Raw genomic sequence first — 72,089 nt, forward strand, 5'->3', positions numbered from 1 at the left:
ACTGCAGAGATACATACATTATTATCAACTAATTCCCCCGTACATTTCGCGGAAATCCTGAGCGAAATCTTAAATATTTCTGATACCACTGGGGTCTCAAAGGTATTTAAGACAGTATTTTCGATGGCATTAACACCATTCAAAGCCATACTGGGTATTTTTCCAGATTTCGTCCATTCGATTTTTGGCGGACTTCCCCTGATCCTGGGACTAATTGCAGGAATCCTATTCCTAGTCCTTATTTTTTGTTATGGCAACCCATGTCACAGATCAAACTCTCGCGACAATGGAAGATACGATCCTAGCCATTGGATACCGGGACCGGATATCAAAAATCCTGGGACTCTCCCGGCTTAGAGACCTGAACATGACTTGGTTTCTATCATTTCGACCAATGTGGCAAAGGTGTGTTTTACCTGTACTAAGGTGTCTGCTATGCGGAGAAGAATGCGTGTTAGACACCTGTCTGACGCTACAATCGGATGCGCCAGTGGATGCAGATACACTGTTGGTTCCTACCAAGGTTCACGCTTTGTGCTGCCCTCAAAGGCTGCCAATCCTGATGACGGCATTCCTGGAATCTTCACCACTGCGATTGAAGAGTAGTGAAGTTCAAGATGAAAGCAGCATCGAACAGGTACGACCTTCTGTCAGCAATGCGATTCAGAATGTCAATGGAGACAATCATGCGCACGAATGCATGGTTACCCCTATTTCCGACTTAGTGGAACTTTCCCATGAAGCTGTTGACAGTTTTTTCGAAAGCCTGAATGATATGATGTTCTCTCCAGAACAGAAATAGAGACTTTTGAGTAAACTCGCACACGGCGTTCCCTGAATTCGGCCTTCAACTTTAAAAATAAAGTCACATGAACAATTTCACTCCAGTTCACGGACAGCAATATTTTTCAGCAAGCCCCTTAAAATATTTTTCTACATATTTTTTCCCCGGGACACTGATCTTCTGCTTAAAGTAATAAACTATTCCTAGAGAACTAAGATTTCTATTTTTAGATACTTTATAAAACTTTAGTTGCCCGCTGGGATGTTCACAAATATTTTATTGTGTGATGAGATGGTCTCGAACTTCCTTTCTGTATAGCTATATTAAGAGCCATTTCATGTGTATTTCTCATATACCAATAAGCAATAATGCATACAAATGCGTGTTTACTTTTGCATTTAATTCATAGCTTAAGTGCATACAATATATATGACTGCAATTTTTCAGTATATTTGAAAATTTCGAAATGCATTTATGTATTTTGGGGTGGTAAGGTATACACTATACTCTATAGTATGTTGTACTATGTTATACTATGCATAGATTAGTAGATATGACCATAGTTAGCGTGGAGTGGGTGTCGTTTATTTCTATAGGTTCTGAATCAGTCCCCCTATTCCTGACCCTATTCTGGTTAAACTAACTATCAAGTTAACTAACAGTCAGCCCATGAGGCAAGAAAAGCCCCCATGATGCAGATACCGTTATCTGACGCAGTCACACTACGGCACAGGAACGTGTTATCTGATTAGGTCATAACGCTTGAGATCTAATTAGACAAGCGACATTCCTCCAGCCCCTGATAAGGCATACGACGTTCTCATAACAAATCAAACCTATGACAACCTGGATAATCCGTGCGGCCATTGTTTTGATTTCACAGAGAACTTTTGCAAAAGAATGTGCTAACGAGCAAGTCGTATGACATCTTTATTGACGTACCTATGTCCATCCTTACGTCAATCTCGGCACCTTTAAGGTATAAATATTGCCGACCTTGCCCTATGCAAACACACGCGTGGTGACAAGACGGAGCAGCCATACTTGCCGAAGCCGAGAGCAGAAGCAGACCCCGCTGGCAGCAGCCCCGCCTTCCTGACGCGCTGAGAGACGCGCTGCTATCTCAAGCCGAGAGACCCAGCACCGGCGCTTTCAGGCAGCCCTCGCAGGCAGCCTGGAATATCGAGAGCAGAGAAAGAGATACCATTCCTCATTCATCCTAAATTCCAGGTACAGAACTGAATAACCCCTCACAGAGAATTCTTTAGTTATTCACTTGGCAAAAACAAACTTAACTTAAACTGTAACTTTCTATTCCCGCCCACGCATTAGACTTAGGTCAGGTACACGGGGTAGGCGTATTTAGAAACACCAGTTGAGTACGTTTAGTCAAATGTATATGTGTATGTAAATATATTTTAATCATTTTAAACATCATATGGCTCAGAAACCATATCAATGTTTTTACAGTATTATTTTATACTATTGCTTTTAATGTATGCACTTTACTTAACTATAAGTATTGCAATAATATCGATCCATTTCTCATGTATGAGAAAAGAGACTGATCAATAAATAACACCTTTTTATTGAACACGCCCGTCTCTTCCTTTTCTCTACATTCTGATGAGACTAAGAATGCACGTACTGACTGAGTAAAATAATTGCCTTATGCTCACACGACTCTCGAGATTGACTCTTGATTAGGGGAGAGCAACGTTGTCATGTTCTATGGTTGTCAGAAACTAAATCCCTTCTTGTCTAATCAGGGGAGGTAATTCTTTCCTGAACATTCGAGAAAGTTTCTAGCGAACTCTGAGCTTAGCTGGCAAACCCAAAAATTAAGTCTAGTATCGACAGTAGTAGACCTAGTTAACGTCTGGCCTAGGCCTTTACTGCTGTAGGTACTATTCCAATGCGCAGAGCCTATTGGGAAGATAGGAACTACACTACAGTGTTCCCCAGGGGTCCTCGCTAAGTCCCACATTATTCAACATCTATGTGTCAGACTTAGCGAGGACCATAAAAATCCATCACCTGGCGGTTACATCCTATGCCGACGACACCCAGATTGTCTTAGCCATAAACAAAAACGGAGATGAAGTGGCCGCCAACTTTAAACTGGGAATGTTGGCAATAAGTAATTGGATGGCAAGAAACTGCTTGAAGTTAAACTCCGACAAAACGGAGGTGATGCTGTTTGGCAATCTCTCCCCTGCCTGGTCTCCCACATGGTGGCCTGATGCCCTGGGACCACCCCCTTCCCCGGTGACCAAGGCTAGAAATCTTGGAGTTATACTGGACACCAAACTTACTTTCATGCACCACGTTAACGCAGTAGTTTCCTCCTCATTCTACACTTTGAGAAGGATAAAAAAACTTCTACCATATCTTCCCATGAACATGACAAAAACGCTGATCAGCGCACTCATCATGGCCCGCATTGACTACTGTAATGGTCTGCTAGTCAACGCTCAAGAAGGTGTTTTAAAGAAATTACAACTGGTGCAAAATGCGGCGGCCAGATTGATTTCTGGATGTCCTAAGTATGCCTCCATCTCTGGGACACTCCGAGAGCTTCACTGGCTACCCGTAAAAAAGAGAACTAAATTCAAGGCACTCTGCATTGCCTATAAAGCAATTCATGGGCAAGGTCCAGCTTATTTGAAAGACTCCTTCTGTCCTTACAAACCTGCCAGATCCCTAAGATCCTCATCCGCTGGACTCATGCAGGTTCCCAGGACGAAAAAAGTCTCCTGGGGAGACAGATCCTTCATAGTTACCACCACAAAACTATGGAACAGTCTTCCTCAGCACATTAAAGCCTCCACTTCTCTTCTCTCTTTCCGCAAGCAGATAAAATCTTGGCTGTTCACGCAATAACTCCTCTTGGACCAGTTCTTTCACTCAGCGCCGAGACACTCACGGGTAATTGAGCGCTTAACAAATCGCCTAAATAACAAATCGCCTAAATAAAATGTTTCAAAATGCATATGGATGTATTTTGGGGTGGTACGGTATACACATGCTCTACTAGTGTATTTGCTATGCCTAGATCTTGTAAATATGGACATAGTCAGCGTGGAGTGGGTGTGATGTATTCCTATAGGTTCTGTATCGATTCCCCTATTCCCGGCCCTGTTCTGGTTAATACTTAACTAGCAGCCGACCCACGGTGCAAAAAACCGTTATCTGATTAAGCCACACCACGGCACAGAAACGTGTTATCTGATTAGGTAATAACGCATGCCATCTAATTAGACAAGCACTATTCCTCCAGCCCCTGATAAGGCATACGGAGTTCTCAAAACAAATCAAACCTATGACAACCTGGGAAAATCCCTGCGGCCATTGTTTTGATTTCACCGAGAACTTCAGCAAAAGAATGTGCGAACAAGCCCGTTCGTATGACATCCTTATTGACGCATCCATGTCCATCCTTACGTCAATCTCGACACCTTACTGGTATAAATATTACCGACATTGCCTTAAGCAAACACACGCGGTGGTGACGAGATCGGAGCAGCGAGACGCGCTGAGGAGCCCAGCAGAGAGCGAAGCCCACACGCGCTGCCCCGCCTTCCTGACGCGCTGAGAACGAGACGCTGCTTTTCTCCTGCCGAGAAATCCAGCTCCGGCGCTTCCAAGCAGCCCTCGTAGGCAGCTGGAATATCAAGACCAGAGACGAGAGATACCAGCCCTCAACCATTCTAGATCTCAGGTACAGAACTGAACAACCCCTTGCAGAGAATTCTTGAGTCAGTCACTTGGCAAAACAAACTTAACTTAAACTGCTACTTATCTACTCCCGCCCACGTATTAGGCTTAGGTCAGGTACACTGGGGTAGGCGTGGTTAGAAGCACCAGTTGAGTACGGTTAGTCAAATGTATATATGTATGTATCTATTTTATCAATTTTAACTATCATATGGCTTAGAAACCATATCAATGCTTCTGCAGTATTATTTTATACTTCTGCTTTTATTGTATGCACTTTACTTAACCATAAGTATCGCAATAATATCGATTCATTTCTCTTGTACGAGAAAAGAGACTGATCAATAAATAACATCTTTTATTGAACACGCCCGTCTCTTCCTTTTCTCTACAAACTGGTGAAACTAGGAATGCACGTACTGACTGAGTAAAATAAGTTGTCTTTTGTTTTCACACGACTCTAGAGATACACTCTTGATTGGGGGAGAGCAAAGTTGTCATGTTCTATGGTTGTCAGAAACTAAATCCCTTCTTGTCTATCCAGGGAAGTTAAACTCCTCCTTGTCTATTCGAGAAAGTTTCTAGTGAACTCTGAGCTAGCTGGCAAAACCAAAAACTTTAAGTCTAATATCGTCAGTAGAAGACCTAGTTAACCTCTGCCCTAGGTCTATACTATTGAAGATATTATTCCAATGCGCAGAGCCTATTGGGATAATAGGAACTACACTACACCTCTGAAGTTTGCTCTACTCTGATTATTACAATGTACATAGTCACAGTATATATACTCAAAGGAACCAGAAACGGAATAGCGTTTCCTCTATTCTGGGTGTTTCTCAATACCACCTGCTGACGTTACATATAAATGGCAAAAACAACCAATAACACTTTTTTCATAATACAAATCTTTAAATATTCACAAATGGCTACGTATTATAAATATCTACTATGCCATAATCAAACAACGTACAACTTCATAATATGTTTTGTTGTCGCAAAAGAAGAAACCGGCGCTAGAAAAGGGAACCTGCATCTTAGAATGGACACGCAAAAATAACTCGCAAAAAACTAAACTATTCGAACAACAGGGGTGGTTTGTATGCTTTTTGGCTATTGAGTAGTCTATGGAAGGACGATGCGGCTCCGCCTATTTAGATGTCACGCTTTACAGTTGACATGTGCTCCCGTATTCACTGTTTTACTTGTGCACATGTTGGGAAAAATTACAAAATGTGAAGCGGTAAAAGTTTCACTTTCGATCCTCATAAGTATAAGTTCCTTAATATGTACATACGTTGGAGAGCTTAAAAACTGTTACCCGGCAAACCGTGTCATTTCCTTTCTCGTGACTAAAAACATCTATTAATTGCTGTAATTCTAAATAGAAGATAAAAAAAATATTGTTTAGAATGGAAGAATGAAAAATAACGTGCTAATATTTCTCCTCACTGTGGCTTTAAATAAAAAAAATTCCAGCATTTGTAAAGGGTACAGGTAACCCTAGAAAGGTGTGCCAGCGCTCGGGGCGTTGGGAAGATTAAGCAAGGTGTTGCCCACAGTGACATAGTGGTGGACTAAAGTGCCACTGGAGCCAGGAATCGAACTGTGAACTATGTTATTTGAAGTCAGGTATCATAGCTGTTGCATCACACTTTTTCCACAATCTGTTAATTACTGCTAATTAAGTTTAAAACATTGTTAAAGTATTACTTATAACAGTCTAATGTTACAGTTAGTTTTTCACAACAAAAAGTATGCACATCTTTTTAAAATGTACTTAAAACAATATAGGTTTCAGGGACATTGTAGTTAGAAATTAGCATTTATAAAACCTTTGAAATTCATTAAAATAACCATAGGTTTTACAGACGGTATAGTTAGAAATTAGCATTTAAAAAATCTTGGAAATTCACTGAACAAACCACAGGTTTCAGTGATGTTATGGATAGCTTGACATTTCACGCGCGAGTTATAGTTAGCTGAACTAACTATAACGGGGGAATTTCAATGGTTTTGTATGAGTGAAACGTCCAGCTAACTATAACACCCCTGAAACCTATGTTTTTTTCAGTGAATTTTTTAAGGTTTTTTTAAATGCTAATTCCTAACTATAATGTGCCTGAAACCGATGGTTTTTTCAGTGAATTTCAAAGGTATTTTAAATGCTAATTTCTAACTAGGCCTACAAAGATAGGACATGTGAAGAAAGAGAAAAAACTCACAGAAAGAAGAAAAATGCAGACAGAAGCAACAGAAGTCCTTAAACATGAATAAAAGTGCAGGAAGAAGCAAGACATGTGCAGAACCAACAGAGGAGCAGAAAGAAGCCTTTTGCAAAATCATCTTGTACCCTCAACTTTTTCAGACGGATACTGGTGGTTACTGAGTCTGACTAACCAGTCCTAGAGCCAGTTCTATGTTAAAAGACACTTAGCATACAGTGAAAACACCTACATATAATAGGAAACACTATGCGTTGGGGTCCCCCTGTGATTAGCATGACATCCTCTGTAAGCCCCTAGTGTATATTAGGGCAGGGGGATTAAAACTACCTCTTAAAACGCGTCACAGGGCGTGTTTTCACACATCACCTCAGGTCCCGTCCCCTCACTTCACCACTGTGCAAACACGCTCTGTGGCCATTTTAAGTTGGGAGATTAAGTCCCTTTGAATCCTGAGGGTCCCTAGGGTCCAAGTAGCCCATCAGGTGCCTCCTGTAAGCGCCACAGAGCTGTGTTGCATAGAGGTGTAAAAAGTGGCACGGCCTGGACCACCTCTCTGCAACGCAGAGCAGTGGTGCTTGCTGGAAGCACCTGGTGGGCTAGTTAGCCCCCAGGGGCCCTCAGGATTGAAGGGGAATTGTTTCCACAACTTAAAACGTGACAAAGGGCGCATTTGCACACGTCACCTCAGGCCCCGTCCCCTCCCTTCCCCACTTTGTAAACATACCCTGTGGCCACTAGGTACATCCAGTAAGCACCATTGCAGAGAGGTGTAACAAGGGGCACGGCCTGCACCACCTCTCTGTAATGCAGTGCAGTGTCGCTCACTGGAAGCTCCTGGTGGGCTAGTTGGCCCCCAGGGTCCCTCAGGATTGAAGGGGAATCATTTCCCCAACTTAAAATGCGCCACAGTGCGTGTTTGCACACGTCACCTCAGGCCCTGTCCCCTCCTTTCACCACTGTGTAAACGTGCCCTGTGGCCATTCTAAGTTGAGATATTAAGTCCCCTGGAACCCTAAGGGTCCCTAGGGTCAAACTAACCCACTAGGTACTTCCAGTAAGCGCCACAGAGCTGCGTTGCAGAGAGGTGTAAAAAGGGGCGTAGCCTCTGAACACCTGTCTGCAATGCAGCTCTCTGGGGCATTCTGGAGATACATGTTGAGCTAGTTGGCCCTCAGGGACCCTCAGCATTGAAAGAGAATTTATTCCCCAACTTACAACTCGCCACGAGGCACGTTTGCACAATGGTGAAGGAAGGGGGTGTGGCCTGAAGTGACATGTCTGCAAACACGCCCTTTGGCGCGTTTTAAGTTGGAGAATTAATTCCTCCTCAATCCTGAGGGTCCCTGGGGGCCAACTAGCTCACTAGGTACCTTCAGTATGCGCCAGAGAGCTGCGTTGCAGAGAGGTGTTCAAAGGCCACGCCCCTTTTTACAACACTCTGCAATGCGGCTCCGTGGCGCTTACTGGAGGTAGCTGGTGGGCTAGTTGCACCCCCGAGACCCTCAGGATTCAAGGGAAGCTAATCCCCCAACTTAAAATGTGCCAGGGACGCGTTTGCACAGTGATTAAGGGAGGGGGCGAGCCTGAGGTGACGTGTGCAAAAGCGCGTTTTAAGTTGAGGAATTAATTCCTCTTCAATCCTGAGGGTCCCTGGGGGCCAATTAGCCCACCAGGTACCTCCAGTAAGCGCAACAGAGCTGCGTTCTGAGGCCACGCCCCTTTTTACACCTCTCTGCAATGCAGCTCTCTGGGGCATACTGGAGGTACCTGTTGGGCTAGTTGTCCCCCAGGGACCCTCAGGATTGAGGAGGAATTAATTCTCCAACTTAAAACGCGCCACAGGGCTTGTTTTCAGACATGTCATCTCAGGCCACACCACCTTCCTTTACCATTGTGCAAACGCGCGCCGTGGCGAGTTGTAAGTTGGGGAATTAATTCTCTTTCAATACTGAGGGACCCTGCGGGCCAACTAGACCAACCGGTATCTCCAGTATGCACCAGGAAGCTGAGTTGCAGACAGGTGATCAGAGGCCACGCCCCTTTTTATACCTTTCTGCAACGCAGCTCTGTGGCGCTTACTGGAGGAACCTAGTGGGCTAGTTTGACCCTAGGGACCCTCAGGATTCAAGGGGAGTTAATCTCTCAACTTAGAACTGCCACAGGGCGAATTAACACAGTGGTGACGGGAGAAGACGGGGCCTGAGGTGATGTGTGCAAACACGCCCGGTGGCGCGTTAAGTTGGGGAAATAATTCCCCTTCAATCCTGAGGGACCATCAAGCCCACCAGGTGCTTCCAGTAAGTACCACTGCGCTACGTTGCAGAGGTGGTGCAGGCCGTACCCTTTTTACACCTCTATGCAATGGCGCTTACTGGAGGTACCTAGTGGGCTAATTTGACCCGAGGGACCCTCAGGATTCTAGGGGACTTAATCTCCCAACTTAAAACGGCCACAGGGTGTGTTTACACAGTGGGGAAGGGAGGAGACGGGGCCTGAGGTGACATGTGCTAACACACCCTGTGGCGCATTTTAAGTTGGGGAAATAATTCCCCTTCAATTCTGAGGGCCCCTGGGGGCCAACTAGCCCACCAGGTGCTTCCAGTAAACGCCACTGCGCTGCTTTGCAGAGAGGTGGTCCAGGCCGTGCCCTTTTTTACACCTCTGTGCAACGCAGCTCTGTGGCACTTACTGGAGGTACCTAGTGGGCTAATTGGACCACAGGGACCCTCAGGATTCAAGGGGACTTAATCCCCCAACTTAAAATGTGCCACAGGGCGTGTTTGCACACATGTCACCTCAGCCCCCCTCCCTCCACCAGTGTGCAAACGTGCCCCTTGGCACGTTTCAAGAGGTAGGTTTAATCCCCCTGTCCTAATATATATTAGGGGCTTATAGAGGAGGTCATTCTAATCACAGGGGTACCCCAACGCATAGTGTTCCCTAGTGTATGTAGGTGTTTTAACTGTATTCTATATGTCTTTTAGCTTAGCACTGGCTCTAGGACTGGTTAGTCAGAAGAAGTTGAGGGAACAGGATGATTTTGCAACAAGGCCTCTTTCTGCTCCTCTGTTTATTCTTTCTGCACTTCTTCCTTCTTCCTTCTTCCTGCACTTTTCTTCGTCTTTGAGGACTTCTGTTGCTACTTTCTGCATTTCTTTTGCTTCTTTCTGTGTGTTTTTTCTTCTTTCTTCACATGTCGTAACTCTGTAGGCATTGGTAGAAATTAGCATTTAAAATAATTTAGATATTCACTGAAAAAACCATAGGTTTCAGGCATGTTATAGTTACAAATTAGCATTTAAAAAAGTTTTGAAATCCACTGAAAAAACCATAGCTTTCAGGCACCTCATAGTTAGGAATTAGCATTTAAAGCCATAAGTTTCAGGGGCATTATAGTGAGTTGGATATTTCACTCGTACAAAACCATTGATATTCCCACGTTATAGTTAGTTCAGCTAACTATGACTTGCACGCACGCAAGCCACTGCTGATGATGTCACATATTACATCACTCCTGACATGGTCAGTGACATCACTCATGACATCACTCATGACATCTCAAATGACATCACTGAAAAAAAAAATATATATATGTCCTTATGGCCGAAATGCATACGGACAGTGGAGCGCCCAAGTGAAAATAAAAGTTTGGAAACTCACCGCGATGTGTGCGGCTCACTCTTTCCCCTGGGAGGGGCTTTTGTAATATATTACGGCTTGGTCTCGCTGTGGAGCAACGCACCACCAGGCAAAGTGCGCCATAACTGCCCGAAATGGACCCCATAAGCAACTTCGCCGCAAGGCATTAGGGCAGGGGTAGCCGCTAGGGACTGGCCCCTGGTTCTGGACTCTAACAAGCACGCAAATGGCTTGTGAGGGAATCGTGGAATAAAGAGACGGCAGAATTAACAAGCATCGCCCACCGAAGGGAAATCACTGTGAGGCTGTTTTTGACTACAGGAACCAGAAAGCTCTATACTGCAGTTCATCGCAACACCCACCGGAGGGTAATCATGGATATAAAAATGAGCAATGAGTTGGCCCTGATAGTTTATTTACAGCCCCGTGATGCTTGCCATGCTCCTCCTCTGAAGAAGGCCAAAGGTTGGCCGAAATGCATAAGGACAGTGGAGCGCCCGAGTGAAAATAAAAGTATGGAAACTCACCACGATGTGTGCGGCTCACTCTTTCCCCTGGGAGAGGCTTTTGTAATATATTACGTCTTGGGCTCACAGTGGAGCAACGCACCACCAGGCAAAGTGCACCATAACTGCCCGAAATGGACCCCGTAAGCAACTTCGCCGCTAGGCATTAAGGCAGGGGTAGCCGCCAGGGACTGGCCCCTGGTTCTGGACTCTAACAAGCATGAAAATGGCTTGTGAGGGAATCGCGGAATAAAGAGACGGCAGAATTAACAAGCATCGCCCACTGAAGGGAAATCACTGTGAGGCTGTTTTTGACTACAGGAACCAGAAGGCTCTATACTGCAGTTCATCTCAACACCCACTAGAGGGTAATCATGGATATAAAAATGAGCAATGAGTTGGCCCTGATAGTTTGATTTCAGCCCTGTGATGCTTGCCATGCTCCTCCTCTGAAGAAGGCCAAAGGTTGGCCGAAATGCATAAGGACAGTGGAGCGCCCGAGTGAAAATAAAAGTTTGGAAACTCACCGCGATGTGTGCGGCTCACTCTCTCCCCTGGCAGAGGCTTTTGTAATATATATATATATATATATATATATATATATCTATACTACTATAATAAAGTAAGAACTTTCAGGCTTTGAGGCGGGTAAACTCGGGAACCACGGCGCCAATCTACACACCCGACACACCGTTGAAATCGTCAGGGTGTGTAGACGGTTATAGGCTATATAAATATAAAAAATAAACGTTATTTAGAAAATTTATACTAAAAAAAAAGTAGTCCCTCCAAAACGCCGGCCACGACGTGCGTGCTCACGTCAGGAGCACGGGGAGGAGCGGCGTCCTAGGAGCGGCGGACATGGCACGGGGAGGAGCGGTGACGTGAGGAGCAGTGGACAGGCCAGCGGCCGTGCGAGAAGCGGAGAGGCGGACATGGCGCGGGGGTGGAGCGGCGGCGGACAGCCGGTGAGGAGCAGAGTGGCGAGGAGCGGTGAACTGAGGAGCGGCGGCTGAGGTAAGGCTCCGGGGACAATGTCGGGGCAGGCGGGTGTCGGGCCAGGCGGGGGACGGGGAGTTACAACAGAACAGACTACAACAGAACAGATCGGCTGAGGAAAGGCAATGTCGGGGCAGGCGGGGGTTGGGGCAGGCGGGGGCGGGGACTAACAAGGTGACGGGTGGAACATTTTGCACGTACTACTGTCTGACCTCCATTGACTCAGGACAGGCGGGGGTCGGGCCAGGTGGGAAAACAGATCGGCTGAGGAAAGGCAATGTCGGGGCAGGAGGGGGTCGGCGCAGGCGGGGGACGGGGACTAACAAGGTGATGGGTGGAACATTTTGTCCGACCTCCATTGACTCAGGACAGGCGGGGGTCGGGCCAGGCAGGAAAACAGATCGGCTGAGGAAAGGCAATGTCGGGGCAGGCGGGGGACGGGGCGGGTGGGTGCACGGGCTGCTGAGCAATGTCGGGGGAGGCAGGGGTAGGGGAAGCCTGAATGCTCCCGGACAAGGTCAGGACGGGCTGCTAATATATATATATATATATATATATATATATATATATATATTACCTACTGGCGGTCGCCAGTAGGTATATATAGTTAGGATTTTTTCTCTATGGGTTTTTTGAAAATTCTATGTCTAATAACTTTGGCGTTTGTGGACGGAATTGGCTGAAATTTTCAGGAAAATGGCACATTTTGTTTCTGAGCAGCCCCTGAAAATTGGGGGGGTTTCGTCCAGGGGGGGTCGAGAAAAAAGGGGGGTCCCAAAACGTGTTTTTAACATTGAGTTTTCCATAGGGCGGTTGGCCTCACTTTTAGCCCGAACGGCTGAATGGATTTGCACGAAACTTGGCAAAATTGTAGGGACTGGTAGCCCGATGTGCCTTTTGTAGGTCTCAATATATGTGCTCCAGTGGATTTTGAGAAATTAACGTTTAAAAAAAGATATATATCTGTAACAGCGGACCGGGCAGCGTCCCAGGACGCGTACTTTTCGCGCAACGGAGCTTTGTGAAGCGAAGCTGATTGGTTCTCCGGCGTCTGTCAACATTCCAAACAGTCCGTAGCGGCCGCCATCTTGTCTCTCGGTAGGATCGAGAGACAAGAGGAGGCCAAAGCGAAGGGGCAAATGACCATAAGGGGGAATAGTAGATCCTCGCTGACCCCCTAGGTTTGATGTGGAGGTTTTAAAAGGGCCCCGCGGGGCAAAAAAAAAAATAATAATAATAATCGAACGGCTGAATGGATTTGCACGAAACTTGGCAAAATTGTAGGGACTGGTAGCCCGATGTGCCTTTGCTAGGTCTCAATATATGTGCTTCAGTGGATTTTGAGAAATTAACGTTCAAAAAAAGATATATATCTGTAACAGCGCACCGCTTCGCGTACTTTTCGATTTACGGAGCTTTGCGAAGCGAAGCTGATTGGCTCTCCGGTGTCTGTAAACATTCCAAACAGTACGTAGCGGCCGCCATCTTGTCTCTCGGTAGGATCAAGAGACAAGAGGAGGCCAAAGCGAAGGGGCAAATGACCATAAGGGGGCATAGTAGATCCTCGCTGACCCCCTAGGTTTGATGTGGAGGTTTTAAAAGGGCCCCGCGGGGCAAAAAAAAAAAATAATAATAATAATCGAACGGCTGAATGGATTTGCACGAAACTTGGTAAAATATTAGGGACTGGTAGCCCGATGTGCCTTTGCTAGGTCTCAATATATGTGCTTCAGTGCATTTTGAGAAATTAACGTTCAAAAACAAGATATATATCTGTAACAGCGCTCCGCTTCGCGGAGATAAAATTATATCTGTATTACCTAGCTGTTGCTAACACCAGTTAGCGACGGCTAGTAGGAGATAGCAACCATCTTGGGCCCCACTTTGCATGTGAGTGATATTTATCACTAATGACATGCAAAGTGGGCATGCCAAGATGTTAGCGACTGGAAACAGTCGCTAACATCGCTATCTCCTATTATCAACTTTTGGAAATATTCGAGATAAGCGCGAATATCTCCAAAAGCTAGCACCTGCCCTGAGCAGGTCTTAGCCATGTTATCCAATGGGATGTGGATAACATGGCTAAGAGCATTAGCTCGGTAATGCATGAATATCGCTGAGTTTTCAGCGATATTAATGCATTGCGGTCGTTTTTTATCGTATTTGCGATAAACCTTGATAATAGCAAGGTTTATGTGCGATAATTTCTGACGGTAAAAAAATCTTTGCAATGCATCGTTAGGGATAAATATCGCTTAAGTTTGGTAATATGCCCCAACGTCTGTTAACGTTCGATTCGAAGGAAATCAGGAAGTGTTGAAAAACATTGTCTGCGCCATCTTGTCTTTTTTCAAATGCCACACTTTTGTCGTGCACGGCAGCCATTTTAGATGCCTTGACCAGACCCACTCTGTGCACGCTGTCGATCCTTAGCATGGCTCCCCACCCTCGCAAGCATCTCACCCAGGCAGTGGTCACCCCCGCTCTCTGTCTTATGCATGGGTAATAAACCTCCCCCCATCTGCGCTGCTCTTCCCTGAGAATCACACCCTGTGCCCGCCCGACACCTCCCTTTCGCCCTATTCACTACCGCACCCTCTGACACTCCTTTTCCTCTGTGTCCGATTGTCCAGGCCGGTCCTAGGCTATCAGCTAGCCCTGCAGATGTAGTTTATGGCCACAGCTGTAAAGAATCACCCCTCTTCAAAGGAGTTATAGTAGATCAAGGCCCACACCCGATGAGATCCGTCACACCACACGCGTTCCTACTATCTGAAAACCATCCTGTATTGTGATTGGGGAGGGGACCGAGCCTGAAGCGGAAGATTCCAGGGATGACTCTTTGTGCATCAAAGTTTTTACAATTATGTGTCACATTAAAAATATATAGCACTCCGACAAAGTAGTAAGATTATAAAACTTTAATAATTTATAAATATATACAAGAAAACAAAAATAGTAATAACATATAAACATTTTTAGGGAAAAACAACGAAGTAGCGGTCGGCTGTGCGAATAGTCCCAACGCAGCACAACGTCCAGATTTCCGGCGTGGGGCGTCGCGGGGGGTGGGTCATCAGTAGCAAACTGTTGTGCGAATAGTTCCAAGGCAGCAGAACGCGCCGAAATTTAGATGACACGAAAGTGATGTCTAGTAAGTTGCCACCCAGCAAATAACGGCGTGGGGCGTCGCGGGGGGTGGGTCATCAGTAGCAAACTGTTGTGCGAATAGTTCCAAGGCAGCAGAACGATGGCACCAAGGTGATGTCCAGTAAGTAGCCGCACTGGTTTTGGTATCCTACAATGCTGCTCCGAATAACGGCGTGGGGCGCCCCGGGGGAGGCGGTGTGAACGGGCCTCTCCAGGTGGAGTGTCATCTGTTGTAGTGGGGCGCCCCTTTACCGTTTCAGTTGCCATTCCGTCCATTTTTGGTCCACTGTGTCAAAAGCCGCAATTCAGCTGAGTTGCGCCCACTCTTGCGGTGCAGCGATAGGCGGCTGTCACAGGACTCTCAAAATGGCGGCAGGCTCTTTCCTTTTTGGGCCTGGTCCACTGAAATGGCCCTGGGACACCTTGGAAATCGGACGCTTGTCTGCTAGGTCTTGGACCCCATTCTCGAAAGCGTCCCCTCCGCATTGAGAATTCATCAAAAGTTTTGGGGGCCCCGACTCCTGCAGGCTTCTGGTGGGGAGCGGCTGCCATGATTGCTCGCGGAATGACCACGACGGAGCTACGAGATGGTGGTGCTCTCATGCTGACGCCAGCTTCAGTCTGAAACATCCAGAAACAAGGTGGGGCTTTCATCGTTTGGGAAAAAAAAAAGTTTTCATCCAATGAAAAGTGTTGTTTTTAGGTCATATGATCAAGCCTTCCATCATTAGGAAACCAAAAGTAAAATGAACCAATGAAAAGTTTTATAAACAAGTCACATGACCTGTTATGCGGCATAGGGTATAAAATGCGGAGAAAATACGTTGGCACGTGAGGCGGCGTCAGTAGCGGACCGATGTGCGAATAGGCCGAAGGCAGCACAACGCGCCAAGATCCGGATGGCACCGAGGTGGTGTCTAGTAAGTTGCCGCACTGGTGTGGCCATCCTACAATGCTGAAAGTCGGCGTGGGGCGCCCCGTTGGCCTGTGAGATGGCGTCAGTAGCGGACCGATGTGCGAATGGGGCCAAAGGCAGCGCAACAATATATTCTGAATTGAAGACACCACAAGGCGCTGAGATGCCAAGTTCCAGATGGCACCGAGGTGGTGTCTAGCAAGTTGTGGCACTGGTGTGGCCATCCTACAATGCTGAAAGTCGGCGTGGGGCGCCCCGTTGGCCTGTGAGATGGCGTCAGTAGCGGACCGATGTGTGAATGGGGCAGAAGGCAGCGCAACAATATTTTCGGAATAGAAGACACCACTAGGCGCTGAGATGTCAAGATCCGGATGGCACCGAGGTGGTGTGTAGCAAGTTGCCGCACTGGTGTGGCCATCCTACAATGCTGAAAGTCGGCGTGGGGCGCCCCGTTGGCCTGTGAGTTTGCGTCAGTAGCGGACCGATGTGCGAATAGGCCGAAGGCAGCACAACGCGCCAAGATCCGGATGGCACCGAGGTGGTGTCTAGTAAGTTGTCGCACTTCTGTGGCCATCCTATAATGTTGAAAGTCGGCGTGGGGCGCCCCGTTGGCCTGTGAGATGGCGTCAGTAGCGGACCGATGTGCGAATGGGGCCAAAGGCAGCGCAAAAATATTTTCTGATTTGAAGACACCACAAGGCGCTGAGATGCCAAGATCCGGATGGCACCGAGGTGGTGTCTAGCAAGTTGTGGCACTGGTGTGGCCATCGTACAATGGTAAAAGTCGGCGTGGGGCGCCCTGTTGGCCTGTGAGATGGTGTCAGTAGCGGACTGATGTGCGAATGGGGCCAAAGGCAGCGCAACAATATTTTCTACAATATTTTCGGAGTAGAAGACACCACAAGGCGCTGAGATGCCAAGATCCGGATGGCACCGAGGTGATGTCTAAGTTGCGGACCGATGTGCGAATGGGGCCAAAGGCAGCGCAACAATATTTTCTGAAGAGAATACACCACAAGGCGCTGAGATGCCAAGATCCGGATGGCACCGAGGTGATGTCTAAGTTGCGGACCGATGTGCGAATGGGGCCAAAGGCAGCGTAACAATATTTTCTGTATGGAAGATACCACTAGGCGTTGAGATGCCAAGATTCGGATGGCACCGAGGTGATGTCTAGCAAGTTGTGCCACTGGTGTGGCCATCGTACAATGGTAAAAGTCGGCGTGGGGCGCCCTGTTGGCCTGTGAGATGGTGTCAGTAGCGGACTGATGTGCGAATGGGGCCAAAGGCAGCGCAACAATATTTTCTGACTGACACCACAAGGCGCTGAGATGCCAAGATCCGGATGGCACCGAGGTGATGTCTAAGTTGCGGACTGATGTGCGAAAGGGGCCAAAGGCAGCGTAACAAGATTTTCTGTATGGAAGATACCACTAGGCGTTGAGATGCCAAGATTCGGATGGCACCGAGGTGATGTCCAGCAAGTTGCTGTACTGGTGTGGTCATCCTACAATGCTGAAACTCGGCGTGGGTCGCCCCATTAGCCTGTGAGATGGCGTCAGTAGCGGACCGATGTGCGAATAGGCCGAAGGCAGCACAACGCGCCAAGATCCGGAAGTCACCGTGGTGGTTTCATAGTTGAGAGGCACTTCATCTGCAGTGGGGCGCCGAGATCCGGATGGCACCGAGGTGATGTCTAGCAAGTTGCTGTACTGGTGTGGTCATCCTACAATGCTGAAATGTAGTGGGGCACCCCTTTACCGTTTCAGTTGCCATTCAGCTGAGTTTCGGCTGCTCTTGATGCTACAGCGACAGGCGGCTGCAAGAGGACTCTCAAAATGGCGGCCTGTTCTTTGGATTTGGGCCTGGTCCACTAAAATGGCCCTGGGACACCTTAGAACTCGGACGCTCGATTTTTTTTTTCCTTTCCTGTACATGCAAAAAAAGGTAAATGCCCGGTACGTTACACGCTTCATCTGCCACGATGAACTCTCCAGAGGAACCGAAAAAAAATATAGTTGTGGTAACTATACCATGCATCGTCATATGGAGAGGTGGCACCAATTAATTATAGTGCTGCATAAAAGAGAGATTTGGAGGAGAACCCCTGACCTGCTAGTACATTCATCAAAGAAGTGGCACTGAGAGCTTCAGAGGCAAGGGAAACGGTCCCAAATATTTAGAAGAACTTTGGAAAGATTAAAATGACATGTTTAGATTGTGGCAAATTAATTTCATGTGGACAGATGAGTGTTACTCTAATAAATACAGCATATGAACGTCATCATAGTCGATGGTTGGTAGAGACATTTTGACTATATCCTGGACCTGCCCGTCCTCGCCCAAAATGGCGCCGGAATAAATGGGACTCGTAACTCCTTGTTGTGTACTGGTTGCAGAACCTTGAAATCACGAGATACGTATGCAGTTTTGAAGCACATGGCGGGCGGGGACGATAATTGATTGAATATTTCGACATCCCTATTGATATTAAGTTCTGATGTGTTATTGATTACTGTACTGTTGAAAGTTCGAATTAACGTCACCCATGGTACTTGCCCGCAAATGTATATCTAGATAATTTTATTGTAACTGGCCCTGTCGTATTTTAATTATAAAATGTACGTCCACCGATTCCGTAACTGTTAGACACCTTAGTTCTTGCAACCTAATGGCCCGCCCGTTACGTTCCTCTACAGTGTAAATGTCTATTCATCATATACGATTACAGTTTGCTCTGTGGCAGGCCCACGTGGTTATAGGCTCGTATTTGTATAATGAAATTTTCACAATAAAGGTTTTTAAAAGAAAACATGGTAGTAGTATATACATTGGTAAAGTTTTTAATAATAGTCACTGTTTTAGAATCATTAAAAGGCAAGTGAAATAAAGCAGACCAATTACATGAAGGGTAAAAGGTATAATACGAAGGAACGCAGTAAAGATAAATGGTCAAGGGCTGTTGTGTTTTCTATTCCTGCAACATAAAGTGATCGATAAGAATCTCATATTCAGGCGTATCGGCGACTAAGACAGCAGGTCGACCCTCTTTTGCTCAACGGCTCCGTCATGGGACGAAGAAACGCTCTTTTTCTCGAAAAAAGAATATATTTTACTTGCAGGACAGTTGTAAATTTTCCGGGAAAGTACATTAGCCTGGAACATTATAACATATATTTAAGAAAAAATAATGTTCGGAAGTAATAAAAAGCGTAATTTTTAGGTCATATGACCAAGCCTTTCATCATTAGAATAAGAAAAGTAAAATGAACCAATGAAAAGTTTTATTAACAAGTCACATGACTTGTTATGCTTACGTTACGCGCTGCGCGCCCCGGATGACTTCCGGATGCGCTAACGCGGCGCGTGATATGACGCATTACGCGACAACGCAGGTCCAGAATATAGTCAAAATGTGTCCACCAACCAGCGGTCGGAACACAACCCCTTTCAGCAGGCTAAATAGTTCTGTTAAATGACAACAGAAGGGACAGGCAACAAGAACCATTAGTCAAAGAGGGGAGGGCTAGTTCTTCTCTACCGGGTTACATTGGGGCGCTACCAGAACTGATCGAATTGGTAGTCTACAGTGTTTCTGGATGTTTCAGACTGAAGCTGGGGTTAGCATGAGAGCAGCACCATTTCGTAGCTCCGTCGTGGCCATTCCGCAACCAATCATGGCAGCCGCTCTTTATCGTTATTTTGGGCGGGGTGGGTGGCGGAGCCGAGCTGTTTTGCAGCCATCATTGTGTGGAGTTCAGTTCATTTCACTAGTTTTGTATTTGTCATGAGGGGTTGTTCCTAATGTTTCTATTTTAGCGAGGTCAAAAAGAGAACCCATTAGTGGCCTACTGATTTTGCTCGATTCCTTTTCTTTTTTTTTTACACGATTTTTCGTTATCTGCAAAGACTAAACAGAGTATTGCGACTCTGTGTTTGTTTGTAAATAGAGAATGAACCAAAGAGAACCAATTCTAAAACAGTAAATACTTGGATAACAATCAATCAAATGGAGAGAGAAGCAGGCACGACGTATTACAACGGGGGCAAAGGCCTGCGTTAACTACCCTTCACTATGTGCAAAGAGAGAGTACTCCTAATAGAAATGAGGGGGGGGGGCACCATTCAAAGCAGATCAGTGTGCATAAACACAAAAATGTTTTCACTTACCACGTACTTGACATTCGACAGCTTATGATATTTGCTATTAAAAAACCATTGAAATTCACTGAAAAAACCATAGGTTATAGACCATATATAGTTAGGAATTAGCATTTACGAAACCTTGAAAATTCACTGAAAAAAACATAGGTTATAGACCATATATAGTTAGGAATTAGCATTTAAAAAACCTTATTTTACTCACACAAAACCATTGAAATTCCATATATAGTTAGTTGCACTAACTATATATCGCGCACCCGCAATCCACTGCTGATGATGTCACATATTACATCATTCATGACAATGGTCAGTGACATCACTGATGACATCACTGATGACATCTCAAATGACATCACTGATGACATCACTGATGACATCTCATTTGACATCAATGACCACATCACTGATGATATCATTCATGTGACAATACAATGCATCTCCTCACATTTTAATATAACCTCTGTTTCACCCAGTGTTAAAAACAGAGTATAATTTTTGAAACCATTGACACACCAATACTAGTTACTACATACGTACTCACTGATTCCTACGTCTACACACACATTCACTCATTCACCCATACAATCATTCATACATACAATCACTCATCTTTACAACACTATCATATGCACTCATACATCTATACAGACACTCACACTCTGCCACTCATCCATGGAGTTACTCACACACCTAGTCAGTCCTGTAAAGAATCAATCACACTTCCATTTTCTTGTCTATACAGTTAAACATAGAGCACCTTACATTTTCAAACATATACTAACACATACTTACTTTCTTATAGAATCATTGATACAAGTACACATTGATCTGCACAGAGTCACACACCTCCCAGCCAGCCACACACATACTCAGTCTCCCATACAAATACTTGGACAATCAATCAATAACCCATATAGTTAATCATATAGCTACTGATCAACACATGCAGCAGTTTACAGAACAACAGACATAATGATGCACAAATTAAGACAGTTTAGTCACTAACCCATGCACTCAGTGAGACACATTTAATCACTCACTCATACATTCAGTCATGCACCTACTAAATCCTTCGTCCAGACAGTTATACATCTACTCATTCTTCAATATGTAAAACATATTTAAACTTTACAAAAACACACAGACACTAGATGATGTCATCAGTGATGTCATCAGTGATGTCATTTGAGATGTCATCAGTGATGTCATCAGTGATGTCACTGACCATGTCATGAATGATGTAATATGTGACATCATCAGCAGTGGATTGCGGGTGCGCGATATATAGTTAGTGCAACTAACTATATATGGAATTTCAATGGTTTTGTGTGAGTAAAATAAGGTTTTTTAAATGCTAATTCCTAACTATATATGGTCTATAACCTATGGTTTTTTCAGTGAATATATATATATATATATATATATATATATATATATATATTACCTACTGGCGGTCGCCAGTAGGTATATATAGTTAGGATTTTTTCTCTATGGGATTTTTGAAAATTCTATGTCTAATAACTTTGGCGTTTGTGGACGGAATTGGCTGAAATTTTCTGGAAAATGGAACATTTTGTTTCTGAGCAGCCCCTGGAAATTTGGGGGGGGGTTCGTCAAGGGGGGGCCGAGAAAAAAGGGGGGTCCCAAAACGTGTTTTTGACATTGAGTTTTCCATAGGGCGGTTGGCCTCACTTTTAGCCCGAACGGCTGAATGGATTTCCACGAAACTTGGCAAAATTGTAGGGACTGGTAGCACGATGTGCCTTTGCTAGGTCTCGATATATGTGCTTCAGTGGATTTTGAGAAATTAACGTTTAAAAAAAGATATATATCTGTAAGCGCGCTCTGGGCAGCGCTCCGGTTCGCGGACTTTACGCGTAACGGAACTTCGCGAAGCGAAGCTGATTGGCTCTCCGGTGTCTGTCAACATTCTAAACAGTCCGGAGCGGCCGCCATCTTGTCTCTCGGTAGGATCGAGAGACAAGAGGAGGCCAAAACAAAGGGGGAAATGACCATAAGGGGGCATAGTAGATCCTCCCTGACCCCCTAGGTTTAATGTGGAGGCTTTAAAAGGGCCCCGCGGGGCAAAAAAAAAATAATTTTTTTTTTTTTTTTTTGCGTGGGTAGCGCCCGGTTCGCGAACCGGGAAGCGTTCTGGGCAGCGTACTATAAGGAAAAAAGAATGATAGACTTTTCAAATACTGTATGTTAATTGATTGTTGGTTTTGTTGATTCTTTTTTAATTTTTTTATTTTTTAAGCAATTATTTATTCTTGTGATTGTGTTTCAAAATTTAATAACATTTCTAACATGTAACTAGTTTATGAATTACATATAAAAATGATTAAAGACTCAAACAATTTTTTAATATTACATACAATTTTATTTTTCGGATTGTTTTTCAAAATTTAATAGAACGTCTAGCATTTGACTGTCCGATATGTCCTCTTGTTGAGTGAACATAAGTTCCCACATTTGACCGTCATCATAATGAAGTAAATGATCCACAGATTCTACACATTGAACTAATTCATGGTCCCGTGATTCATCCATGAAATCTGAGTCATCATTGTCCTCCATATCTTTTTCTGTGTTGTTCTCCAGAACAATTTCGAAGGAAACATTCTGCTCACCTTCCATTTTATTGCTGTAATTTGCATAAAAAATAAATATATCAGTAGAGATAGGGCACTGTTGGGTTTAAGTTCAGACAGGTACTTGTGAGTTTATAACAGAGAAGTAATCTATGGGCACTGTATGGTTTCAGGCGTGAAGTAGTACTATTAAAAAGTGCCTGTGAAGAAGCCTAAGTAAATTCATAATTATACCACAGAAACCTAAATCAATCCATAATTATAATAAAGAAGCCTTTCTCAATGTCTAACTCTTACAGAGGGATAGTATATAACTATCTGAAAATGTTTTCAAATTTATAAAATAATATCTCACCTTTTAAAAACAAGTTTAAGTTGTGAGTGAAAATGATCTTGCAATGTAGTTCAGGAAGTAGTAGTCAAAATGGCTGTGTTTCTCTCTCTTCCTTTATATATATTCAGGTACATAGCCAATCAAATGTCAGGTAAAAAAAGTAGAAAATGAAAGTAACATTTTAATTGGTTGTCAATTCCAACACTTCAGATGTGTTTTGTGAAGTAATTTACCTCACGGTATTTAGAGAGGTCTACAGGCTAAATGGTTAAATGGAATTTCAATCAAATTTGTGAAAATGGTAGGCATTGGTATGTAGTATGAGCTAATCTATATTTGGTGAAATTGTCTCCAGTCGCTTTTCTGTAAACTACTTTCCCACCTTTTTTGATGGTGCGCTTCCCAGGGAGCGACCCGGTACGCGAACTGGTGAGCGCCCCGGTTCGCGAACCTTAAGCGTTACGGGAGTCCACCATTTTGTGTTTCGGTCGAATTAAGATACAAGATGGAGGGCAAATAATGTTCAGAATGGGTAGAAGGGGGCACGGTAGACTTATCTTGACCCCCTAGGTTTTCTGAGGGTGGCTGAGGAGGCCCATATGTGCGAAAAAAACAACATTTTTTTAAACATTTAGCGAGGTTAGCTCCCGGTTCGCGTACCGGGAAGCGACCCAGGGAGCGTACTTTGTTGAAAATTAGTGAAAAAAGTTAGAGTAAAATAATAATCGTGAGTGATCAGATGTAGGGTAGCTCTGAGAAGAGCTTTTGGGTTTATGGTACATTTAGGTACTTATAAGTAGGTACCAATGCACAGTCTTAAATTCAGAATGAAAATTCTGTTGCCCTCATCTGAGAAGTGAACTCCATCTCCTCTGTAGATATCTTGCATGTAGTAACGCAAGTTATTGTTGTACAGGGAGCCCATTCCATGGTCTCTCATGTAAGCTGAAACAGATTTGTTTACATGCTTCCTCGACTTCTCAATTTGTGGACAAAATTGGTTTGACCACCTCCATTTCTGTCTTTGGCATATATTTGAATATACCAAGGCAGTCTGAGGAAAAAGTGCCATCAATTGCTCAAAGGTGTCCTTTAAAAGCATTTCCAGACCTACCCCAGTCAAAGTGCCCAAATCATTACCTCCACAGTGCACAATTAACAGGTCAGGTTTTGGCAAATGCATAAAGGTTTTCACCAATGGTATCAATTGGTGACATTTTAATCCTCTGTGGCCAAACCACTTAATTTCCACATCTTGTAAATTGAGGTTAGGTAAATTCCTGTTCTCAGCATACCTCTGAGCCCAATAGATGTAACTATGTCCAACAATCCAGACAGAAAACATGGTGAGAGAAGGTTCTCCTGCAGTCAGATGAAGTGTGGCAATGAAATGGCAGTTGAAAAAATAAGAGTTTAAAATGAAAAAAAACTGTGGAGTTTCTGTGTTAATGAAGCAGTAACAGTGATTGGTGGATTTTGATTGCTGAAAACAGAAAGTTAGGGTGCATGGATGAGTTGTTTGAAAGATGTATTTTGAGTGGTCAAGAAAAAATCATTAAATGAAAGAATGCACTGGATATGAGGTGCACTGAGAGTTCAGCGTTCAATTGCAACATTGTTGTGTGAACTTGCAAACACCAGAAGTCTTCCAAGAGGTGGTTGCCATGCAGAAAAGGCATGAAATGGCAGAGGGGGGAAGGGTTTTCATTTGAAAAAAAGTGAGGGAAGAGTTTTGATTGGGTGACATGAGAGATATGTGTGAAGAATTACAGCATTTCTGTGCTTTTGATAGCTGCAGACTCTGGAGTGCATACCTTTTGCTCTGCTGAAGACAAATTGGTGTGTTTCTGAGACTGTTTTGAAACTCAAAGTATTTGCTAAGGTGAGAAAAGATTTCTTTAATTTAGATAGAGAATAGTGTGCTTTAAGGAGAAAATTATGAAGAAAGTTGTGTTCTTCAAATGTTGCTTTGTCTCAAGTGTTTTACAAATAGATTTTGTTTCTTTGAGAAAATGTAATTGGAGAAAATGTGAAGTATTAGTACTGACAGGGTGTTATTGTGCATAGGAGCTGTGGAGTCTTTTCAAATTATGATTTGAAAATCGTTTTTGAGGAAAATGAATGGTTATAATATTTATGACAAGGACATAATGGTGTATGCTTCATTATAAGGCAATTGAGTGTCTCTGATGTTATTTTTCCCATTTTAATGTAAGACCTTTCTCTGTGGAGCATATTGCTTGTAAATATGCTCCCACCTGTGCATGGCAAATTTAGATTTTGAATGTTTGTGTTACATAGCTATGTTAAAAGTGACCCAACCATGCTGGAAAGGCAATCAAAAAACGCTTTCATGTGTCTTAAGGACATTTTAAGTCATTTCCCTATGTGCAGTGTTTTCAAATTATGATTTGAAAATTGTTTTTGGGGAAAAGGAATGGTTTGTAAATTTTTGACAAGGATATAATGGTGTATGCTTCTTTATAAGGCATTTCAGTGTCTCTGATGTCATTTTTCCCATATTACATTAAAAGACCTTTCCCCGTGGGGCACATTCCTTGTAAATATGGTCCCACCTGTGCATGGTAAATTTAGATTTTGACTGTTTGAGTTACATAGCCATGTTAGAAGTGACCCAAAAACTTGCAAAGGCTTTAAAAAAACACTTTCATGTGTCTTAAGGACATTTTAAGTCATTTCCCCCCGGGTGCAGTGTTTTCAAATTATGACTTGAAAATCGTTTTTGACGTAAAGGAATGTTGTTAAAATTTATGTGCGCCATATGCCCCCAAATTTCTTTTTCAGGGGTGCAGCAGGGTGTTCTTGAGACACCCCTGCACCCTTGGAAAAATTCCTAATTTGCAATGAGCTAATTGCTAATCGCAAATTGCACCTTCATTCCTATGGGCCTCCTGGCCCATGCAAATGAATGGGTAATTTGCAATTAGCAATTTGCTCATTGCAAATTAGGAATGGTAAAGAATCGCTATTTATTCCTTAAAATTCGCTATTTAGGAAATGCAAAATAGTTTGATGATACATATGGCGGTTCATCTGTAACAAGATAAGAAGCTTAGGGATACATTTATGATGACTGGCGCAATGAAGTGGACATTACTTACTTCATTTGTAGGCCTTTACATGTATTATCTCCTCTGTATTCTTCATCAAGCGTAACTTTAATCTGCAATCCTGAGTAGGCCTCACCTTAAACAAACCTCTGGATAGGCCACACCTTATCGTCATCCTGAATTAATCATTTAAAATGCTAGGGACAGATTTATGATAGGTGTATGCCTCTTTTGCGCCACTGTGCGTCACTTTTGTGATGCAGCGGTGGTGCAAAAGATTTGCTATGAGGCGACAAAATTACAAATTGATGCATTTAGGCAGATGTGTCATGGTGTAAAAAAAACGTGCCACATGAAACCGATGCAGCAGTGATGCAAAAGATGCACCATGTTGCAAGACAGGCCTCACTTGGGGCCATATGTATCAAGCTAATTACCATTCGGAAAGGTCAAAATTCTGCGAATTTCGGCCTTTGCGAATGCTAATTAGACAAATGGTATGTATCAAACAAGTTTGATGCAAAATAAGGAATAGCAAAATTTGCTATTACTTATTTTGCGAATGCACTGAAGGATTTGCAAATTTTGCGATTCCTTAAATGCAATGTATCAAACAAAAAATATGCAAAAAATGCCATTAAGGATTTGCAAACTACCACCAACTTCTAGTTGGTGGTAATTTGCGAATTCTTTTCAAAAAGCTTTTTTTCCAAAAAACAAAAGGTGCCATATGACGCCCATACATGCCCTTAGGGCATGTATGTGCGCCATATGCCCCCAAATTTCTTTTTCAGGGGTGCAGCAGGGTGTTCTTGAGACACCCCTGCACCTTTGGAGAAATTCCTAATTTGTGATGAGCTAATTGCTAATCGCAAATTGCACCTTCATTCCTATGGGCCTCCTGGCCCATGGAAATGAATGGGTAATTTGCAATTAGCAATTTGCTCATCGCAAATTAGGAATGGTAAAGAATCGCTATTTATCCCTTAAAATTCGCTATTTAGGAAATGCAAAATAGTTTGATGATACATATGGCGGTTCATCTCTAACAAGATAAGAAGCTTAGGGATAGATTTATGATGACTGGCGCATCACCAGGGATGTGCCAGTCATCCTGCGCCACTGTTCCGCCACCCATGGTGTGCTGCATTTACAATGCGGCGCAGCATGGGGCAAAAATGGCACAGATGCGTGACGCATCTGTGCCGTAAAGGTGGCGCATTGCTGGAGTTGTATCGCAAGTGCGATGCAGCTCCAGCAAGGCTCAGGGGTGCCCCATCTCCACAATGTTGTGTCAAGACCTATGCCTGCTTAAAGCAGGCGCAGGGTTTTGACGCAGCTTTTTCCTATCTGATTGTAAATGCGGCACACCATGGGTGGCAGAGCAGTGGTGCACGTTAACTGGTGCATGCCTGGGGATGTGCCATTTAACATAAATCTGCCCCTTTACATTTAAGTATGTGCAGGGGACACAGAGTCGGTGAGGCTTATCCAAGGTTAAGAAGAGATGAGTCCTGTTCACTGAAAAATTAGACATAGACTTCACCTGCTCAGCATCGCTGGACATGGCTAAATAATAGCTGCAAAATGTTACTCTTGTTAAACAATTTTACTATTATAATCTCTGAGATTTGTCTCTTACTCTGCAACATCTCATTGTTGTTATCTTTCTTTAAAGATAAAGACAACATCAACATGAGCGACAATCAGCAATCAGTTGATTTCGACCTCATCATTTAACTCGTAATTGAAACATCAGTGGATGTTGATCCCTTGGATGATTTAAATCCTGAGGATGAAGAAGAACGTGATGAGGATGCAGATTTGTCCGAATTATATGACATAGGGTGGGAAGCTGACCTGCTTGAGCCTATGGAACTATAAACATTTATTTTTAAAATTTACAATAAATGAAAAGTAAAAATGTAAACTGTTTAATTTTAAATTAAACACACCTTCAAAAACAGGTTATGTGTAGTGTCTTCAATAAAATATTCAAATATGCTCATAAAATTAGATCAGATTCACATATAAAACAGGACAGGTAAATGAAGAAGAATTCCATTTCTTTTCTGCTATTTCTGTATTCTAAATTTGCCAAAGCACTAAAAAATATTATATGTAAAAATGTTAAGTAGTGTGTTAAGTTTTTGTTGACTGTTATTGATTTACTGTTTGGTAATAGTGGTTAATAACATTTTTTATTATATTTTACCACAGATTCAACTGCAGATAATTTCAAATTTTGAGAATGCCAACTAAGGAGAGAATGAGAAAGGCTACAAAACGTCAAAGACAGCAGGTCCATCATTTACAGCAGCAGTCCTCTACAAAAAAAAATCGTCAAGTCACCAAGAAAGCACCGGGTAAGAGTACAAAAACATTCATAAGAAATATTTGTAGTAAAAAAAATATTACTACAGAAAATGTTTCAGTCCAGAAAAAGAGAAGCAATTCAAACGGAAAGGAAAGGCCAATCAAAAATGTTACTGCTAGAGCAAGAGATAACTCTGTGCATGATAGTAGAAGGAAACAACAGTTTAGGGACATTCGTAAACGAATGTTCCGCAACAGGATAATTGGCAATTTGTTAAAAAATATTAAGAAAGGTCAACAGAAAGTGCTTTTTTATAAGAGAAAAAAAAAAGTTGAGAAAGTTATTGATCAGGCATTTGAAATTAAACGTAAGTTATTTATTTTGATAATCAATAGAATTAGGAAGCTAAACAAGGCAATTTATGATTTCAAAAGAAATAGTAGATGGAAGAGAATAGTTAATCGTAGTAATTTTTGTGAAGTTTTTTCTGGAGAATGGATGCATAGTTCAAGCTGTGAGGCATTTTTTAATGAGGAGAGTTATTTCCAGGATAATGATTTGGTGCATGCAGTTGACACCAGTGGTCGTGCTTATGAAGTGAAAGATGGTTGTCCAGTTGAAAAAGAAAAACTTGTGACAACAGAGGCAGAAGAGGTGTTAGGTAATGAGGTTTTAGGAAGACATGCTAAGGGTCCTGTGTACACCTGGAAGTGTAGTAGTATTTGCAGTGTGCGACAGGATTCCATCAATTTGCTTTGTGATTTTGTACGGTCATTTAATAAGAAAAGTTTGAAGCAGAAAATGCGGTTGTTGCAAGAATTAGATCCTTGCAGAGTGAGAGAAGTGACAGGTTTGCATGGCCATTCACTGGCTTGTCTTTCCAGGAGAGTATGCCAGAGTGTTTTTCATCATTTCAGGATGCTAGCAGTGCATCATAATAAAGTGAGGAAATTAGTTAGAATGTTGTATTATGCTAAGAGTCCAGCAATTATGCTTAAACAATTATGCGCTGCTCTTTTGCATGGTTCTGAAATAGATGTGAAGAATATATGTGAAGAAATTGAGTTTTGTTACTTTGGAAGTAAAGAGGAGAATGTTGAAATTGACCAAGAAGAAGCGGGTAATGTGGAAGATAGTGTACAGGTTTCCAGTACAGATAATTTCCAGAGGGAAATTGCGACGTTTGAGGTGAAATCAAGTGAGAGGCCAAATTTCACTTGTGTGTGTTGTCGACGCACTTATTATAAGAATCAGACTAAGTTAGTGGATTTATATGCAAAAAGTGAAAGGGAAAATAATAGTGAATGGAAGGATTTCGCAACATACTTGATGGCAGAAAATTGTTTTGATTTGGGATTGGATCAACGTGTGTGTACTTATTGTTGTTGCAAATTAAATCAAAACCAGATGCCTGCTAGAGCAGTTCATAATAATCTGGAATTGGTTGAGATTCCTTCTGAATTGAAGGATTTAAATACTTATGAATCTATTTTGATTCAAAGTATCCATCCCTTTCAGGCTATTGTAAGAATGGAGCCAAAGACAGGGAAATTGCCTCCATCAGATTTACAGAGAGGATTAAAGGGAAGAGTTGTTTATTTGCCTCTAGATTTGAAGAAAAACACATTAACACAATTGGAGTAGAAAAAGTGGAAGAGGAACCTCTGGTTATCTTAGTTAATGGGGTTCCGACAAAGAATAAGAAAATATGGCAAGATTTAGTGGATGTTAGGAAAGTTAAAAAGGCAACATTGTATTTGAAAAAAAATAATAAATACTATAAGAATGTATATGTTGCAGAAGAGGAAGTAAGTGAGGAAGAGGATAGCGATTTGTGTGCTGGTCAAATTGAGAAAGTAGAACCCTCTACTAGTGAAGAAATATATGAACATTATAGTGTTCATCCTTTGCATTCCAAGGAAGTCATGGGGAATGCTATTGAGTTGTTTCAAATGAAACAAGCCAAAGGGAGTCCCATTAGTGTTTGGGAGGAAAGTTTGGAAGCTCGGTGTTTCCCACAGCTTTTTCCAACAGGTCAGGGAGGAAGATATGATGAGCGACCTCATCAAATTCCTGCTTCTGAATACCGGACTTTGCGATTGTATGCAGGAGATGCTAGGTTTCGACAATGCATTCCCTATTTGTTTCATCTCCTGTTTGAAAGCGATCTGTCTGGACTGTCATATGCAGTGAACCACATCTTGAAAAGTGGTATACACATGCAAAACATCTCGGCAAGTGACTTTATGGATAAAGTCAATGTCCAAGACAGTATTTTGGATTCTCACCTGATTAATCTCATGGCGTGTCAGCGTGGTACTAATGAGTACTGGTACCGTCGTCATGGTGATTTAAAATGTATGCTGAGGAACTTAGGAACTCCCACATGGTTCCTCACTCTGAGCTGTGCCGAGTATGGCTGGGAAGACTTACTTGAATTTCTACGAGAGGCAAATGCTAACGTAGAAAACATCGAATTCAAGACACCCGGAGAACTGTGCTCTTTGGATCCAGTCAATGTATGTAGGTACTTCAATCATAGATTTGAAGCTATGATGTCTTTCATCATGAATAAGAAGAATCCACCTCTTGGAGAGGTGTTGGATTTCTTCTGGAGAAAGGAGTACCAAGCAAGAGGTGCTCCTCACATACATATGTTGCTGTGGATCAAGGATGCACCTAAATTTGGAACGGATCCAGAAGACTCAGTGATGAGTTTTATACAAGAGTATTCTACGTGTGCTGTTCCAAACGCAAAGGAGAAGAAAAGCCTAAGAGAAAAAGTTCTGCGTTTCCAAAGCCATCGATGTGGAAAGTACTGTCGTCGTAAATTCCGAAACAAGGACAAGTTCTACACCAAATGTCGTTTCGGCTTTCCACGACCGGTGATTTCTAAAGGAAGAGTAAACAGTTTGATGTCTTCGCTGCGACATAATGTGATGAAGAAATCACCTAAAAACACATACAATTTGAAGAGGAACGAAGAGTCCAAGTACATCAACGACTACAACCCGGTGATTTTGTCCATGTGGAATGCTAACATGGATATACAGTTTGTGGCTGATAACTGTATGGCTGTGGCTCGGTATGTGACGTCTTACATCACCAAAAAAGAGAAGACAGAATTGAAGGATATGTGGGAGGACATTTCCCATGAAAAGAGCCTCAGCAAGAAGTTGTACAGTTTCAGTCTGAAGATGTTGTCGCATCGAGAAATTGGAGCGTACGAATGTTCTGACCGGTTGTCTTCAGCAAGTCTCTATGCCAAGTCCAGGAGTATCATTTGGGCGAGTCTTGGTCTTGCTGCAACGCGTAATCGAGTTCTCAAACCTGTGCGGGAAATTGAGTATTTGGCAGAAAAGGAGCCAAACAGTACCGACATTTTGAAGACCAACATGTTGGATACATATTATCCAAATCGAAGCATTCACCTCGAGAATGTTTGTTTATATGAGGTTCTTCAAAATTACATATTCAAGAGGAACATCAAAGAAGATACTGAGAAAGGAGTGTATGCTGTAATAGGAAGTGAGGGATGTCTGGTCAAGCAAAGAAAATGCCACTTGGTAAACCATCGAAAATTGAGTGGCGAATCTCCTGAAAAAAAGGAGTTTTTCTATTTAGCACTTTTGCAACTTTTCAAGCCTTGGCGTGCAGAAGAGGAACTGCTTGGAGATTTTCTCTGTTACGAAGACTCTTTCAATGCCGCCAAGGAGACCATAGAATGTCCTGCTTTTCCCAAATATCTAGAAATGTTGAATGCGGAAATTGAGCAGGAAGCAATGATTGCAGCCGAGATTGCCAGAGACAGTTCTCAGGACAGTCAGAGTTCTGCTTCATTGAGTCAGGATCCACTAGGAGGACCTGTTATCGAAAATGAAGCTGCCACTGCTATGAATGAAATGGAAAGAGCCATGGCACATGCTCAGGAGGATGCGGTTAACTTAGAAGAGTTGGAAAGACAACTCAACGTTGAGCAGAGGAAAATATATGACGAAGTTACCATGCAAATTGATCATGGATTAAGTCATGACAAGAAAGAGTGCTCATGTACGTCGTTGAAGCCTGTCCGACTGTACGTGAGTGGAGAAGCGGGAACTGGAAAAAGTTTCCTTATTAAAGTAATTTCATGTTATTTGCAGGAAAGGACAGAGTCATCGCTGTCTTGTGTTGTCACCGCTCCAACTGGACTGGCAGCACATAACATTAAAGGGATTACTTTACATCGTTTACTGATGCTGCCAGTGGAGCATGACAACAAATTACAATATCACAAGCTATCTGGAGATGCTTGTTTTGAAGTTTCAAGAATCTTGAGGAAAATGAAACTTCTTATCATTGACGAAGTAAGCATGGTTTCCAATGTCATGCTTGCCTTTGTGCATTTGAGAATGCAAGAAGTTCTCAAAACAGAGTATGATGTGTTATTTGGTGGCAAACACATCATTGTTTTCGGAGATCTTCTGCAGCTGACACCAGTGAAAGGGCAACCTGTGTTCAAAATGCTCACGCATGAAGATACCAGGAAGTGCCTAGGCAGCATTGGCAACGTCAATATATGGTTAAACTTCAATTATGCTGAACTGCATGAAAATATGCGTCAGGCGAAGGATGAAGTTTACAAGACTATTCTACAAGATGTTAGAATTGGAAAAGTGACCGAGCATGGGAAAGAAGCTTTACATGCACGATTACTGTCAAATTTATATCCAGAACAAGATGTTGTGCCTGAGAATATTTTTCAGAAAATTACTGAGAAGGAATCTGGAATATGTTTGATGCCAACTCTTGCAGAATGTGCCAAATTCAACAACAAAATGTTGCATTTAGAAAAGCAAGAGATTGTGAAACTGGAAGCTATTGACAGAGTAGAGCATATGGGATCAACAACTATTTTGTCTGAGAATCTGAAAACAAAATTGGATTCATTAGAGAAGAGTATATCTAAAACTGCAGGTTTTGAAAAGACTCTGAATGTGTGCTTGAACTGCCGTATAATTTTAAGAAGGAATTTACATGTTGAAAGAGGTCTGGTAAATGGATCAATGGGTAATGTTGTTGATTTTGTGAAATACAGAAATAGAGATGGAATTGAATTTTTAAAAATTAAATTTGATGGCATTGAGGAAGTACAGCTAATTGGTCGTTGTTCTGCTAGATTTTTGCTTGTAAAAGACTTATATGTTCGCCGTAAGCAGTTTCCTGTTTGCTTGGCATATGCGGTGACAATCCATAAATCGCAAGGTTTAAGTGTAGACAGTGCATTGGTGAATATTGGCAGTTCTGTGTTCAAGGAGGGTATGGCATATGTGGCATTGTCACGAGTTAGAACTTTATCGGGATTGTACTTGATTGAGTGTGATGTCACAAACATTTGTGCGGATCTAGATTGTGTTAAAGAATACAATAGGTTAAGAAGAGAGTATGCGCCACATTTGCCTCAATATCCTTTGTTTGAGAAACGTGTGGTAGGCCGGAAACAAAGAAATGTGACCAATACTAGGGAGGTTGTAGCAAAAAGACGAAAAGTCGATGAACCTGAAATTATAAGCAGAAACAAAAAGGATTCTGTTGAAGATGTTGTTGGTTTTCAATTTGAAAACAGTTCTGGTGTCAACTGCTATGCTAATGTAGTGGTTAATGTTTTGTTTTCTCTAGAAAATGTAAAAGAAGAGATTGTGGTCAATTCTGATCAAAGATTTTGCAGTTTGTTAAATTCTGTCTTAGAAAAATGTAGCACTGATAGAACAAACATAGAAAGTGTGTCTGAAATTCGAAATCTGTTAGACAGATGTTCAGGCCAAACACAATTCTCTCAAAATATTCAGCAAGATTGTCAGGAGTTTTTAATGTATATCCTTGATGTATTGCATGCTGAAGGTGTAGATGTAGATCAGCTGTTTGGGCTTTCTTATCAATGGCAGCATGACTGCGAGAACTGTATGGTATCAAGTACTACTAGTGTAGACTCAGAAAGATTTATATATTTAACTTTGCCAGACAGTAAATCAGTCTCCTTTAATAAGCTAGTAAAAGCAGCTGATCACAACATGGAGTGTAGCCAATGTAAATCTGAAATGATGTCCACATTATTTATACAAACATATGGCCAGTATGTCATTTTAATGTTCCAACGATGTAGGCCTGATGGAACAAAATTGACAACTTTAATTAAAAATGTTGTGGCTTCGCAGTTGTCAATATCAGGAAGGACTTTTGTAACTGCAGCAATTATATATCATGACGGTCCTTCAATAACATCAGGACATTACACAGCTTATTTAAAGTCTAGAAATGGCTGGTCATTCTGCAATGATTCTGTTTTAATTTTCAAAAAAAAATTGCCGTATGACCTTAAAAACTCTTACCTGGTGTTTTTAAAACCAAAATTTTAGGGAAAGAATCTCGGGATGTGCTCTGAGGAATTTCAAGAAGTTCTAATGGCTCCTACACGATTTGGCCTTGAGGATAAGTGTAGTTCAGAGACATAACTTCTAACCATAAGACTGGACGTCATGGAGAAATAAGTGCACTTTGAATGAGTTCAGAAAAACTATTTCTTTTTATAAGCTAATTGAAGCAGCCAATCAAAACATAGAGTAGAGGGAATGTAAGTCTGCAATGCTGTCTACTGTTTTACATTGCTTTGTGATTAAAAGTGATGTAGAGAATTAAATAATTGTAGTAGTCATAGAGGTAGTGTAAGTCTGCTTCATAGTAAGCAGTATCAGTGTCATAGGAAATGTAGAACATGACTGAGGAAGAAGGGGAAGATATTACTAGTCCAGGATTGTGAAAATGATCTTCAACATTTTAATTCTGAAAGTTGCGGAAATGCCAAATGACGGGATTGGCTTACAAGAAATCCAAGAGTTATAAATGGCTCTGACAAGATTTGGCATGTGGAAACTTGTGGTAGAGAGCAAGAAGTCATTTATTGTATGTAACATGTTTTTCAAAACGATGGAGGTTTTCTTTCAGGAAGTGGCGGGCTGAAAGTAATAACAGCACAACAGAGTGTAAGCTGTTCATAGGACATCCTTTGACGTCATGGAAAGTAAGTTAACTTTAAGGAGTTCTGAATTCTGATTTGTTATGTTGTATGGGTTTTTTAAACACAATCATTTTGATTGTGTTTTTTTTTCCCCGCTGTTATATGATGAATACCTTCAAGTCACTGTTTTTAGTGAAATTTGATACATTCTGAGAACAGCAAAAATAAACCATTTAACATGTATAATTAATTCTGTACTGTTTCCATTTATGATGTACATTTAGAACTGTGTAGGAGGGATGGAGAAGGAGAGGCTTCTGTAAGTGTCAAAGTTCTTGCATACAGTGCTCATATTCTACGTAGTCTTTCATATGATAGACTACATTTCCACAATGAGATACCTAAGCAAAGGAAACACAGGTCATATGATTGTGGAATGAGCAAAAAAATGTCCATGTTTTTCAATTATATTACCTGTGTTTCCTAACATTACACACCACATTGTGTAGATGAGGTTTAGGCCTGTTCCTGGAGACAGAGGAGGTCTGACATTTGTTCAAGAGTGCAGTGGACATTAATCACTTCGTTGGTAGGCCTCCACATGTATTATGTCCTCTGTTCTCTTCAAACAACTCGAAATTTCATTTGGAACCCTGAGTAGGTCTCACCTCAAACAAACCTCTGGATAGGACACATCTTATTGGCATCCTGAAGCAATCATTTAAAATGTTAGTGTCTTGCGACACTTTTCTGAGACAACAGCAGTGCAAAAGATGCACCATGTTTTAAGATAGGCCTCACTTCATCTGCATCAAGATACTGTTAGTTTAAAATGTATATCTTTAGGACTGTGTAGGGGGCCTGGAGAAGCAGAAGCTTCTGTCAGTGTCAAAGTTGTTGAAAAACTGTTTGTCCTTCAATCTTTCCCCTTGTCTTTTGTAATTTTTAAATACATGTTTTAATATTTTTCAAATGTCTGTTCTCTCTTTCACAGATTGAAAGTATAAAAACAAAAAGTGAGTAATTTAACGACAATTATAAGGTAAATGTTTTGTATTCTTTTCGTTACATTTCTATCACATTCACCTACTATTAGTTCCACAGCTTTATTTCTTTAACCCTCAGTTTCCTGCCTTTGCTACTTTCCTCATTCTTTTCTCTTTTACCTACTTACTCAACTCCTTCCACTCCTTTTCTCAGTCCCTCTCTTCTCATAGTTCCTCACTCTTGTTCACTCACTCCGTCTCTATTACTCTTAGTGTCTTTGACTGATCACTTTTTCACTACTTGTTCATAATGCTTTCTCTGTGTAGTTGAAGCACACTAAGGGGCATATTATGAACGCAGCCAATAAAATTATTGCTGTTTTTATTGGCAGAAAACTGGTGCAAAAGTGGTTTTAGCGGCAGTTTTCTGCCGCAAAAGCGGCTTTGGTGACATATTTCTGCCGATAAAAGCTGCAAAACTTTTATTGCCTATGTTGATGATATGGCTCTATGTTATTTACATTTCTTTGCTGTTTCAATTAATCTTTTTCTGTTATTTTTTGTTTTCTGTTTTCTATTTTTTCTCTCTGTTATTCCCCATGTTTTAATCTTATTTTGAACATTCACTCACATTCTCCAAGAAACTCTTCTTTGTTATTGTTCTACTCTCTTTTTTTTCTTTCACTTCCTTATCTATTTTGTTTTCCACAATAATACCCTCTTCCGTCTTTTCTTCGGTAAATATATCTATTAAACAGTATCTCTGGTTTACTCCCTATAGCTGTCTTTCTTTTAACATCACTCTCTGTTTACTTTCCTTATACTTACTCTTCTTTTTTTAAAAAAAAAAAATTTTTTTGGTTCGCTCCCGGTTCGCGAACCGGGAAGCGAACTGGGAGCGAACTAAAAGAAATAGAGCTTGCTAGAGTGCTAAACATTCTAGCAATTTTTTTTGAAAGGGGAGGTAGTTCTGAAAAGAACTTTTTTTTAATGTTTTTGTTGTTTTATATATTTTTTTTTTTGAACATTTTTTGTTTTTTTTGTATTTTTTGAACAATTTTATATTTTTTTTGGTTTTTTTGGGGGGGGAAACAACAAAAAACAGGCATTGAAAAGGGCTCAACAGGAGCAAAAAAAAAATTACTGTGTGGGGCGGTTAGGGCAATTATGATTGTTGTAAGCTAGGTTTATTGAATTGATACTCATGTTGCCACATGATATCAATGCACCGCAGTGCAGACAAGTAAACTTCATATGCCCAAAATTATCCTGGATGTTTGGCACGGTTTCCCGTGCCTCTGCTGCTGTCAAAGAAATCAACGAAGTTGACCTGGCCACAGGAGTTGCTGTTGGGTTCTGTTCCATGTCTCGTATTTCCGCCCGGCTGTAATTGAGTGGATGCCACCTGCTCATGTGCCTATGCATAGTATAGTTCCCATAACTATACTTTTTATCAGTCCCTCTTGATAATTTTTCTTTGCAAATGAGGCAGGTGACATACCTCGCATTCACTTTCTTCTGGCCTGGAGGCATTGAAAAAAACTGCCAAATGAAACTGGCTTTCCTATGGGAAACCCGGGGCACCTCTTCCAAGAACTGTGGTCCTTCTCTCTCCTCTTCCTCTATTTCTTCCTCTTCCTCCTCTGTGTTGGTGATGACCTGGGGAGGTGGTCCTCTCTTCCCATGAGGAGGTGGTGGTGGTGGTGGGGGTCCACCAGCTGAAGCTACCATTGAAGCCATTGCTCTAGTATGAAATAAGGTCTTCCTCTCACAAAGATGAAAGTCAGAGTGAGGAAAGAAGGAGGGGTTTTCATCATTTGGGAAAAACAATAGTTCTAAACCAATGAAAAGTGTTATTTTTAGGTCACCTGACCTAGCCTTACATGATTATGAAACCAAAAGTTAAATGAACCAATGAAAAGTTTTATTAACAAGTCACATGACCTCTCACGCTTATGTTACGCGCTGCGGAACGCGCCTCGGATCGCTTACGGGTCGCTGCGCTTCGCGCCTCGGATCGCGTACCGGAGCACTTCCGGGTGCGCTAACGCAGCGCGTCATAAGACGCATTACGCGACAACGTGATACGTCGCGATGTTGATTTCTAACGCGGCAGTTGCGCTAACGGAACGTTTACCGGTTCGCGGACTGGGTCGCGGCATCAAGATGAGCTAACGGGAAGCTTCCCGGTTCGCGAACCGGGAGCGAAACAAAAAAATATTTTTAAAAAAATTATTAATAAACATATAAAATATATTTTTGGATTTAAAGAAGAATACATTTTACAGCTATAGATATTAGCTTTTAAAAAACCAATGAAATTCACTGAAAAAACCATAGGTTATAGACCATATATAGTTAGGAATTAGCAAAACCTTGAAAATTCACTGAAAAAACCATAGGTTATAGACCATTATATAGTTAGGAATTAGCATTTACAAAACCTTGAAAATTCACTGAAAAAACCATAGGTTATAGACCATATATAGTTAGGAATTAGCATTTAAAAAACCTTATTTTACTCACACAAAACCATTGAAATTCCATATATAGTTAGTTGTACTAACTATATATCGCGCACCCGCAATCCACTGCTGATCATGTCACATATTACATCATTCATGACATGGTCAGTGACATCACTGATGACATCACTGATGACATCTCAAATGACATCACTGATGACATCACTGATGACATCTCAAATGACATCACTGATGACATCACTGATGACATCTCAAATGACATCACTGATGACATCTCATTTGACGTTACTGATCACATCACTGATGACATCATTCATGTGATAATACAATGAACCTCTTCAGACTCTAATATAACCTTAGATACACTCAGTGTAAACATACACTCACAGACTGTCACTCATCCATGGAGTTACTCAGACACCTAGTCAGTCATGCAAAGAATCAATCACACCTCCATTTTCTCAACTATACAGTTATACACACCTTACTTATTCAAACATATACTAAAACATATTTACTCTCTTATACAATCCTGGATACAAGTTCACAATGATGCATACAGCCACTCACACATTCACTGGCTCCTATGCACAGTTATTTATATATGTCAACTCTCACATGTACTGTATTTTACATATGTACTTACTTTGACATGTAGCACTGAGATATCCATTCACTCACCAATACAGTCATGCACACAGTCAACCGCCCATATAGCTGTTTCCACATGCACTTTTGAACCCATACATCTAGTGAATCAACTGCTCACACATATATGCACAGAGTCATACACCTCCCAGCCACCCACACACACACTCAGTCTCCCATACAAATGCTTGGGCAACCAATCAATAACCCATATAGTTACTCATATAGCTACTGATCAACACATGCAGCATTTTACAGAACAACAGACATAATGATGCACAAATTAAGACAGTTTAGTCACTAACCCATGCATTCAGTGAGACACATTTAATCACTCACTCATACAGTCAGTCACGCACCTACTAAATCCTTCATCCAGACACTTCTACATCTACTCATTCTTCAATATGTAAAACATATTTAAACTTTACAGAAACACACAGTCACTGGATGATGTCATCAGTGATGTCATCAGTGATGTCATTTGAGATGTCATCAGTGATGTCATTAGTGATGTCATTTGAGATGTCATCAGTGATGTCATCAGTGATGTCACTGACCATGTCATGAATGATGTAATATGTGACATGATCAGCAGTGGATTGCGGGTGCGCGATATATAGTTAGTACAACTAACTATATATGGAATTTCAATGGTTTTGTGTGAGTAAAATAAGGTTTTTTAAATGCTAATTCCTAACTATATATGGTCTATAACCTATGGTTTTTTCAGTGAATATATATATATATATAACCTACTGCCGTAGTTATAGTTAGGACCTAGTTTCCATAGGAAATCCGCAACATTCTATTGGGAATAACTTTGGCGTTGATGGACGGAATTGGCTGAATTTCTCCAAGAAAATGGCCAGCTCCGCTCCGCTCCTTCCCTGAAAGTTTGGGGGGGATTCGTCAAGCAGGGGCCAAGATAAAAGGGGGGTCCCAAAACATGTTTTCCCCATGTTAATTTCCATAGGGCGGTTGGACTCACTTTTAGCCCGAATGGCTGAATGGATTTCCACCAAACTTGGCAAAATTGTAGGGACTCGTAGCCCGATGTGCCTTTGCTATGTCTCAAGATATGTGCTCCAGTGGATTTTGAGTAATTTAGGTTAAAAAAAATATATATATCTACATGCGCGCCCCGGTACGCGCACCGGGGCGCATACCAGCGCGCTACGCGAGTTCGCGAGCGGAAAGCTGATTGGCTCTCGGGTGTCTGTCAACATTCCAAACAGTCCGGAGCGGCCGCCATCTTGTGTCTCGGTAGGATCGAGACACAAGAGGTGGCAAAAACAAAGGGGGAAATGACGAAAAGGGGGCAGGGTAGACCCCCCTGACCTCCTAGGTTTGATGTGGGGGCCATAAAAGGGCCCCGTGGGGCAAAAAAAACATTTTTTTTTTATTTTCGTGGGGGGAGCGCCCGGTACGTGCACCGGGGAGCGTACCGGGGAGCGTACCCTGGAAAAAAAAAGAATGACAGAGTTTTATAAAAATTTTGCATTTTTTTATAAATTGGAGGTAGTTCTAAAAAGAACAGTTTTTTTATTCTTTTTGTTGTTTTATATATATTTTTTTTTTTGACATTTTTTACTTTTTTTGGCTTTTATGAACAATTTTATATTTTTTTTGTAGTTTTTATGGCGACAAACAAAAAACAGGGAATTGTAAACGGCACAACTGGAGCAAAAAAAATCAGGAAAAAATTAAGGTTTCTTTCTGCAGTTGTGGTTGTCTCCAGCACGGTTGATGAGTTTTATACTTTGCTCTCCATAGGAAATTGTAGTCCCGCAAAATATACAAACTATTTTAAAATCTCCAAACAGGGGTTGGATATTTGGGACCATCTCCCTTGTCTCTGGACCCGATGGAGTGGGTTGTTTGCTTTTGGAGGTGCTCAGAGAAGATTGGGGAGGGTTCCTTGTCAGTTCTCTGACCTCTGCCGCAGCGTAGTTGTTTGGGTGCCTGCGTTGCATATGGCGAATCATGGTGTTATTGCCAAATGAATATTTTTTTGCAGGTTTCCTCCTGGAAAGTACAGTGCCACAGATCAGACATGTCACTTTTGGCGCATTGACTTTCTTTAGTCCCCTTGGGATTTTAAAAAACTGCCACACAATGTGCTCCTTCGGTTTATAGGGGGGATTATCTTCAGGCAGGAACTGCCTCTCTTCCTCCTCCTCCTCCTCCTCCTCTTCTTCTTCACCACCACTGTGGTGTTGTGGTGGTCCTTGTGGTGGTGGTGGTGGTGGTGGCTGAGATGCTCCTGCTGCTGCTGCTACTGTAGCCATTTCTCACTTACTAGAAACAGGTCTTCCTCAGTCAAAGTACAAAGTGAGAATGAGGAAAAAAAGGTGGGGGCTTTCATCATTTGGAAAAAAAAACTGTTCTGAACCGATGAAAAGTGTTATTTTCAGGTCACATGACCCGACGCGCTTACGCTACGCGCCCCGGGGCGCGCCTTGGGCTGCGCCCGGGGGCGCTTACGTTTCGCGATCGTATGCGCTCGGGCGCTTCCGGGTGAGCTTACGCCGTGCGTCATAAGACGCATCACGCGGCTACGCGATACGTGATGGTGATGTTTTCATTCGCGGCAATAGCGCTAACGGGATGCTCACCGGTACGCTTACCGGGGCACGCCGCAACACTGCGCTTACCGGTGCGCTCACCGGTACGCGCACCGGGAGTGCTCCAGGGCAAAAAAAATAAAATAAAGGAAAAATATACATAAAAAAATAGTATTACATAAATATACAATATAAAATTCATTATAAAAAATATTATATTTCATAGCTATAGAGATTTGCTATTAACCTTTGAAATTCACTGAAAAAACCATAGGTTTCACACCAGTTATAGTTAGGAATTAGCATTTAAAAAACCTATTAAATTCTATGAAAAAACCATAGGTTTGACACCAGTTATAGTTAGCTGGAAATTTTACTGACATAAAACCATTGAAATTCCCACGTTATAGTTAGTTGGACTCACTATAACTTGCCCGCCTGCAATGCACTGATGATGACGTCACATATTACATCACTCATGACATGGTCAGTGACATCACTCATGACATCACTGATGACACCATCCTTGTGACATAGTGACAGACCTCCTTTCAGTGTAATGTAACCCTTGAAACACATATTCAAAAATAGAAACTAAAATGTTCAAAAAAATGGAGATACCCATACCAGTTACAACAACCAATTCAGTAATTCCACCATCTATATACACATCCACTCATTCACCAACAGTTCTATATAGTCACTCATACATATACTCACTCATCATATGTAGTGATACACCTATACATCCTGTTACACACCGACAGTCATCCAAAGGTTACTCACACACATACTCACACATGCAAATAAACTATTGAACATCCATTTATTTGCATATACAGCTATACACACACTACCACCTTACTTCTAAGGAAACTTACACATACTTACTCTCTTAAACAATCACTTATAGAAACACATACGTATTTAAACAGGAACTCCTACAATCTCTCACTCTCACATATACTCACTTATATACATCAATACTCACATAAACTAGATTAAAACATATGTAGTTGCTGATAAAGACACTAGTGAGACAGTCATTCACTCACTAACACACACATATACACACTCATCCACCCATACAGTCCTGTACATATGCTGTCTTCAAAACACATACAAACAGTGAGTCAGTCATTGATGCATCTATGTGTTAAGTAATACCCCCACCAAACCATACAGACCTTTACATATACATATATAAAACATATTTATTTTTCAGAAAGACACACATGAGTGATGTCACTGACCATGTCATGAGTGATGTAATATGTGACGTCATCAGCAGTGCATTGCAAGCGCGCAAGTTATAGTGAGTCCAACTAACTATAACGTGGGAATTTCAATGGTTTTATGTCAGTAAAATTTCCAGCTAACTATAACTGGTGTCAAACCTATGGTTTTTTCAGTGATATATATATATATATTACCTACCAGTAGGTAGTTATAGTTAGGACTTATTTTCCATAGGAAATCCGCAACAATCTATTTGAAATAACTGTGGCGCCAGCTGAGGAATCTTCACAAAATTTTCAAAACGAGTGGGGCGCTCCGGTCTGCTCCTATCCTGAAAGTTTCGTGGTGATTCGTGAAGCGGGGGCCAAGACCAAAGGGGGTCCTAAAATGTGTTTTCTCCATGCAATTTTCCTTGGGACCGTTCATCGCGGTACAGCCCGAACTGCTGAACAGAATTGCACCAAATTTGGCAAAGAGGTAGTCATTGGTTCAGACTCGTGCCTTTTGCTTAAATGGTGTAAACCTGTTCAGTAGTTCCTGAGAAAATCACATTTAAAAGTACATATATATCTTTGGCTGCGGTAGATCTACGCATCTTAAGCGCACCCTAAGCGCACCGTGCTGCTCACTCGCTGAATGCTAATTGGCTGTCAAATGGTTGTCAACATTCAAAACCAGGAAGTGTTGGCAGCCATTTTGTGCCTCGGTAGAAGCGAGGATCTAGGAATTAGGGGAACAAGTGTTCAAAACGTATAAAGGGGGCAGGTTAGAAATATTTTGACCCTCTAGACCTGCTTAGGGGGTCCCACAAGGACCCCTAGAACCCCCCAAAATTTCTTTTTTTTTGTTGAAAAAACTGAGAAATGTGCGCTGGGTGCATGGATCTGGCGTAAAAAAATAAAAACGAAGCGCGGGCTCCTGTGCTTGTTTAAAAATTAGCTACCTGAGAGGGACAAACTCCGGGGTCTAAAATATCACATTTGATGGGGGTTAAGAGGGGCCCTGTAGCCCGGGGACTGCCATTCCTCGGTGCTACATAATAAACGGGTGAGGGAGCTCAAAGGTCCATCTAAGCCCCGGGGATTACCACCCTCCTGCTGTGTCTTGGGGTGCCTACCCACGGGACACTGCTGTTTGCTGTGGCAGGGCGGGAGTCGAGGTTCCTGCTCTGTCATAGCAAACTTGAGGGCATATTAACATGCTGTTTGCTATGGCAGGGCGGGAGTCGAGGTTCCTGCTCTGTCATAGCAAACTTGAGGGCATATTAACATGCTGTTTGCTATGGCAGGGCGGGAGTCGAGGTTCCTGCTCTGTCATAGCAAACCTGAGGGCATATTAACAAGTGCCATTTCGCCGCAATTTAAAAAAAAAGCCAAAAATGCAGTGAAAATTATATTGCCCTATTTACTGGGCAACACTAAGATGCATTAACACATGTTAGCAGCCAGTTAGTTAACAGCTGCTGGTAAAGAGTTAGCCTCAATATTATAGTTATAAACATCATTTCTACTTTTGATTTTTAACCCCTTGGCTGTGGCGATAATTCTGCCGCGGCGCTGGGGAGGAGGGGGGGTCGCGCGGCGCCACCATGCTTGTGATGGAACCACTCCGTAATGAGCCACGGGCGCGCTGTGCTCATGATGGAGTGGTTTCGTCACGACCCCGCCCGCTCATTAATTCAGCCGCAGAGGCGCGGAATTGATGCAGCGTGGGCGGAGCGGCCGCAGCGTGATGGAACCACTCCGTCATTAGCACAGCGTGCCCGTGGAACAGGTTAAATCTTCTCTAAGCATATGATTATCACACTAAATAATAGTGAAATGTTGTCAGAAAAAGAAGACGTATGCACTCAGTTTTTTTAAAATTAACTTTTATTAAAACAAAAATAAATAAATAGAAACGTAACTTTAATATAACAGTATAATAAACAAAATGTGAGATGGACTCCAATGGTAGGAGCGTAGGTAACCTGCAAAACAAAAATGAAAATAAGATTTTAAAATGTGTTTGATGTGATTGAATGAGGTGAGAGATTATATCTTTACGAAAGGCAAGATCGTTTTTTCTCTCACATGCACACTTAGGGTAGTGCACCCTACCACTCCCACAGAATCACCCTCAACAGGAGTCTGTAGGGCAGCACTGCTTGTAGCCTTAGGCCTATCCTATTGTATAGATGGTATTTAAAATGAGACAGATATGTGACTGAATGAGATCAAAGATCACAAATTAACATAACACTTGGCAATATTGCTTATTTGCACGTGTGCAGTGTGCCTAATACATCCCACCCATCTCAGAGGCCCGCGCTGAAAAGGTGTCTGTAGGGAAGTACCTGCCGGACAGATCTACAGTATGTTCCAGCAGGTCTTTAAAATGATTCAGAGATGGGACAGAATTAGGTGAGAGATCATGTCATTATGCAGGACAATATTGTTTATTTGCACCGCGTTTAATTGGAGGCAAGGTGTATCTAGGCCACTCTGCTTACCTTTTGCAAACATTGTTATTAGCAGAGCTCACAACTTCAATTCTGCTTTGGTTCTATACTGCAGACTGTATTAAATTCAGCCTTGATTTATTTATCTGCAGAGTGGACAGCAACGTTCATAACTTGAAAAGAGAAAGAGAAACAATGTGAGAGAGAGGGAGAGAGAGAAAGAGAGAAAAAACAACATTGAAAGTGTGAGAGAGAGAAAGTAAACGATGGAGCAGGAGCGGTAGAGTTGATACTGGAAAAAATCTTCGTAGCTCACCTTTTTGCCTCCGGAGTGTGTCCAAGCACGTGCCGGTTCATAATGCACCCTCAGGTTTAGTGATCTGAAAGATAGTATATAGTTAGTAATAGCAGAGTACATACAACTTCACACGTATATTTCTGCGTTATGCCTTTGGACACGACACTCAGGATACTGTATTACATCAACTTCCACTCAAGAAGGTGTCTGTGCGCTCTTTTTCTCCCAGATTACCATACCCCTGTACTCCCACTGCATAGCGGTGAGTTCTCATTACTGCGTACCCAGACTGTTGCACCCCATGGACTCCCAGTGCCCGGAGGTAATCGTTGCTTCGGAAACAAGCTTCTTTGCTCACCTTGTGCCATTGGCATGATTCAAAGAGGGTCCACCACGTGTTGAAGCAGCCTTCTTATGCATTGTTACGATGGCCACGCATAATCGCAGAATCCTCAAACATTGAGCTTTGGAGGTGTTGGGGGGAATGCCAATTTGTGAAACAACAACCTGTTAGATAAAAAGGAAGATAAGATTGTGCGTCATTTGTTAATCAAAGGAGAGAGGAAGCAAGACAGTGACTGAAAAGAATATTCGCAGCTCACCTTTCTGTCACCGGTGTGTCATCCACCACGTGCCGGGACATAGTGCGCCCTGAAGCTCTACATCTAAAAGATAGTAAAGGAAAGATGTAATGATTGGTAATTGCCACTATCTTAATGTGGAGTAGAATAACATTGCCCTTTCACACACCTTACCACCCGCATTAAAAATACAACTATTTGTGCAGTTCCACCTTGTTTAATGGGCTTCGTTTTATAAAGAATTAGTAGAGTCGTAATGTTTTCCTTCCTGTCATGGAAAACAAGTGGTGTGCAGTGATACACATGGTTTCAATCACCTCAAGCGACAGACTTTTGACCGACTATAAAAACTTTCCTGCTGTAGGAAAACAAAATACAAATAAATAAGATACGGTACGTAGGACTGCGTACGCCTAAATCACTGCGTCGCCTTTTTGTATTCAGTCTGCTGCACCCCATCTACTCCCACCGCTGGGCACCCAGGCCTCACTGCTCACCTTTTCGCGGACAGGGTATGTTCTACATCATGCAGTCCTGCCCACCAAGAATACACACATTTGGTGCCGAGTCTTGATATCGCTATGGGAAAGGACATACTCGTGCACCCATCATCAGCGCAGGTTCCTCACCCGCTCAGTCCTTGCGGTGCCACTAGCTCAGTGGCCAAAGAGGCCATGTATGTGGTAGTGGGCCCACCTGTCCAGTAGTTCGGGCCTACATGAGGCGTCCGAACCACCAGGACGGACCATCACAGCGCTTGCGATGGGAGCAACACTAAAATGGAGTAGAGCATGTGCGCTCTGTCTTTTTTATTGATAGGGGCACGTGTTGTGACATCTGTACTGGATGGGTGTAGTGTGGGTGTATACTAGCAAAGAGGGAATGTGTGTGTGTGCCGTTCTGACAACAAGACCTGGAACTAAGAAATCACTACAATGGAAATCAGGGACATGTAGTGTTGTTGTGTTTTCCTGAAAGCATAAGCGGAGTGGGCTGGACTGACGTATGCCAGTGCTGCGCGAGGCTGTGAATGATGACTCCGGATCTATGGGCGTGGTTCCGTCATGAGCTATATGAGAAATCAACTGATTGGGGTGTTCGTGTTGTAGTGCTGCCATCACCCGGGTGTTAAACGCAAATGTGTTATTATGTCTGTAAAGTCCCACAACATGGCCAACATGGAAGGTACGGGGTATCACTGACCCTATATTCATCCATAGTTGCACACATAAAAGAGGTGGACATGACGCATTTCTGCGAATATGAATGCTTGTTGTACATTCAGTGGAGTGTTGTAGCTGTAGTAATACAGGGCAATGAAAGCTTTATGTTGCAGTTTTTGGCACATGAAGGGCAGCTAATATATATACGTATGTGGTCATTCGGGTATACTGTTGAACTTGGTGCTGGAAATCAGTGTTCGAAGCTCGGAGTCGAGTCCACATCCTGTTATTGTAGAGAAATGACATAATCTACGCATGCCTGAAAATGTACTGTAAATACGGTGCTCATGTAAATTGCTGATATAGTTTTGGGTCGACTTCGCACTATATAAAAAAAAAAATCGAGCAGTAGCACACACTTATAAATTTACTTTACACTTTGTTTGCAGTATTGTAATGATCCAGTTTGTACGTTCGTATTTGTAGAAAGAGCGAGAGAAAGTTATATAATCAAAGTTTTTGTTACTGGCAGAGGTAAAATGGTTGCAGACGCTGTTTACATCACAATATAATGTGGTACGGCGCAGGAGCAGCATTTTACAAACATAACAAATACACAGACACAGATAGATAGTTGAAGTTAGACGGGCACGTGTGCTCGACTCCATTTTATTACGTTGCTGTTGGTAACAAGTAGAATAGTAATCATGATATCATACACAGATATGCAATCATAAACGGTTTATGACTTCTGCTGTACAAAGTTAGGAGCACTATATGTGAAATAATACAAAGAAGATTCTATTGTAAAGGGTTCATGAATTGTGGTGCACTAAGATAGGGTCGGTTTGCGTGGAGCCTGCGATGATGCGTGTTCTAGGCACATTGCACTGGTAAGAATGTATTTTGACTACTGAATTTTACCTTAATAATGCCATGTGGTGATTATTTATGGTACGTCTGGTGCTCAGCGTATGATACGTGGTTCGAGCGGACTGCACTGGAAGCATTGTCTGTTACCTACTGGACTGCATCATCTGTAATCACGATTGAAATAAAAGATGAAACATGTATGGAATACCTTGTCGAAATATGTATGTTTCAGGGACATTATAGTTCAAATTTTGACCTGTGTAGACTGCCATTGAGTGTGCCTTTGCACTTGCAGCGTGAATTTTATTATTCAACTAAATCTATAACTGATATAAAAGAAGTTCTTGAAGAAAACATACTAAAGGGATAATGTATAGGTTTGATAGATTTTATACTTAGTTTGGTATTGTACTCCGAAAATAATGAATCAACAGTCTAATTGTGAGCGCTGATAACCGCAGTGTAGGCAGGAGGCAGCGGTTAGCAAGAGCCCACTGCAAATGGGGTTAAGTAGAGCTGCACAGTATTGGTAATTAAACGTGTGTGTAGCCAGCGATGATAAATGGTGAACTGAGTTAGTGGCACCTGAAACAACAAGGTTCTGTGGAGCCTGCGATGATGCGTGTCATCAGTGATGTCACTGACCATGTCATGAATGATGTAATATTGTTGCAGGGATCCTGCTCAGTCACAGAACTGTGCACAGTGACGCAGGACCTCAGTGAATTAGGGTGTACCAAAAACTCACCTTAGTACCCAAAATCTCCTACCAGACTAGCTTCAGTGTCTCATTAGCTCTTCGTCCTATAGCAAAGTCACCAATGATTAGACAACCCAGAACTTGCGACTTAAGATACCTCAGGTAAGGTGGGAAACATGAGCACTCTTTCGTTATACTCTCATACCAGTCCGGAACAGGGAGTAAAGGGAGACACAAGCAAGTTTAAAATGTTTATTTTAACACCGTGATCTCAGGTGCAGCATCTTAGCTAATACAAGCAGACAAATGATAAAAAATAAGGTTGTCAGCATAGTTACAATTCCATAAAATACAAAGGGAGAAAGCATGTTATAATGCCAAATGGAAACAGGTTAAATATATACCTGTATTTAACCCTCCCTTGCTAGTAGGTTATTTTATACCTAAAGAAGGTCTCTTAGGCTTGCATAGGCGAACCCATACCTCAGAGGTTATCAGGAGTGAATCACATCAAGTTCTGCACAAGCTCTCAGCATACGAATATTCTCCAAGTGTTTTCAATCATGCCTACACAGTGTATTATTAAAGGCGCCAGTATCTGAGCTGTCCACAGCTGCATATATGTTATGCCCAGAAAGTGCGCTGATCAGTTCGAACAACAGCAACAGTGTTGATATAACCTTGAAGGCCTCGGCACTCAATGTTCATACTAAGCTTACAAAGCAATCTAGCAATGTAGAAAAGCAAGTTATTCTCATGTGAAGCAAAACTCACTCAGTGGCGTAAGGTAAAGTTGAGGGGGCCCCCCTGCAATGTACATGGAGGGGCCCCTCTCCGGGTTTAATCCCGAGCGCTCAGTCCTGAGTACTGTGCTAAGGGGCCCCACTGCACCCCTCTCACCCACACCGCAGGGTCCTATGTTATGCCGCTGGTTTAATTTCACTCTGTATAATAAGATGAGAACTTTGGGGATAGCAAATATTTTAGCTGATTTACACCCTGGTCCACTGGAATTATGTAGCAGGGGAGTGACAATTATGCAGCAGCGTTGACTATATTATGCAGCACGAAAAGGAAAATATGCAATGTAATGCGGCACGTGTGATAGCATTACTTCATTATTTTGTTATGTTTGCACTTGTTAACACTGTCTGGGCATTTTTTGTACCTCATTAGTACCAGGTTAACACCCAAATATAGCAATAAGTAACAGAACAGTAACCAGTCAACCTTTCTGAAGGGTCTTCCACTGCAAAGCAACACATACTGTGTTTTTAGTAACTTTTGAACAGTTTGAGCTAGAAACATATTTTTGTTAAAATCTGCAGATTATGCTGCAGACAATGGATTATGTGGCAAATGTTGCAAATCCGTAATTATGAAAAAAATGCTGCAGCGGCACAACCACATAATTCCAGTGATCCTGATTAGACCCTGCTGTTGATGTGGGGTGGGTGGGGTGGTTAGCTCAGATTTTGGCAGCAGGTTGGTGGTTGAATCTGTTTCAGCATTGAGGCTCTCGATTTTTATTTTTTACTCAGGCATGATTTTTTTCCCTTTCAGCCTCGTATAAGGAAAAGATATGTATAGAATTAAATTATATTAGAAGTGACTCACAGTTTGAAAGCCATAAATCCTCAATGTTGATAGCTGCAATTGATCTTTGACTATGGTTTTGCCTTATGAATTCTGGTGATAGGCAAAGTATGGTGGGATTGCCTGGTGGAGCACTGGTGCTATGGCATTGTCTCCTGTCCCTGTGTTTCAATAATGAAAAACATGTCTAAGACTGACTCACTTATTGTAAAAACCCAGTATTTGTAAAGCGTGAACTAATCACCTGTAATTGTCTCAAGGCGCAGGGGGCCATCAGGGAGATTACGTGAGCTATTGCCCAGAGTCATATGGTGCTGAGCAGATCTGCCTCCAGCACTGGGCAGTGTTTTCTTTACGGGTTATGAGTGCGCCCCTTTGAACCGATTCATTTTAATCGGTTAATGCCACAAGCCAAAGCATGTGATACCTTTAAATTGGACTTTTCACGTAGTATCTGATTCATTTGTGTCGTGCATCGGCTGTCGTTTAAAGGCCCCATTTCTTAAGTAAGTTGCTCAGATTTCACCCGGTATGATAAAGAAATGGAGACAATGTGCAGTGCTTGCGCAAAGTGCAGAATACCCTCACCGTGACCAAACATTCCACGCTCTCCCCCTTACTATTAACGTCCTAAAATCCTAGAGATAAACTTGCATGAAACCCGTGTATGTCACAGTATAAGATATCGACAAGCCCAGAGATGACACAGCAAAATTCCTGGCAAAATGCAACATTTAAAAAAGGAACAAAGCAAGGTCCAGATATAAAGCCAAAAAAACAGCTGGCAACATTTGACAATTTAAGCCACCAAAACGACCAGCATTGAAGCAATATCTTACTTGACAGCATTTGAGTGTACAAGAAACATAAAACGTACAAACGTATAAATATAATTGAAAACTACGAGACAACATATGACAGTGCACGACACCCAAAATGATAGAAGCAGACATGACAACCTGAGAATAGTAGAGCCATATATATATATATATTCACTGAAAAAACCATAGGTTATAAACCATATATAGTTAGGAATTAGCATTTACAAAACCTTGAAAATTCACTGAAAAAACCATAGGTTATACACCATATATAGTTAGGAATTAGCATTTTTAAAACCTTATTTTACTCACACAAAACCATTGAAATTCCATATATAGTTAGTTGCACTAACTATATATCGCGCACCCGCAATCCACTGCTGATGATGTCACATATTACATCATTCATGACATGGTCAGTGACATCACTGATGGCATCACTGATGACATCTCAAATGACATCACTGATGACATCACTGATGACATCTCATTTGACATCAATGACCACATCACTGATGATATCATTCATGTGACAATACAATGCATCTCCTCACATTTTAATATAACCTCTGTTTCACCCAGTGTTAAATACAGAGTATAATTTTTGAAACCATTGACACACCAATACTAGTTACTACATATGTACTCACTGATTCCTACGTCTACACACACATTCACTCATTCACCCATACAATCATTCATACATACAATCACTCATCTTTACAACACTATCATATGCACTCATACACCTATACAGACACTCACACTCTGCCACTCATCCATGGAGTTACTCACACACCTAGTCAGTCCTGTAAAGAATCAATCACACTTCCATTTTCTTGTCTATACAGTTAAACATAGAGCACCTTACATTTTCAAACATATACTAACACATACTTACCTTGTTATACAATCATTGATATAAGCACACATTGATCTGCACAGAGTCACACACCTCCCAGCCAGCCACACACACACTCAGTCTCCCATACAAATACTTGGACAATCAATCAATAACCCATATAGTTACTCATATAGCTACTGATCAACACATGCAGCAGTTTACAGAACAACAGACATAATGATGCACAAATTAAGACAGTTTAGTCACTAACCCATGCACTCAGTGAGATACATTTAATCACTCACTCATACAGTCAGTCATGCACCTACTAAATCCTTCGTCCAGACACTTATACATCCACTCATTCTTCAATATGTAAGACATATTTAAACTTTACAGAAACATAAAATCACTGGATGTTGTTATCAGTGATGTCATCAGTGATGTCATTTGAGATGTCATCAGTGATGTCATCAGTGATGTCACTGACCATGTCATGAATGATGTAATATGTGACATCATCAGCAGTGGATTGCGGGTGCGCGATATATAGTTAGTGCAACTAACTATATATGGAATTTCAATGGTTTTGTGTGAGTAAAATAAGGTTTTAAAAATGCTAATTCCTAACTATATATGGTGTATAACCTATGTTTTTTTCAGTGAATTTTCAAGGTTTTGTAAATGCTAATTCCTAACTATATATGGTTTATAACCTATGGTTTTTTCAGTGAATTTCAATGGTTTTTTAATAGCAAATATCTATAGCTGTAAAATGTATTCTTATTTAAATCCAAAAATATATTTTATATGTTTATTAATAATTTTTTTTAAATATTTTTTTTGTTTCGCTCCCGGTCCGCGGACCGGGAAGCTTCCCGTTAGCTCAATTTGATGCCGCGACCCGGTCCGCGAACCGGTAAAAAATCAACATAGTGACGGTATCGCGTTGCCGCGTAATGCGTCTTATGACGTACTGCGTTAGCGCACCCGGAAGTGCCCCGGGGCGCGGACCGAGGCGCGAAACGCAGCTCCCCGGAAGCGATCCGCGGCGCGTCGCGAAAACGCGACGTATCGCGTTGCCGCGTAATGCGTCTTGTGACGTACCGCGTTAGCGCACCCGGAAGTGTCCCGGGGCGCGGACCGGGGCGCGAAGCTTAGCGACCCGGAAGCTAAACGGGGCGCGTTCCGCAGCGCGTAACATGAGCGTGAGAGGTCATGTGACTTGTTAATAAAACTTTTCATTGGTTCATTTCACTTTTGGTTTCATAATGATGTAAGGCTAGGTCAGGTGACCTAAAAATAACACTTTTCATTGGTTGAGAAGTATTGTTTTTCCCAAATGATGAAAACCCCTCCTTCTTTCCTCACTCTGACTTTCATCATTGTGAGAGGAAGACCTATTTTGCTTGTTGGAAAATGGCTTCATTGGTAGCTTCAGCTGGTGGACCCCCACCACCACCTCCACCTCCTCATGGGAAGAGAGGACCACCTCCCCAGGTCATTACCAACACAGAGGAGGAAGATGAAGAAATGGATGAGGAGGGAGAAGAACCACAGTTCTTAGAAGAGGTGCCCCGGGTTTCCAGAAAGAAAGCCAGTTTCATCTGGCAGTTTTATTCGATCCCTCGTGGCCAAAAAAAAGTCAATGCGAGGTATGTCACCTGCCGCATATGCAAAGAACAATTATCAAGAGGGACGGACAAGAAATATAGCTACGGAAATCACACAATGCACAGGCACATGACAAGGAAGCATCCACTAAATTACAGCCGGGCGGAAATAAGGGATATGCAGGACAATCCAAGACCAACTCCTGTGGCCAGACCAACATTACCAATTGCATTAACACCAGAAGAGGCACGGGAAACTGTGCCAAATATTCAAGAAAATTTTGGGCACATGATTCACTCTTGTATGCACTGTCGTGCATTGTTAGCTTGTGGCAACATGAGCATAAATGCTATAAACCTAGCATATGAACACCATGATTGCCCTAACCGCCCCCAGTAATTTTTTTTTTGCTCCTGTTGAGCCCTTTTCAACGCCTGTTTTTTGTTGTTCCCCCCCCCAAAAAAAAAACAAAAAAAAATATAAAATCGTTCAAAAAATACAAAAAAAACAAAAAATGTTCAAAAAATAAAAAAAAAATATAAAACAACAAAAATATTAAAAAAAAAGTTCTTTTCAGAACTACCTTCCCTTTCAAAAAAAATTGCTAGAATGTTTAGCACTCTGGCAAGCTCTATTTCTTTTGGTTCGCTCCCGGGTTAGCTTCCCGGTACGCGGACCGGGAGCTAACCCAAAAAAAAAAAAAAAAAGAGTAAGTATAAGGAAAGTAAACAGAGAGTGATGTTAAAAGAAAGACAGCTATAGGGAGTAAAGAAGAGATACTGTTTAATAGATCTATTTACCGAAGAAAAGACGGAAGAGGGTATAATTGTGAAAAACAAAATATATAACGAAGTGAAAGAAAAAAAAAGAGAGTATAACATTAACAAAGAAGAGTTTCTTGGAGAATGTGAGTGAATGTTCAAAATAAGATTAAAACATGAGGAATAACAGAGAGAAAAAATAGAAAACAGAAAACAAAAAATAACAGAAAAGGATTAATTGAAACAGCAAAGAAATGTAAGTAACATAGAGCCATATCATCAACATAGGCAATAAAAGTTTTGCAGCTTTTATTGGCAGAAATGTGTCGCTAAAGCTGCTTTTGCGGCAGAAAACTGCCGCTAAAACCACTTTTTAACCAGTTTTCTGCCAATAAAAAGAGCAATAATTTTATTGGCTGTGTTCATAATATTCCCCTTAGTGTGCTTCAACTACACAGAGAAAGCATTATGAACAAGTAGTGATAGAGTGATCAGTCAAAGACACTAAGAGTAATAGAGACGAAGTGAGTGAACAAGAGTGAGGAACTATGAGAAGAGAGGGACTGAGAAAAAGAGTGGAAGGAGTTGAGTAAGTAGGTAATAGAGAAAGGAATGAGGGAAGTAGCAAAGGCAGGAAACTGAGGGTTAAAGAAATGAAGCAGTGGAACTAATAGTAGGTGAATGTGATAGAAATGTAACGAAAAGAGTACAAAGCATTTACCTTATAATTGTCGTTAAATTACTCACTTTTTGTTTTTATACTTTCAATCTGTGAAAGAGAGAACAAACATTTCAAAAATATTAAAACATGTATTTAAAAATTACAAAAGACAAGGGAAAAGATTGAAGGACAAACAGTTTTTCAACAACTTTGACACTTACAGAAGCTTCTGCTTCTCCAGGCCCCCTACACAGTCCTAAAGATATACATTTTAAACTAACAGTATCTTGATGCAGATGAAGTGAGGCCTATCTTAAAACATGGTGCATCTTTTGCATTGCTGTTGTCTCAGAAAAGTGTCGCAAGACACTAAAATTTTAAATAATTGCTTCAGGATGCCAATAAGATGTGTCCTATCCAGAGGTTTGTTTGAGGTGAGGCCTACTCAGGGTTGCAGATGAAATTTCGAGTTGTTGAAGAGAATAGAGGACATAATACATGTAAAGGTCTACCAATGAAGTGAGTCATGTCCACTGCACTCTTGAACAAAGTCCAAACCTCCTATGTTTCCCTGGACAGACCTAAACTTGATCTGCACATGTGATTCGTAATGATAGGAAACACAGGTGATGTAATTGAAATACGTGCAATTTATTTTGCTCATTTCACAATCACATCACTTGTGTTTCCTTTGCTTAGGTATCTCATTGTGCAGATGTAGTCTAGCATATGAAAGAATACGCAGAAGTGCAGCACTGCATGCAACAACTTTGACACTTACAGAAGCCTCACCTTCTCCATGCCTCCTACACAGTTCTACATATACATCATAAATGCAAACAGTACAGAATTAATTATACATGTTAAATGGTTTATTTTTGCCGTTCTCAGAATGTATCAAAATTCACTAAAAACAGTGACTTGAAGGTATTCATCATATAACAGCGGGGAAAAAAAACCACAATCAAAATGATTGTGTTTAAAAAACCCATACAACATAAGAAATCAGAATTCAGAACTCCTTAAAGTTAACTTACTTTCCATGACGTCAAAGGATGTCTATGAACAGCTTACACTCTTTTGTGCTGTTATTACTTTCAGCCCGCCACTTTCTGAAAGAAAATCTCCATCGTTTTTAAAAACATGTTACATGCAATAAATGACTTCTTGCTCTCTACCACAAGTTTCCACAAGGCCAAATCTTGTCAGACCCATCTATAACTCTTGGATTTCTTGTAAGCCAATCCCGTCATTTCGCATTTCCGCAACTTTCAGAATTAAAATGTTGAAGATCATTTTCACAATCCTGGAATAGTAATATCTTCCCCTTCTTGCTCAGTCATGTTCTACATTTCCTATGACACTGATACTGCTTACTATGAAGCAGACTTACACTAACTCTATGACTACTACAATTATTTAATTCTCTACATCACTTTCAATCACAAAGCAATGTAAAACAGTAGACAGCGTTGCAGACTTACATTCCCTCTACTCTATGTTTTGATTGGCTGCTTCAATTAGCTTATAAAAAGAAATAGTTTTTCTGAACTCATTCAAAGTGCACTTATTTCTCCATGACGTCCAGTCTTATGGTTAGAAGTTATGTCTCTGAACTACACTTATCCTCAAGGCCAAATTGTGTAGGAGCCATTAGAACTTCTTGAAATTCCACAGAGCACATCCCAAGATTATTTCCCTAAAATTTTGGTTTTAAAAACACCAGGTAAGAGTTTTTAAGGTCATACGGCAATTTTTTTTTGAAAATTAAAACAGAATCGTTGCAGAATGACCAGCCATTTCTAGACTTTAAATAAGCTGTGTAATGTCCTGATGTTATTGAAGGGCCATCATGATATATAATTGCTGCAGTTACAAAAGTCCTTCCTGATATTGACAACTGCAAAGCTACAAAATTTTTAATTAAAGTTGTCAATTTTGTTCCATCAGGCCTACATCGTTGGAACATTAAAATGACATACTGGCCATATGTTCATATAAATAATGTGGACATCATTTCAGATTTACATTGGCTACACTCCATGTTGTGATCAGCTGCTTTTACTAGCTTATTAAAGGAGACTGATTTACTGTCTGGCAAAGTTAAATATATAAATCTTTCTGAGTCTACACTAGTAGTACTTGATACCATACAGTTCTCGCAGTCATGCTGCCATTGATAAGAAAGCCCAAACAGCTGATCTACATGTACACCTTCAGCATGCAATACATCAAGCATATACATTAAAAACTCCTGACAATCTTGCTGAATATTTTGAGAGAATTGTGTTTGGCCTGAACATCTGTCTAACAGATTTCGAATTTCAGAGACACTTTCTATGTTTCTTCTATCAGTGCTACATTTCTCTAACACAGAATTTAACAAACTGCAAAATCTTTGATCAGAATTGACCACAATCTCTTCTTTTACATTTTCTAGAGAAAACAAAACATTAACCACTACATTAGCATAGCAGTTGACACCAGAACTGTTTTCAAATTGAAAACCAACAACATCTTCAACAGAATCCTTTTTGTTTCTGCTTGTAATTTTAGGTTCATCGACTTTTCGTCTTTTTGCTACAACCTCCCCAGTATTGGTCACATTTCTTCGTTTCCGGCCTACCACACGTTTCTCAAACAAAGGATACTGAGGCAAATGTGACGCATACTCTCTTCTTAACCTATTGTATTCCTTAACACAATCTAGATCCGCACAAATGTTTGTGACATCACACTCAATCAAGTACAATCCCGATAAAGTTCTAACTCGTGACAATGCCACGTATGCCACACCCTCCTTGAACACAGAACTGCCAATATTCACCAATGCACAGTCTACACTTAAACCTTGCGATTTATGGATTGTCACCGCATATGCCAAGCAAACAGGAAACTGCTTACGGCGAACATATAAGTCTTTTACAAGCAAAAATCTAGCAGAGCAACGACCAATTAGCTGTACTTCCTCAATGCCATCAAATTTAATTTTTAAAAATTCAATTCCATCTCTATTTCTGTATTTTACAAAATCAACAACATTACCCATTGATCCATTTACCAGACCTCTTTCAACATGTAAATTCCTTCTTAAAATTATACGGCAGTTCAAGCACACATTCAGAGTCTTTTCAAAACCTGCAGTTTTAGATATACTCTTCTCTAATGAATCCAATTTTGTTTTCAGATTCTCAGACAAAATAATTGTTGATCCCATATGCTCTACTCTGTCAATAGCTTCCAGTTTCACAATCACTTGCTTTTCTAAATGCAACATTTTGTTGTTGAATTTGGCACATTCTGCAAGAGTTGGCATCAAACATATTCCAGATTTCTTATCAGTAATTTTCTGAAAAATATTCTCAGGCACAACATCTTGTTCTGGATATAAATTTGACAGTAATCGTGCATGTAAAGCTTCTTTCCCATGCTCGGTCACTTTTCCAATTCTAACATCTTGTAGAATAGTCTTGTAAACTTCATCCTTCGCCTGACGCATATTTTCATGCAGTTCAGCATAATTGAAGTTTAACCATATATTGACGTTGCCAATGCTGCCTAGGCACTTCCTGGTATCTTCATGCGTGAGCATTTTGAACACAGGTTGCCCTTTCACTGGTGTCAGCTGCAGAAGATCTCCGAAAACAATGATGTGTTTGCCACCAAATAACACATCATACTCTGTTTTGAGAACTTCTTGCATTCTCAAATGCACAAAGGCAAGCATGACATTGGAAACCATGCTTACTTCGTCAATGATAAGAAGTTTCATTTTCCTCAAGATTCTTGAAACTTCAAAACAAGCATCTCCAGATAGCTTGTGATATTGTAATTTGTTGTCATGCTCCACTGGCAGCATCAGTAAACGATGTAAAGTAATCCCTTTAATGTTATGTGCTGCCAGTCCAGTTGGAGCGGTGACAACACAAGACAGCGATGACTCTGTCCTTTCCTGCAAATAGCATGAAATTGCTTTAATGAGGAAACTTTTTCCAGTTCCCGCTTCTCCACTCACGTACAGTCGGACAGGCTTCAACGACGTACATGAGCACTCTTTCTTGTCATGACTTAATCCATGATCAATTTGCATGGTAACTTCGTCATATATTTTCCTCTGCTCAACGTTGAGTTGTCTTTCCAACTCTTCTAAGTTAACCGCATCCTCCTGAGCATGTGCCATGGCTCTTTCCACTTCATTCATGGCAGTGGCAGCTTCATTTTCGATAACAGGTCCTCCTAGTGGATCCTGACTCAATGAAGCAGAACTCTGACTGTCCTGAGAACTGTCTCTGGCAATCTCGGCTGCAATCGTTGCTTCCTGCTCAATTTCCGCAATCAACATTTCTACATATTTGGGAAAAGCAGGACATTCTATGGTCTCCTTGGCGGCATTGAAAGAGTCTTCGTAACAGAGGAAATCTCCAAGCAGTTCCTCTTCTGCACGCCAAGGCTTGAAAAGTTGCAAAAGTGCTAAATAGAAAAACTCCTTTTTTTCAGGAGATTCGCCACTCAATTTTCGATGGTTTACCAAGTGGCATTTTCTTTGCTTGACCAGACATCCCTCACTTCCTATTACAGCATACACTCCTTTCTCAGTATCTTCTTTGATGTTCCTCTTGAATATGTAATTTTGAAGAACCTCATACAGACAAACATTGTCGAGGTGACTGCTTCTATTTGGATAATATGTATCCAACATGTTGGTCTTCAAAATGTCGGTACTGTTTGGCTCCTTTTCCGCCAAATACTCAATTTCCCGCACAGGTTTCAGAACTCGATTACGCGTTGCAGCAAGACCAAGACTCGCCCAAACGATACTCCTGGACTTGGCATAGAGACTTGCTGAAGACAACCGGTCAGAGCATTCGTAAGCTCCAATTTCTCGATGCGACAACATCTTCAGACTGAAACTGTACAACTTCTTGCTGAGGCTCTTTTCATGGGAAATGTCCTCCCATATATCCTTCAATTCTGTCTTCTCTTTTTTGGTGATGTAAGACGTCACATACCGAGCCACAGCCATACAGTTATCAGCCATAAACTGTATATCCATGTTAGCATTCCACATGGACAAAATCACCGGGCTGTAGTCGTTGATGTACTTGGACTCTTCGTTCCTCTTCAAATTGTATGTGTTTTTAGGTGATTTCTTCATGACATTATGTCGGAGCGAAGACATCAAACTGTTTACTCTTCCTTTAGAAATCACCGGTCGTGGAAAACCGAAACGACATTTGGTGTAGAACTTGTCCTTGTTTCGGAATTTACGACGGCAGTACTTTCCACATCGATGGCTTTGGAAACGCAGAACTTTTTCTCTTAGGCTTTTCTTCTCCTTTGCGTTTGGAACAGCACACGTAGAATACTGTTGGATGAAACTCATCACTGAGTCTTCTGGATCCGTTCCAAATTTAGGTGCATCCTTGATCCACAGCAACATATGTATATGAGGAGCACCTCTTGCTTGGTACTCCTTTCTCCAGAAGAAATCCAACACCTCTCCAAGAGGTGGATTCTTCTTATTCATGATGAAAGACATCATAGCTTCAAATCTATGATTGAAGTACCTACATACATTGACTGGATCCAAAGAGCACAGTTCTCCGGGTGTCTTGAATTCGATGTTATCTACGTTAGCATTTGCCTCTCGTAGAAATTCAAGTAAGTCTTCCCAGCCATACTCGGCACAGCTCAGAGTGAGGAACCATGTGGGAGTACCTAAGTTCCTCAGCATACATTTTAAATCACCATGACGACTGTACCAGTACTCATTAGTACCACGCTGACACGCCATGAGATTAATCAGGTGAGAATCCAAAATACTGTCTTGGACATTGACTTTATCCATAAAGTCACTTGCCGAGATGTTTTGCATGTGTATACCACTTTTCAAGATGTGGTTCACTGCATATGACAGTCCAGACAGATCGCTTTCAAACAGGAGATGAAACAAATAGGGAATGCATTGTCGAAACCTAGCATCTCCTGCATACAATCGCAAAGTCCGGTATTCAGAAGCAGGAATTTGATGAGGTCGCTCATCATATCTTCCTCCCTGACCTGTTGGAAAAAGCTGTGGGAAACACCGAGCTTCCAAACTTTCCTCCCAAACACTAATGGGACTCCCTTTGGCTTGTTTCATTTGAAACAACTCAATAGCATTCCCCATGACTTCCTTGGAATGCAAAGGATGAACACTATAATGTTCATATATTTCTTCACTAGTAGAGGGTTCTACTTTCTCAATTTGAACAGCACACAAATCGCTATCCTCTTCCTCACTTACTTCCTCTTCTGCAACATATACATTCTTATAGTATTTTTTTTTTTTTTTCAAATACAATGTTGCCTTTTTAACTTTCCTAACATCTACTAAATCTTGCCATATTTTCTTATTCTTTGTCGGAACCCCATTAACTAAGATAACCAGAGGTTCCTCTTCCACTTTTTCTACTCCAATTGTGTTAATGTTTTTCTTCAAATCTAGAGGCAAATAAACAACTCTTCCCTTTAATCCTCTCTGTAAATCTGATGGAGGCAATTTCCCTGTCTTTGGCTCCATTCTTACAATAGCCTGAAAGGGATGGATACTTTGAATCAAAATAGATTCATAAGTATTTAAATCCTTCAATTCAGAAGGAATCTCAACCAATTCCAGATTATTATGAACTGCTCTAGCAGGCATCTGGTTTTGATTTAATTTGCAACAACAATAAGTACACACACGTTGATCAAATCCCAAATCAAAACAATTTTCTACCATCAAGTATGTTGCAAAATCCTTCCATTCACTATTATTTTCCCTTTCACTTTTTGCATATAAATCCACTAACTTAGTCTGATTCTTATAATAAGTGCGTCGACAACACACACAAGTGAAATTAGGCCTCTCACTTGATTTCACCTGAAACGTCGCAATTTCCCTCTGGAAATTATCTGTACTGGAAACCTGTACACTATCTTCCACATTACCCTCTTCTTCTGGGTCAATTTCAACATTCTCCTCTTTACTTCCAAAGTAAGAAAACTCAATTTCTTCACATATGTTCTTCACATCTATTTCAGAACCATGCAAAAGAGCAGCGCATAATTGTTTAAGCATAATTGCTGGACTCTTAGCATAATACAACATTCTAACTAATTTCCTCACTTTATTATGATGCACTGCTAGCATCCTGAAATGATGAAAAACACTCTGGCATACTCTCCTGGAAAGACAAGCCAGTGAATGACCATGCAAACCTGTCACTTCTCTCACTCTGCAAGGATCTAATTCTTGCTACAACTTCATTTTCTGCTTCAAACTTTTCTTATTAAATGACCGTACAAAATCACAAAGCAAATTGATGGAATCCTGTCGCACACTGCAAATACTACTACACTTCCAGGTGTACACAGGACCCTTAGCACGTCTTCCTAAAACCTCATTACCTAACACCTCTTCTGCCTCTGTTTTCACAAGTTTTTCTTTTTCAACTGGACAACCATCTTTCACTTCATAAGCACGACCACTGGTGTCAACTGCATGCACCAAATCATTATCCTGGAAATAACTCTCCTCATTAAAAAATGCCTCACAGCTTGAACTATGCACCAATTCTCCAGAAAAAACTTCACAAAAATTACTACGATTAACTATTCTCTTCCATCTACTATTTCTTTTGAAATCATAAATTGCCTTGTTTAGCTTCCTAATTCTATTGATTATCAAAATAAATAACTTACGTTTAATTTCAAATGCCTGATCAATAACTTTCTCAACTTTTTTTTTTCTCTTATAAAAAACCAGTTTCTGTTGACCTTTCTTAATATTTTTTAACAAATTGCCAATTATCCTGTTGCGGAACATTCGTTTACGAATGTCCCTAAACTGTTGTTTCCTTCTACTATCATGCACAGAGTTATCTCTTGCTCTAGCAGTAACATTTTTGATTGGCCTTTCCTTTCCATTTGATTTGCTTATCTTTTTATGTAGTAATATTTTTTTTACTACACATATTTCTTATGAAATATTTTGTGCTCTTACCCGGTGCTTTCTTCGTGACTTGACAAATCTTTTTGTTAGAGGACTGCTGCTTATTTTGTTTCACCTGCTGTCTTTGACGTTTTGCAGCCTTTCTCTGTCTTTCTATTGTTGGCATGGTGAAATCTTGAAATGATCTGCAGTTGAATCTGCGGTAAAATATAATAAAAAATGTTATTAACCACTATTACCAAACAGTAAATCAATAACAATGATCAAAAACTTAACACACTACTTGACATTTTAAATAGAAGATTTTTTAGTCCTTGGCAAATTTACAATACAGAAATAGCAGAAAAGAAATGACATTTATATTTATGTTACCTGTGCTATTTTATATGTGAATCTGAGCTAATTTTATGAGCATATTTTAATATTTTATTGAAGACACTACACATAACCTGTTTTTGAAGGTGTCTTTATTTTTAAATTAAACGGTTTACATTTTTACTTTTTATTAATTATACATTTTAAAAATAAATGTTTATATTTCCATAGGCTCAAGCAGGTCAGCTTCCCACCCTATGTCATATAATTCGGACAAATCTGCATCCTCATCACGCTCTTCTTCATCCTCAGGATTTAAATCATCCAATGGATCAACATCCACTGATGTTTCAATTACAAGTTCAATGATGAGGTCAAAATCAACTGATTGCAGATTGTCACTCATGTTGATGTTGTCTTTATCTTTAAAGAAAGATAACAACAATGAGATGTTGCAGAGTAAGAGACAAATCTCAGAGATTATAATAGTAAAATTGTTTAACAAGAGTAACATTTTGCAGCTATTATTTAGCCATGTCCAGCAATGCTGAGCAGGTGAAGACTATGTCTAATTTTTCAGTGAACAGGACTCATCTCTTCTTAACCTTGGATAAGCCTCACCGACTCTGTGTGTCCTGCACATACTTAAATGTAAAGGGGCAGATTTATGTTAAATGGCACATCCCCAGGCATGCACCAGTTAACGTGCACCGCTGCTCTGCCACCCATGGTGTGCCGTATTTACAATCAGATAGGAGAAAACTGCGTCAAAACCCTGCGCCTGCTTTAAGCAGGCATAGGTCTTGACGCAACATTGTGGAGATGGGGCACCCCTGAGCCTTGCTTGAGCTGCATCGCACTTGCGATACAACTCCAGCAATCACTACCTTTACATCACAGATACATCACGCATCTGTGCCATTTTTGCCCCATGATGCCCCGCATTGTAAATGCAGCACACCATGGGTGGCGGAACAGCGGCACAGGATGACTGACACATCCCTGGTGATGCACCAGTCATCATAAATCTATCCCTAATCTTCTTATCTTGTTACAGATGAACCGCCATATGTACCATCAAACTATTTTGCATTTCCTAAATAGCGAATTTTAAGGAATAAATAGCAATTCTTTACCATTCCTAATTTGCAATGAGCAATTTGCTAATTGCAAATTACCCATTCATTTCCATGGGCTAGGAGGCTCATAGGAATGAAGGTGCAATTTGCGATTAGCAATTAGCTCATCACAAAATAGGAATTTTTCCAAGGGTGCAGGGGTGTCTCAAGAACACCCTGCTGCACCCCCTGAAAAAGAAATTTGGGGGCATATGGCGCACATACATGCCCTAAGGGCATGTATGGGCGTCATATGGCACCTTTTGTTTTTTGGAAAAAAAGCTTTTTGAAAAGAATTCACAAATTACCACCAACTAGAAGTTGGTGGTAGTTTCCAAATCCTTAATGTCATTTTTTTACATATTTTTTGTTTGATACATTGCATTTAAGTAATCGCAAAATTTGCAAATCCTTCAGTGCAATCGCAAAATAAGGAATAGCAAATTTTGCTATTCCTTATTTTGCATCAAACTTGTTTGATACATACCATTTGTCTAATTAGCATTCGCAAAGGCCGAAATTCGCAGAATTTTGATCTTTGCGAATGCTAATTAGCTTGATACATATGGCCCCAAGTGAGGCCTGTCTTGCAACATGGTGCATCTTTTGCATCACTGCTGCATCGGTTTCATGTGGTACGTTTTTTTTACACCATGACATATCTGCCTAAAAGCATCAATTTGTAATTTTGTCCCCTCATAGCAAATCTTATGCACCGCCGCTGCATCATAAAAGTGACGCACAGTGGCGCAAAAGAGGCATACACCTATCATAAATCTGTCCCTAGCATTTTAAATGATTAATCCAGGATGACGATAAGGTGTGGCCTATCCAGAGGTTTGTTTAAGGTGAGGCCTACTCAGGATTGCAGATTAAAGTTACGCTTGATGAAGAATACAGAAGAGATAATACATGTAAAGGCCTACCAATGAAGTAAGTGATTTGCACTTTATTTCGCCAGTCATCATAAATGTATCCCTAAGCTTCTTATCTTGTTACAGATGAACCACCATATGTACCATCAAACTATTTTGCATTTCCTAAATAGCGAATTTTAAGGAATAAATAGCAATTCTTTACCATTCCTAATTTGCAATGAGCAATTTGCTAATTGCAAATTACCCATTCATTTCCATGGGCTAGGAGGCTCATAGGAATGAAGGTGCAATTTGCGATTAGCAATTAGCTCATCACAAAATAGGAATTTTTCCAAGGGTGCAGGGGTGTCTCAAGAACACCCTGCTGCACCCCCTGAAAAAGAAATTTGGGGGCATATGGCGCACATACATGCCCTAAGGGCATGTATGGGCGTCATATGGCACCTTTTGTTTTTTGGAAAAAAATGCTTTTTGAAAAGAATTCGCAAATTACCACCAACTAGAAGTTGGTGGTAGTTTCCAAATCCTTAATGTCATTTTTTACATATTTTTTGTTTGATACATTGCATTTAAGGAATCGCAAAATTTGCAAATCCTTCAGTGCAATCGCAAAATAAGGAATAGCAAATTTTGAATTAAGGACATTTTAAGTCATTTCCACATGTGCAGTGTTTTCAAATTATGATTTGAAAATCGTTTTTGGGGAAAAGTAATGGTTTGCAAATGTATGACAAGGACATAATGGTGTATGCTTCTCTATAAGGCATTTCAGTGTCTCTGATGTCATTTTTCCCATATTACATTATAAGACCTTTCCCCATGGAGCACATTCCTTGTAAATATGGTCCCACCTGTGCATGGTGAATTTAGATTTTGACTGTTTGAGTCACATAGCCATGTTAAAAGTGACCCAAAAAAATTGCAAACGCTTTAAAAAAACACATTCATGTGTCTTAAGGACATTTTAAGTCATTTCCCCATGGACAGTGTTTTGTAAGTGGCGCAAAAGAGGCATACACCTATCATAAATATGTCCCTAGCATTTTAAATGATTAATTCAGGATGACAATAAGATGTGGCCTATCCAGAGGTTTGTTTAAGGTGAGGCCTACTCAGGATTGCAGATTAAAGTTACGCTTGATGAAGAATACAGAGGACATAATACATGTAAAGCTCTACCAATGAAGTAAGTGATGTCCACTTCATTGCGCCAGTCTTCATAAATCTATCCCTAAGCTTCTTATCTTGTTAGACATCAACCGCCATATGTATCATATAACTATTTTGCATTTCCAAAATAGCGAATTTTAAGGAATAAATAGCGATTCTTTACCATTCCAAATTTGCGATGAGCAAATTGCTAATTGCAAATTACCCATTCATTTCCATGCGCCAGGATGCCCATATGAAAGAAGGTGCAATTTGCAATTAGCAATTAGCTCATCGCAAATTAGGAATTTTTCCAAAGGTGTAGGGGTGTCTCAATAACACCCTGCCGCACCCCTGAAAAAGAAATTTGGGGGCATATGGCGCACATAAACTTTAACAACATTCCTTTACCTCAAAAACGATTTTCAATTCATAATTTGAAAACACTGCCCACAGGGAAATTACTTAAAATGTCCTTAAGACACATGAAAGTGTTTTTTATTGCCTTTCCAGCATGGTTGGGTCACTTTTAACATGGCTATGTAACACAAACATTTAAAATCTAAATTTGCCATGCACAGGTGGGAGCATATTTACAAGCAATTTGCGCCACAGAGAAAGGTCTTACATTAAAATGGGAAAAATAACATCAGGGACAGTCAATTGCCTTATAAAGAAGCATACACCATTATGTCCTTGTCATAAATTTAAAAACAATTCCTTTTCCCCAAAAACGATTTTCAAATCATAATTTCAAAACACTGCACATGGGAAAATTACTTAAAATGTCCTTAAGACACATAAAAGCGTTTTTTAATTGCCTTTGCAGCATGTTTGTATCACTTTTAACATGGCTATGTAACACAAACATTAAAAATCTAAATTTTCCTTGCACAGGTGGGAGCATATTTACAAGCAATTTGCGCCACATAATTCATAATTTTCTCCTTAAAGCACACTATTCTCTATCTAAATTAAAGAAATATTTTCTCACCTTAGCAAATACTTTGAGTTTGAAAACAGTCTCAGAAACACACCAATTTGTCTTCAGCAGAGCAAAAGGTATGCACTCCAGAGTCTGCAGCTATCAAAAGCACAGAAATGCTGTAATTCTTCACGCATATCTCTCATGTCACCCAATCAAAACTCTTCCCTCACTTTTTTTCAAATGAAAACCCTTCCCCCCTCTGCCATTTCATGCCTTTTCTGCATAGCAACCACCTCTTGGAAGACTTCTGGTGTTTGCAAGTTCACACAACAATGTTGCAATTGAACTCTGAACTCTCAGTGCACCTGCATATCCAGTGCATTCTTTCATTTAATGATTTTTTATTGACCATTCAAAATACATCTTTCAAATAACTCATCCGTGCACCCTAACTTTCTGTTTTCAGCAATCAAAATCCACCAATCACTGTTACTGCTTCATGAACACAGAAACTCCACAGTTTTTTTCATTTTAAACTCTCATTTTTTCAACTGCCATTTCATTGCCACACTTCATCTGACTGCAGGAGAACCTTCTCTCACCATGTTTTCTGTCTGGATTGTTGGACATAGTTATATTCACTGGGCTCAAAGGTACACTGAAAACAGGAATTTACCTAACCTCAATTTACAAGATGTGGAAATTAAGTGGTTTGGCCACAGAGGATTAAAATGTCACCAATTGATACCATTGGTGAAAACCTTTATGCATTTGCCCAAACCTGACCTGTTAATTGTGCACTGTGGAGGTAATGACTTGGGCACTTTGACTGGTGTAGGTCTGGAAATGCTTTTAAAGGACACCTTTGAGCAATTAATGGCACTTTTTCCTCAGACTGCCTTGGTATATTCAAATATATGCCAAAGACAGAAATGGAGGTGGTCAAACCAATTTTGTCCACAAATTGAGAAGTCGAGGAAGCATGTAAACAAATCTGTTTCAGCTTACATGAGAGACCATGGAATGGGCTCCCTGTACAACAATAACTTGCGTTACTACATGCAAGATATCTACAGAGGAGATGGAGTTCACTTCTCAGATGAGGGCAACAGAATTTTCACTCTGAATTTAAGAATGTGCATTGGTACCTACTTATAAGTACCTAAATGTACCATAAACCCAAACGCTCTTCTCAGAGCTACCCTACATCTGATCACTCACAATTATTATTTTACTCTAACATTTTTCACTAATTTTCAACAAAGTACGCTCCCTGGGGCGCTACCCGGTACGCGAACCGGGAGCTAACCTCGCGAAATTTTTTAAAAAAATGTTTTTTTTTCGCACATATGGGCCTCCTCAGCCACCCTCACAAAACCTAGGGGGTCAAGATAAGTCTACCGTGCCCCCTTCTACCCATTCTGAACATTATTTGCCCTCCATCTTGTATCTTAATTCGACCGAAACACAAAATGGTGGACTCCCGTTACGCTTAAGGTTCGCGAACCGGGGCGCTCAACGGTTCGCATACCGGGTCGCTCCCTGGGAAGCGCACCATCAAAAAAGGTGGGAAAGTAGTTCACAGAAAAGCCACTGGAGACAATTTCACCAAATATAGACTAGCTCATACTACATACCAATCCCTACCATTTTCACAAATTTGATTGGAATTCCATTTAGCCATTTAGCCTGTAGACCTCTCTAAATACCGTGAGGTAAATTACTTCACAAAACACATCTGAAGTGTTGGAATTGACAACCAATTAAAATGTTACTTTCATTTTCTACTTTTTTTACCTGACATTTGATTGGTTATATACCTGAATATATATAAAGGAAGAGAAGAAAACACAGCCATTTTGACTACTACTTCTTGGTGTACATTTCAATAGGATTTTCACTAATTCCTTCAACTTCTATCTAAAGGTAAGTTTTTATTTTTAAAACTGAAGTATATTGTGCACTATAAGTTAATATGGTAAACTTTTTCTGATAGTTATATACTATCCCTCTGTAGTAGTTATAGATTTAGATAGACTTCTCTGTTATAGTTATGGATGGAGTTAGGCTTCTCTTGTATAATTATGAATTTACTTACGTTAAATCACATACACTTTTTTATATTCCTACTTCCACTCTGATACTATACACTGCCCAAAATTAATCCCAACAGTGCCCTATCTCTACTAATATATATTTTTTTAATCTAAATTTCAGGCAAAATGGAAGGCGAACAGAAAGTTGAATTTCAAATTGTCCTGCAAGAGAGCAGCCAAGAAATCAATGATGAAAATGATATTGAATTTTTCGATGAAACTTTAGACAAAGAACTACTGCAATGTGTACAAGCAGTAGATAACCTCCTTGAAAATGAGGACATTTTACACCCTCAGAGACTACAATGTATATTCAATGATAATTATGAAATTTCTGACAATGAAATGTTAGAAAGTTTAATAAATTATGAAACACAATCACAATAAAAAAAAATGCTTAAAAAATAAAGAAAATAAAAAATAATCAACAAAAACAACAATCAATTAACATACAGCATTTGAAAAGTCTATCATTCATTTTTCATTGCAGTACGCTGCCCAGAACGCTTCCCGGTTCGCGGACCGGGCGCTCCCCACGCAAAAAAAAACAAAAATTTTTTTTAGTTTTTTTTGCCCCGCGGGGCCCTTTTAAAACCTCCACATTAAACCTAGGGGGTCAGGGAGGATCTAGTATGCCCCCTTATGGTCATTTTCGCCTTTGTTTTGGCCTCCTCTTGTCTCTCAATCCTACCGAGAGACAAGATGGCGGCCGTTCCGGACTGTTTAGAATGTTGACAGACACCGGAGAGCCAATCAGCTTAGCTACGCGAAGTTCCGGTACGCTTAAGGTCCGCGGACCGGAGCGCTGCCCAGAGCGCGCTTACAGATATATATCTTTTTTTAAACGTTAATTTCTCAAAATCCACTGGAGCACATATATTGAGACCTAGAAAAGGCACATCGGGCTACCAGTCCCTACAATTTTGCCAAGTTTCATGCAAATCCATTCAGCCGTTCGGGCTAAAAGTGAGGCCAACCGCCCTATGGAAAACTCAATGTTAAAAACACGTTTTGGGACCCCCCTTTTTTCTCGGCCCCCCCTTGACGAAACCCCCCCAAATTTCCAAGGGCTGCTCAGAAACAAAATGTTCCATTTTCCAGAAAATTTCAGCCAATTCCGTCCACAAACGCCAAAGTTATTAGACATAGAATTTTCAAAAATCCCATAGGGAAAAAATCCTAACTATATATACCTACTGGCGACCGCCAGTAGGTAATATATTAGTTTTACCGGAGGAAGATGTAAACGGAGTTCTTTGAATATATATATATATATATATATATTTTCGGACTAAAGCCTCAATATTAGGTTTTTAGTAGTGCAGTTTCATGGTATGCTGTTCCATACTCTAATTTGTGACGGTCATGTTAGCAAAAATGGCCTGGCCATTGGAACTTTAAGTACAGTCAGTGCTGTTAGGTCGAGTATTATTGGCAGCACACTGGGTGCGCTATTGGCAGCCGTTGCTGTCCATGTCTATTAATGCTCAAACGTATTAAAATCAAGTAAAAGTTTCGGTACTAAGTAACAAACCCCTCCACCGTTATGCTGTTCCTGTTTTGCTGCGGTGGCTGTGAGGTGATAATTTCTGCTGAGCATCTGCCATCCAAGAGCAGCCGCGTTCGATTCACCCTATAGCTGCCCTGAATTGCCCATTCAAACACCAAGCAAGCTCTACGCGCCACGGGCTACCACCACGGGCGGCGGGCCATGATCCTCATCATCCTCCTGCTCCTGTGTTGCGGCGCAGCGGCCTTGCGAGTTGCGGCGCCCTGACTCCACCCAGACCAGAGAGCGCAAGCCGCAAGCAGGCCAGGAGTGGACTGTGGACAGGGGCCGGCCTGGCCGGCCGCCGGGGCGGGTTGGGCAATTTTAATTATAAGGGCAAGGCCCGGCCCCCGACGGGAGGACGACGGACACGGACAATGAGTCTCAGTC

Source organism: Lissotriton helveticus, chromosome 2_2 (genome assembly GCF_964261635.1).
Source record: "Lissotriton helveticus chromosome 2_2, aLisHel1.1, whole genome shotgun sequence".
Lineage (NCBI taxonomy): Eukaryota > Metazoa > Chordata > Amphibia > Caudata > Salamandridae > Lissotriton > Lissotriton helveticus.